General features: G+C 43.0%; 2 protein-coding genes across 5 annotated transcripts; one reads left to right on the top strand and one right to left on the bottom strand.

The window, feature by feature from the left end:
- The first annotated feature begins 10,071 nt into the window (after positions 1-10,071).
- On the top strand, positions 10,072-21,567 carry taf9 (TAF9 RNA polymerase II, TATA box binding protein (TBP)-associated factor). The gene is given in 8 exon segments (XM_034239691.1): positions 10,072-10,197; positions 12,042-12,123; positions 15,753-15,800; positions 15,803-15,888; positions 17,175-17,309; positions 18,612-18,693; positions 20,720-20,815; positions 21,287-21,567. Coding segments are annotated over 8 exon segments (717 nt in total). The 5' UTR covers positions 10,072-10,161; the 3' UTR covers positions 21,439-21,567.
- A 6,223-nt stretch (positions 21,568-27,790) lies between these two features.
- LOC117561957 (arrestin red cell) lies at positions 27,791-55,712 on the bottom strand (the record flags this gene model as incomplete). Of its 4 annotated transcripts, none has more annotated exon segments than XM_034239693.1 (16): positions 27,791-30,548; positions 30,676-30,730; positions 38,266-38,342; positions 43,337-43,360; positions 43,934-44,017; positions 45,325-45,462; positions 46,139-46,211; positions 46,317-46,401; positions 46,585-46,720; positions 47,927-47,994; positions 48,440-48,499; positions 51,629-51,727; positions 53,978-54,075; positions 54,162-54,206; positions 54,408-54,468; positions 55,682-55,712. In XM_034239693.1, coding segments are annotated over 16 exon segments (1,222 nt in total), but the record flags the coding sequence as incomplete, so codon positions are not given.
- Positions 55,713-62,666: the final 6,954 nt, after the last annotated feature.

Genomic DNA, 62,666 nt, shown 5'->3' on the forward strand with positions numbered 1-62,666 from the left:
ATCCTCTCTAGGGTGCACCTGTAGAAGGTCAGGATGCTCTATATGGTGCACCTGTAGAAGGTCAGGATGCTCTCTAGGGTGCACCTGTAGAAGGTCAGGATGCTCTCTATATGGTGCACCTGTAGAAGGTCAGGATGCTCTAGGGTGCACCTGTAGAAGGTCAGGATGCTCTCTATATGGTGCACCTGTAGAAGGTCAGGATCCTCTCTAGGGTGCACCTGTAGAAGGTCAGGATCCTCTCTATGGTGCACCTGTAGAAGGTCAGGATCCTCTCTATGGTGCACCTGTAGAAGGTCAGGATCCTCTCTATGGAGCACCTGAAGGTCAGGATCCTCTCTAGGGTGCACCTGTAGAAGGTCAGGATCCTCTCTATGGTGCACCTGTAGAAGGTCAGGATGCTCTCTATGTGCACCTGTAGAAGGTCAGGATCCTCTCTATGGTGCACCTGTAGAAGGTCAGGATGCTCTCTATGGAGCACCTGTAGAAGGTCAGGATGCTCTCTATGGAGCACCTGTAGAAGGTCAGGATGCTCTCTATGGAGCACCTGAAGAAGGTCAGGATCCTCTCTATGGAGCACCTGTAGAAGGTCAGGATGCTCTCTATGGGCACCTGTAGAAGGTCAGGATGCTCTCTATGGTGCACCTGTAGAAGGTCAGGATGCTCTCTATGGAGCACCTGTAGAAGGTCAGGGTGCTCTCTATGGAGCACCTGAGAAGGTCAGGATCCTCTCTATGGTGCACCTGTAGAAGGTCAGGATCCTCTCTATGGTGCACCTGTAGAAGGTCAGGATGCTCTCTATGGAGCACCTGTAGAAGGTCAGGATGCTCTCTATGGAGCACCTGAGAAGGTCAGGATCTCTCTATGGAGCACCTGTAGAAGGTCAGGATCTCTCTATGGTGCACCTGTAGAAGGTCAGGATGCTCTCTATGGAGCACCTGTAGAAGGTCAGGATGCTCTCTATGGAGCACCTGTAGAAGGTCAGGATGCTCTCTATGGAGCACCTGTAGAAGGTCAGGATCCTCTCTATGGAGCACCTGTAGAAGGTCAGGATCCTCTCTATGGAGCACCTGTAGAAGGTCAGGATGCTCTCTATGAGCACCTGTAGAAGGTCAGGATCCTCTCTATGGAGCACACTGTAGAAGGTCAGGATCCTCTCTATGGTGCACCTGTAGAAGGTCAGGATCTCTCTATGGAGCACCTGTAGAAGGTCAGGATCCTCTCTATGGTGCACCTGTAGAAGGTCAGGATCCTCTCTATGGTGCACCTGTAGAAGGTCAGGATCCTCTGGAGCACCTGTAGAAGGTCAGGATCTCTCTATGGAGCACCTGTAGAAGGTCAGGATCCTCTCTATGGTGCACCTGTAGAAGGTCAGGGTCCTCTCTATGGTGCACCTGAAGGTCAGGATGCTCTCTATGGAGCACCTGTAGAAGGTCAGGATCCTCTATGGAGCACCTGTAGAAGGTCAGGATCCTCTCTATGGTGCACCTGTAGAAGGTCAGGGTCCTCTCTATGGAGCACCTGAAGGTCAGGATCTCTCTATGGCACCTGTAGAGGTCAGGGTCCTCTCTATGGAGCCCTGTAGAAGGTCAGGATCCTCTCTATGGTGCACCTTAGAAGGTCAGGATCCTCTCTATGGAGCACCTGTAGAAGGTCAGGATCCTCTCTATGGTGCACCTGTAGAAGGTCAGGGTCCTCTCTATGGTGCACCTGTAGAAGGTCAGGATCCTCTCTATGGTGCACCTATAGAAGGTCAGGATCCTCTCTATGGTGCACCTGTAGAAGGTCAGGGTCCGTCTCTATGGAGCACCTGTAAGGTCAGGATCCTCTCTATGGTGCACCTGTAGAAGGTCAGGATGCTCTATGGTGCACCTGTAGAGGTCAGGGTCCTCTCTATGGAGCACCTGTAGAAGGTCAGGGTCTCTCTATGGAGCACCTGAAGGTCAGGATCCTCTCTATGGAGCACCTGTAGAAGGTCAGGATCCTCTCTATGGAGCACCTGTGAAGGTCAGGATCTCTCTATGGTGCACCTGAGAAGGTCAGGATCCGCTCTATGGAGCACCTGAAGGTCAGGATCCTCTATGGAGCACCTGTAAGGTCAGGATCCTCTCTATGGTGCACCTGTAGAAGGTCAGGTCCTCTCTATGGAGCACCTGAAGGTCAGGATGCTCTCTAGCGAGCACCTGAAGGTAAGGATCCTCTGGAGCACCTGAAGGTCAGGATGCTCTCTATGGAGCACCTGAAGGTAAGGAGCTCTATATTGTTTGTTTGTAGCCTTTATTGAACCAGGTGAAGCCCCTTAAGATCAACAGATCTCTTCTTCAAGGTGACCTGCAGGACATAGTTACACATGTAACATAAAAACAACAGAACCAATAAGGATGACATCCAACATAATGTACAGGGTACAGTTTACAAACTCTATTCACAGAGACAGGTACCATGAGTATCACACAGCATGTCGCTCAGCTGAGTTTCAAAGTGATGCAGGGGAACCAAAGTGCTCAGTTTGAAACATGTTTGCAGACTGTTCCAAGTTAGTGGAGCTGCACAACTAAAAGCTTTCTTCCCTAAGACAGTCCTAGCACTTGGCACATTTCATAAAACAACATCATGAGATCTCAGGCAATACGTACTTTCAATTCGTGGAGAGATCAGAGAGCAGATATAAAAAGGTAGTTTACCCAACATGGCTTTGTAAATGAACATGTACCAATGACTGAGCCTCCGTACAGTTAGTGAAGGCAGACCTGCCTCGGCATACAGGGTACAGTGATGAGTAAGTGCTTTACAGTTAGTAACACATCTCAGGGCACTGTGATAGGCGGCATCTCACTTTTCCAGGCAATGGGCAGGTGCATTCATATAGATCAGATCACCAGAGTCCAGCACAGGTCAAAAGGTCACAGAGCCTTTTCCTGGCCTCAAGCGAGAAACAGGGACTTGTTCCTGAAAAAGAAACCTAGCCTAACCCTCAGCTTTTTAAGCAGGTTATTGACATGAAGTTTAAAAGTAAGACAATCATCAAGCCAGATACCAAGGTATTTATAACTGGTAACCACTTCAAGTACTTGTCCTTGCATAGTAACAATATCCAAAGCAGGCTCTGGTGTCTTTTTAGCTTTAGAAAAGAGCATTACCTTGGTTTTATCAACATTTAAAAGAAGCTTTAGTTCAGAGAGCTGAGTCTGAATAATGTTAAAAACAGCCTGTAATTTAACACCAGCCCTCCTGAATGGAGGGACCTGCACAGAACATCACGGTATCATCCGCATACAAATGTAAAGTAGCTTCATTCACATTTTCACCTAAACTGTTGATATGGAGAATAAAAGTGGACCTAAAACAGAACCTTGAGGAACACCATTAGCCATGTTTAACCACTCAGAAGACAGCCCATCAAAGTGAACACATTGGGGACCTTTCAGAGAGGTAGTTCACAAACCACCCACTGCATGGCTGGATATGCTGGATATACTGAGTAGCCTCTGAGTAGCCTCTGCTTTAAGATGCGATGATCGACGGTATCAAACGCTTTGGATAGGTCAACAAATAGAGCTGCACAACTCTGCTTATTATCTAAAATACTCTCCACATCATCACCACTTTCATTGTGGCAGTGATGGTGCTGTGTTGCTTTCTGAAGCCTGACTGATGTTTAGACAGGATGTCATTCGTACATAAAAACACCTTTACCTGTTCACTCACTAAGGCGTTCAAGAACTTTCGCCAGAACTGACAATTTAGAGATTGGCCTATAGTTATTTAAATAGTTGCCTCCCCTCCTTTTAGCAAAGGCAGGACATACGCTGACTTCCATACTTTTGGAATTGTGTTTGAGCTGAGGGAGAGGTTAAAAAGAGTAGTGAGAGGTGGAGCAATCAAATCTGCAGCTAACTTTAAAAAGAAAGGCTCTACGTTGTCCGGGCCGGCCGGTTTCTTAGGATCTAACTTGGTTAAAGCTTCACGAACAATACCAATAGTTAAAGGAGTAAAACTGAAAGGGTTTTCCAACACACGTCTTTCAGAGTCACAGACTGTAGTGTTCACAGAAGCAGAGTTAGTGACAGAAATCAAAAAGAGAACCGCAGGACACAACATGCTCATTAAAGCAATTTAGCATAGTAGCCCTGTCCGATATAGAGCCAGATGCTGTGGTAATGCACGGAGGTAGCTCATTACGGATATCGCTGGTGGAAATCGATTTTATGGCTTTCCAACATTCCTAGGATTATTCAGATTCTTTGTGGAAACTGACAGATAGTACTTTGATTAGCACTTTTAACATGTGAAGTGAAGCTATTCCTTAGCTGCCTGAAACGCAGCCACTCTACCTCTGAGCCTGATCTCCTAGCCTTTGCCCAGGCCTTGTTTCTCTCATGAAGGAGACTGGACAGCTCAGCAGAAAAACCAGGGATTGTTTCGTCCCTTCACTCTAAATGTCGATGTCTATCTATAATTTTCATAAAACCAAGATAAAAATAAGACCATGCGGTTTCTACATCAGCACACAGATTGATTTTTCCCCAATCAAACTCAAACAGATCATGAACACAACCTGCTCCACAAAATGTTTTTTGTCTCTCTTTGTGATAATACGAGGTTTAACCTTTTGGACCTGAGTGTCCCTAATTGTGGCGACAACACAGTGATCACTCACATCATTTCCAAATACTCCCAACAGATGAGTATTTATGGGGAACATTTGTTACAAATTAGATCAATTAAGGAGGATTTATTTGGGGACTTAATATTTGGGCGAGTAGGAGGACTGTCTATAATCTGGGTGAAATTCAAAGAGGTACACAGGTTTTTTTTAAAGTCCTCTGACACAGAAGTTAACCAGTCCCAGTTAAAATCACCAAGCAGCACTATTTCCTTGTAGGAAAGTTGTGATAACAGTTTTGCCAATGACGATAAAGAGTCCTTGACAGCCGAGGGGGGGCCCTGTAGCATGCCCACCACCATGACCTGTTGACCCCTTTGTTACCTCAATATTCACGGCTAAACATTCTAGCTGTTTACTAACCGATTTGGAAACCATATTAGTTACACCAAAACTTATTTTTCACATAAATGGCAACGCCACCACCTTTTTAGGCCGGTCAGTACGATACACACTGTAACCATTTATGTAAATGTCAGAGGCCAAAAGGATTTATCTAGCCATGTTTCTGATAACACAATGACATCAGCATCAGTCGAACTCGCCCAAATACGGACAAAATCTAATTTAGGTAACAGACTACGCACATTTAAATGAATGAAACCTAGGCCAGATCTAGATATAAATCCAGCAGGCAGGAGCTATTTGACTAATACTGCAAGGTGGACCTGGATGTGGCTGTACATTTCCTGATAGTAACAACAACAAAAATACCAAGCACCTTTTCCTCTTAATCAACACACATACATTGTCAGCTGTTCTAGAGTCACCAGAAAACTTCGCGAAAGTGAGATTAGAGTTTAAAAAAACAATTCTGAAGGGACCATCGTGGCAGGCATGTGAGAAGACCAACATTTTCCGAAATGAATGTCTGTGACAAGGCAACCAGTAATTGTCTGTGTAACACATCCGAACCTTTACAGGGGATGTCCACTGCGGGCGGTAGAACAGACCTGAATCCAGTCGACTTCTCAGGATAACGAGAGAACTTCTTTGTCCAAAATAGCTAACAGGCATAGCAGAATCACGATATGGGCCATTTTCCCAGACCAGCACAGCATCCGGATAGGCGCGCAAGCAGGCCCGAAACGTGGAGGCGCTCCGGTCTCTTCGCGATATCCCCGGTGCAGAACCTCCTCAGTACAGCAGGATAGGCGAAGCAGGCCCAGCTCGAGGCGTAGAGGCGCTCTCTCTCCGCGATATCCCCGTGGTAAAACGTCCTCGGCACCGTAGAGCACGACAGGTGGAGCAGGGGATACAGGCCTCCGCTACAGCAGGTGTAAAGCAGGCCGCAGCCCGAACGCGAAGCCGCTCCGTCTCTCCGCGACTTCCCGGGGAAAAAACCTCCCCACAGCACAGCACAGGTGCACAGGTAAACCTCTCTCTACGCCGACGGAGGTTGGCTTTCTGATGAGCGAAGGAGCACCTGAAGGTCAGGATCCTCTCTATGGAGCACCTGAAGGTCAGGATCCTCTCTATGGAGCACCTGAAGGTCAGGATCCTCTCTATGGAGCACCTGAAGGTCAGGATCCTCTCTAGGGTGCACCTGTGAAGGTCAGGATGCTCTCTATGGTGCACCTGTAGAAGGTAGGATGCTCTCTGGTGCACCTGTAGAAGGTCAGGATCTCTCTAGGGTGCACCTGTAGAAGGTCAGGATGCTCTCTAGGGTGCACCTGTAGAAGGTCAGGATGCTCTCTATATGGTGCACCTGTAGAAGGTCAGGATCCTCTCTAGGGTGCACCTGTAGAAGGTCAGGATGCTCTCTATATGGTGCACCTGTAGAAGGTCAGGATGCTCTCTATGCACCTGTAGAAGGTCAGGATGCTCTCTATATGGTGCACCTGTAGAAGGTCAGGATGCTCTCTAGGGTGCACCTGTAGAAGGTCAGGATCTCTAGGGTGCACCTGTAGAAGGTCAGGATCCTCTCTATGGTGCACCTGTAGAAGGTCAGGATCTCTCTATGGTGCACCTGTAGAAGGTCAGGATCCTCTCTATGGTGCACCTGTAGAAGGTCAGGATCCTCTCTATGGAGCACCTGAAGGTCAGGATGCTCTCTAGGTGCACCTGTAGAAGGTCAGGATCCTCTCTATGGTGCACCTGTAGAAGGTCAGGATGCTCTCTATGGAGCACCTGTAGAAGGTCAGGATGCTCTCTATGGAGCACCTGTAAGAAGGTCAGGATCCTCTCTATGGAGCACCTGTAGAAGGTCAGGATGCTCTCTATGGTGCACCTGTAGAAGGTCAGGATGCTCTCTATGGAGCACCTGTAGAAGGTCAGGATGCTCTCTATGGAGCACCTGTAGAAGGTCAGGATCCTCTCTATGGAGCACCTGTAGAAGGTCAGGATGCTCTCTATGGAGCACCTGTAGAAGGTCAGGATGCTCTCTATGGAGCACCTGTAGAAGGTCAGGATCCTCTCTATGGTGCACCTGAAGGTCAGGATCCTCTCTATGGAGCACCTGTAGAAGGTCAGGATGCTCTCTATGGAGCACCTGTAGAAGGTCAGGATCCTCTCTATGGTGCACCTGAAGGTCAGGATCCTCTCTATGGTGCACCTGAAGAAGGTCAGGATCCTCTCTATGGAGCACCTGTAGAAGGTCAGGATGCTCTCTATGGAGCACCTGTAGAAGGTCAGGATCCTCTCTATGGCACCTGAAGGTCAGGATGCTCTCTATGGAGCACCTGTAGAAGGTCAGGATGCTCTCTATGGAGCACCTGTAGAAGGTCAGGATCCTCTCTATGGTGCACCTGTAGAAGGTCAGGATGCTCTCTATGGAGCACCTGTAGAAGGTCAGGATGCTCTCTATGGAGCACCTGTAGAAGGTCAGGATCCTCTCTATGGAGCACCTGTAGAAGGTCAGGATCCTCTCTATGGTGCACCTGTAAGGTCAGGGTCCTCTCTATGGAGCACCTGTAAAGGTCAGGATGCTCTCTATGGAGCACCTGTAGAAGGTCAGGATCCTCTCTATGGGCACCTGTAGAAGGTCAGGATCCTCTCTATGGAGCACCTGTAGAAGGTCAGGATCCTCTCTATGGTGCACCTGTAGAAGGTCAGGGTCCTCTCTATGGTGCACCTGTAGAAGGTCAGGATCCTCTCTATGGTGCACCTATAGAAGGTCAGGATGCTCTCTATGGTGCACCTGTAGAAGGTCAGGGTCCTCTCTATGGAGCACCTGTAGAAGGTCAGGATCCTCTCTATGGTGCACCTGTAGAAGGTCAGGATGCTCTCTATGGTGCACCTGTAGAAGGTCAGGGTCCTCTCTATGGAGCACCTGTAGAAGGTCAGGGTCCTCTCTATGGTGCACCTGAAGGTCAGGATCCTCTCTATGGAGCACCTGTAGAAGGTCAGGATCCTCTCTATGGAGCACCTGTAGAAGGTCAGGATCCTCTCTATGGTGCACCTGTAGAAGGTCAGGATCCTCTCTATGGTGCACCTGTAGAAGGTCAGGATGCTCTCTATGGAGCACCTGTAGAAGGTCAGGGTCCTCTCTATGGAGCACCTGAAGGTCAGGATCCTCTCTATGGAGCACCTGTAGAAGGTCAGGATCCTCTCTATGGTGCACCTGTAGAAGGTCAGGGTCCTCTCTATGGTGCACCTGTAGAAGGTCAGGATCCTCTCTATGGAGCACCTGTAGAAGGTCAGGATGCTCTCTATGGAGCACCTGTAGAAGGTCAGGATCCTCTCTATGGTGCACCTGTAGAAGGTCAGGATGCTCTATGGAGCACCTGTAAAGGTCAGGGTCCTCTCTATGGAGCACCTGTAGAAGGTCAGGGTCCTCTCTATGGTGCACCTGAAGGTCAGGATCCTCTCTATGGAGCACCTGTAGAAGGTCAGGGTCCTCTCTATGGTGCACCTGAAGGTCAGGATGCTCTCTATGGAGCACCTGTAGAAGGTCAGGATCCTCTCTATGGAGCACCTGAAGAAGGTCAGGATCCTCTCTATGGAGCACCTGTAGAAGGTCAGGATGCTCTCTATGGAGCACCTGTAGAAGGTCAGGATCCTCTCTATGGTGCACATGTAGAAGGTCAGGATCTCTCTATGGAGCACCTGTAGAAGGTCAGGGTCCTCTCTATGGAGCACCTGTAGAAGGTCAGGATCCTCTCTATGGAGCACCTGTAGAAGGTCAGGATCCTCTCTATGGAGCACCTGTAGAAGGTCAGGATCCTCTCTATGGAGCACCTGTAGAAGGTCAGGATCCTCTCTATGGAGCACCTGTAGAAGGTCAGGGTCCTCTCTATGGAGCACCTGTAGAAGGTCAGGGTCCTCTCTATGGAGCACATGTAGAAGGTCAGGATCCTCTCTATGGAGGCACCACTGTAGAAGGTCAGGATCCTCTCTATGGAGCACCTGTAGAGAGGTCAGGGTCCTACTCTATGGAGCCACCTGTAGAAGGTCAGGGTCCTCTCTATCCTCCTCTCTTTACCTGTGCAGGTGAGCGGCTGCTGTTTGACGAGATATGAGTCAACATTCTGAATCTCTGTGAGTCATCAGCATCGATAAGACTCGACACGAAACCACTTTATGACTTCTGGGGAGATTTCTTATCAGAGCCTCCAGAGGACTCGACACACGGACAGTTTATTCTGCTTGCTTTAATCCTCATTGTTCATGTTGTCACCAGATCAGCTGATCCTGGATCTGTGAAAACACCTTCATATTAAAAAGACACAGCTTATAACCAGCAGAGAAATAAAAGGTACAACTCAATTAACTTTAAGCTTTTTAAATTATATCTATTTTTGGTTTTAATACAATATTTAAAAACATTTTCAATTTCTTCTTGGAATTTGATCTTAATTATTTTTTATTATGATTTGACTTTATTACGATTTTAAATGCAGGGCTTTTGCTCAGTGTGTTTGTCTGTAGCGCCCCCTGCAGGATTCTTCTGTCACTCAATCACATGAATACAGTTATTGATAACGACGTTTGAAACGAAAATATTCAACATAAACACAACTTATTATAGTAGTATGTTTCTTTTGTAAAGTAATAAAGTGTCTGTCCAGTCTACAGTGATTTTATGATATAACATAATTAATACAAAATAATTAATTTAAACAACTTTTTATTTTAAATAATGGCAAATTAGATCACCAAATAATGTATTAAATTAATGTATTGTTATATGATATTTTATATTAGTTCTGAATGCATCCATCAAATATTAATATTATTGTTAGACTGAATTCTTTTCTTTTTTTTAAAGAATCTCACAGAAATATATTGATTTTTTCCTGATTTTTTATTTTCTCAAAGATAAATATTTATTTTTCTATGAGCTTCTTTTTTTCTGATTTTTGTTGTTGTGGAAAATCTAAGAATTATGACTTTTTTCTCAGATTTCAGAGATGAAAGCTTCATATATACAGTCTATGGATGAAAGTCAGAACTCAATAGTGGTTATACTTGTGTGTTTGGCCAGCAGGGCGGCGCTCCACACACTGAGCTCTGCTCTCTGAAACCACAGAAGAAGAAGAAGGAAGAAGGCGCTGAAAATGGCTGCTCCGAAAAACATCCCGAAAGACGCGCAGGTTTAAAGATTAAAACCTCTCTTTTCACACTTTACCAGTCAGTAAGCTGCAGGTTGACCTCACGCGGCTCGTGCTTTTGTTTAAATCCTCCAGTTAACGCCAAGAAAAGACATCTGATGAACATGCTAACGGGAGCTAGTTAGCTCGTTGGCTAACAGTAGCTCTATGTTCCCCGTTAAATTCCATTCAAGCATTAGCCACCAGCTAGCAGACTGAGCCTAGCATGTAGCCGGTGTTCGGATGTAAACACGACTTGTTTCTCACAGTTTATGTATCTGTGCAGGTGCTTGTTATTAACATTAATGGTTATTCAAGCCGTCTTTATCGGCAGCTTTATGGATGTGTATTAGCAGGTAAGCTGAGTTTAAATTAAACCGGGTCAGAAAGGATTCACCTGTTATTCACTTATTGTACAAATATACTGCTTTAAGTGTGAACCTTTATACTTAATACTAACATTTAATTGGTTTAACTTCTTTTTAAATATTTGTTTTATAAGTATCTTTATTATATTGTATTTGATCTTTTATTGGACATTCAAAATGTTTTAATTATTACGTTTAGTTCATATTTCGCTTCTTTTATCACTGTTCCAGATACACAGGGGTCAGAGGTGATTCTCAGATCTTGTGCTTGAGTAAAAACTATAATATATAATACTAACACAATTCAAAGCTGCAAGATATAGTAGAGTATTTCCATTTGATATTTCTAATTTAATGTAGAAACATGGAAGACTAAAATAAATCCCACAAAAGCATTTTCCATTTATATAATAATCATCTATCAGGGTTAGTCTTTGTAGATACAACGTGAATTAGCTTTTGCCTTTTCTAACTCGGATTGTACCTTAAAGGGGACCTATCATGCAAAATGCACTTTCTGATGTCTGTTATACATCAACATGTGTCCCCGGTGTGTCCCCGGTGTGTCCCCGGTGTGTCTGGGAACTCATGCAGCGTCAGCAAATAAAACCCTCTCTCTTTTCCTCCGTACCCAATCTCTAAAAACGGGGAACAACGGAGATGATCCAGATTTGCGTCCGATATGACGTAATATCTGAAATGTGGACCCACGGCCCAATCAGAAACGTTGCTATCAGAAACAATGCCCGACTGTTTTGGACGTAATATGGTCGGTGTTTACATTAGCATCGCTAACACTCAGAGCTAACCTGTACTGGAGAGCATGTGTGTGAAGAAGCAGGAAGTAAAAAGGAACTCACCTTGTGGTATAACCGGCAAGAGAGAAAGCCTTTGAGCTCCAAACTGTTTCAGAGAGAATCCTTGATAATCCATGATATGGCGTTTCATCACGGCAGTATTTAGTTTAGACAGTAGCTGCCGGGTCCCGCATGAGCTCAGACCCTCCTCTTTAAAGCTTTATACCCAAATCAGCACTTTAGAAACAGGAAGTGAAATAGAGGGATTTGAGGCGTGGCTAAAATCTGTTTGGTGTTTGGAGCAAAACACTTCATAGACATGTTTTTAATGTATTTGTGTATATCTGAGACCTCTGCTGTTGCCTAGAAACAGCCTGATAGGTGACCTTTAAATTATGTAAACATTTGATTAATTAATTAGTGAATAAAATGCATCATAGAAATCCAAATGTATTGATAATATTTATATTGCATTTTAAATTTCAAAACGATGCGTTAAAAATGGAGTAATGTCAGAGATGATTGAATTATAATAACTGTGTTTACCTATTGGATGCACATGTTGGCCGGTACTGTGGGATTCTATTTACATGTTTCTGTAGAGGATACAGAGGGAACTATTATATATACATTTAATATGGTCCTTTCTTTTGCTGACGGTCTGACTGTGGTTGTGTTTCAGGTGATGATCCAGATCCTGAAGGACATGGGGATCACCGAGTACGAGCCCAGAGTCATAAACCAGATGTTAGAGTTCACCTACAGTGAGTTACCACGAAGAGAGATTCTATCAGTATGTAGTGTCTCTACTTTAAAGAGTCCTCTCCTGCTGATGTTCAGGTGTATATCAGTATGTAGTGGCTCTACTTTAAAGAGTCCTCTCCTGCTGATGTTCAGGTGTAATCAGTGTGTAGAGTCTCTACTTTAAAGAGTCCTCTCCTGCTGATGTTCAGGTGTATATCAGTATGTAGTGTCTCTACTTTAAAGAGTCCTCTCCTGCTGATGTTCAGGTGTATATCAGTATGTAGTGTCTCTACTTTAAAGAGTCCTCTCCTGCTGATGTTCAGGTGTATATCAGTATGTAGTGTCTCTACTTTAAAGAGTCCTCTCCTGCTGATGTTCAGGTGTATATCAGTATGTAGTGTCTCTACTTTAAAGAGTCCTCTCCGGCTGATGTTCAGGTGTATATCAGTATGTAGTGTCTCTACTTTAAAGAGTCCTCTCCTGCTGATGTTCAGGGTGTATATCAGTATGTAGTGTCTCTACTTTAAAGAGTCCTCTCCTGCTGATGTTCAGGTGTAATCAGTATGTAGTGTCTCTACTTTAAAGAGTCCTCTCCTGCTGATGTTCAGGTGTATATCAGTATGTAGTGTCTCTACTTTAAAGAGTCCTCTCCTGCTGATGTTCAGGTGTATATCAGTATGTAGTGTCTCTACTTTAAAGAGTCCTCTCCTGCTGATATTCAGGTGTATATCAGTATGTAGTGTCTCTACTTTAAAGAGTCCTCTCCTGCTGATGTTCAGGTGTATATCAGTATGTAGTGTCTCTACTTTAAAGAGTCCTCTCCTGCTGATGTTCAGGTGTATATCAGTATGTAGAGTCTCTACTTTAAAGAGTTCTCTCCTGCTGAATGTTCAAGTGTATATCAGTATGTAGTGTCTCTACTTTAAAGAGTCCTCTCCTGCTGATGTTCAGGGTGTATATCAGTATGTAGTCTCCTCTACTTTAAAGAGTCCTCTCCTGCTGATGTTCAGGTGTATATCAGTATGTAGTGTCTCTACTTTAAAGAGTCCTCTCCTGCTGATGTTCAGGTGTATATCAGTATGTAGTGTCTCTACTTTAAAGAGTCCTCTCCTGCTGATGTTCAGGTGTATATCAGTATGTAGTGTCTCTACTTTAAAGAGTCCTCTCCTGCTGATGTTCAGGTGTATATCAGTATGTAGTGTCTCTACTTTAAAGAGTCCTCTCCTGTTGATGTTCAGGTGTGTATCAGTATGTAGTGTCTCTACTTTAAAGAGTCATCTCCTGCTGATGTTCAGGTGTATATCAGTATGTAGTGTCTCTACTTTAAAGAGTCCTCTCCTGCTGATGTTCAGGTGTATATCAGTATGTAGTGTCTCTACTTTAAAGAGTCCTCTCCTGCTGATGTTCAGGTGTATATAAGTATGTAGAGTCTCTACTTTAAAGAGTCCTCTCCTGCTGATGTTTCAGGTGTATATCAGTATGTAGTGTCTCTACTTTAAAGAGTCCTCTCCTGCTGATGTTCAGGTGTATATCAGTATGTAGTGTCTCTACTTTAAAGAGTCCTCTTCTGCTGATGTTCAGGTGTATATCAGTATGTAGTGTCTCTACTTTAAAGAGTCCTCTCCTGCTGATGTTCAGGGTGTATATCAGTATGTAGTGTCTCTACTTTAAAGAGTCCTCTCCTGCTGATGTTCAGGTGTATATCAGTATGTAGTGTCTCTACTTTAAAGAGTTCTCTCCTGCTGATGTTCAGGTGTATATCAGTGTGTAGTGTCTCTACTTTAAAGAGTCCTCTCCTGCTGATGTTCAGGTGTATATCAGTATGTAGTGTCTCTACTTTAAAGAGTCCTCTCCTGCTGATGTTCAGGTGTATATCAGTATGTAGTGTCTCTACTTTAAAGAGTCCTCTCCTGCTGATGTTCAGGTGTATATCAGTATGTAGTGTCTCTACTTTAAAGAGTCCTCTCCTGCTGATGTTCAGGTGTATATCAGTATGTAGTGTCTCTACTTTAAAGAGTCCTCTCCTGCTGATGTTCAGGTGTATATCAGTATGTAGTGTCTCTACTTTAAAGAGTCCTCTCCTGCTGATGTTCAGGTGTATATCAGTATGTAGTGTCTCTACTTTAAAGAGTCCTCTCCTGCCTTATGTTCAGGTGTATATTAGTATGTAGTGTCTCTACTTTAAAGAGTCCTCTCCTGCTGATGTTCAGGTGTATATCAGTATGTAGTGTCTCTACTTTAAAGAGTCCTCCCCTGCTGATGTTCAGGTGTATATCAGTATGTAGTGTCTCTACTTTAAAGAGTCCTCTCCTGCTGATGTTCAGGTGTATATCAGTATGTAGTGTCTCTACTTTAAAGAGTCCTCCCCTGCTGATGTTCAGGTGTATATCAGTATGTAGTGTATCTACTTTAAAGAGTCCTCTCCTGCTGATGTTCAGGTGTATATCAGTATGTAGTGTCCCTCTACTTTAAGAGTCCTCTCCGGCTTGATGTTCAGGTGTATATCAGTATGTAGTGTCTCTACTTAAAGAGTCCTCTCCTGCTGATGTTCAGGTGTATATCAGTATGTAGTGTCTCTTACTTTAAGAGTCCTCTCCTGCTGATGTTCAGGTGTATATCAGTATGTACGACTGTCTCTACTTTAAAGAGTCCTCTCCTGCTGAGTTCAGGTGTATATCAGTATGTAGTGTCTCTACTTTAAAGAGTCCTCTCCTGCTGATGTTCAGGTGTATATCAGTATGTAGGTCTCTACTTTAAAGAGTCCTCTCCTGCTGATGTTCAGGTGTATATCAGTATGTAGTGTCTCTACTTTAAAGAGTCCTCTCCTGCTGATGTTCCAGGTGTATATCATATGTAGTGTATCTACTTTAAAGAGTCCTCTCATGCTGATGTTCAGGTGTATATCAGTATGTAGTGTCTCTACTTTAAAGAGTCCTCTCCTGCTGATGTTCAGGTGTATATCAGTATGTAGTGTCTCTACTTTAAAGAGTCCTCTCCTGCTGATGTTCAGGTGTATATCAGTATGTAGTGTCTCTACTTTAAAGAGTCCTCTCTCCTGCTGATGTTCAGGTGTATATCAGTATGTAGTGTATCTACTTTAAAGAGTCCTCTCCTGCTGATGTTCAGGTGTATATCAGTATGTAGTGTCTCTAGTTTAAAGAGTCCTCTCCTGCTGATATTTTAGGTGTATATCAGTATGTAGTGTCTCTACTTTTAAAGAGTCCTCTCCTGCTGATGTCCAGGTGTATATCAGTATGTAGTGTCTCTACTTTAAAGAGTCCTCTCCTGCTGATGTTCAGGTGTATATCAGTATGTAGTGTCTCTACTTTAAAGAGTCCTCTCCTGCTGATGTTCAGGTGTATATCAGTATGTAGTGTCTCTACTTTAAAGAGTCCTCTCCTGCTGATGTCCAGGTTGTATATCAGTATGTAGTGTCTCTGCTTTAAAGAGTCCTCTCCTGCTGATGTTCAGGTGTATATCAGTATGTAGTGTCTCTACTTTAAAGAGTCCTCTCCTGCTGATGGTTCAGGTGTATATCAGTATGTAGTGTCTCTACTTTAAAGAGTCCTCTCCTGCTGATGTTCAGGTGTATATCAGTATGGTAGTGTCTCTACTTTAAAGAGTCCTCTCCTGCTGATGTTTTTCTCAGGATACGTGACGACTATTATCGAAGACGCTAAAATCTACGCGACTCACGCCAAAAGTCGACGGTTGACGCTGACGACATCAAGCTGGCGATCCAGTGCCGCATGGACCAGTCCTTCACCTCGCCGCCGCCGAGAGACGTAAATACTAAATATATTTACGTTGAGTTGTTAAAATCCCCTCTTGTATTGTGTCATCGTTGCACCCCTTTAAGTCAGGGGGGTTCGAACCACATTTCATGGCGGGCCACATCAGCGTTCAGGTCGCACTCAAGGGGCCGGTTTGTAACTTTAAGACTATATAAAATACATATATAATATATATAAAATAATGTATGATATCACATGATTGCCTCTGCTTTGGAGTATTAACTGATAGGGTGATAACTTCATAATTAACGTCTGAAAGCAGAAGTCTAGGGCAAATCATTGAAAGTCTCTTCAGTGTCACACAATGAGATGCATTGTGGGAGATGCAGTAAGGCGCATGTAACCGTATATAAACATATTATATTATTTTTCAGACCTCCCCAGCTTTAAAGGTTGTATATGTCGTGTCAAATGATCATATACTCATTTCAAACATATAGTCTTACACTCTGATTGCCTTTTACTTTGTTAAAGTATATTTTTAGTCTTGTATGTGTTGAACAGAGACAGATGTTTAGGCTTTACATTTCAGGAGGCAAAGGAAGTCAAATGTGGATTTTAAAAAAGGACGAGGGGGTTTCATGGTGGGATGTTTAGATGGATATCCTCGTGGATTCATCTTCCTATTATACACACATGCATTTCCAAACATTTGGACTACCTATGTTGCAAATGTATTATCTTTTCAATTTACACACGGCATCTATTGCACGTCTGTCCGTCCTGGGAGAGGGATCCCTCCTCTGTTGCTCTCCCTGAGGTTTCTCCCATTTTTCCCTTTAAACTGTGGGTTTTCTCCGGAAGTCTTTCCTTGTACGATGTGAGGGTCTAAGGACAGAGGGTCTAAGGACAGAGGGTCTAAGGACAGAGGGTCTAAGGACAGAGGGTCTAAGGACAGAGGGTGTCGTATTGTCATACTGATATTTTGTACAAACTGTAAAGTCCACTGAGACAAATGTAACATTTGTGATATTGGGCTATAAATAAACATTGATTGATTGATTTAGATGATGCCCAAGAGACTTTAAGGGTGGGACCAGTTGGATTTTCTCTCGACTATATAGTGTGACTGTGTTCTGGGTGCAAAGCCATTTGATCCTCTGAGGGTGAAGCTGCTCTGTTCGTGCATTCAGATCCATTTCACTTGGATATATTGACTTTCTTTATTACTTTTATTAAATATACCAAAAGACACACTTAGTCCCTGAATCATTTATCAGTTTCTCTTCAGAGTTTCCTCCACAGTATATATGTGTTGTGTGTGTTTCATGTTGTAGTTCCTGCTGGAGGTGGCGCGGCAGAAGAACCTGACCCCCCTCCCGCTGATCAAGCCGTACACCGGACCCCGCCTCCCCCCCGACAGATACTGCCTCACCGCGCCCAACTACAGACTGAAGACCGTGCAGAAGAAGGTATATATTTAGAAAGAGCTTCATTTGGTTTTATTAAACCCTGAGCTTTGGGTCTTTATACACAATATTTTTATATTTTCTTTCATATTTTTTTGGACATTTTAACTTAAACTTGTTTTGGCTATATGTCTTTTATTGCTTTTTTAAATTTAATTAATTGTTATTCTTTTTTTGGGGTCACATTATATTAAAAGTACCGTTTTGCAAATCATATCTCTTTAGAGACCCAAAAATGGGAAATTTAAATACGGAACAACATTAGTAAAATCAAATAAAAACGAAAAAAGTACATAGGGGTGGTTTGAAATGACAAATATCTACACATACTTAAACATGCACACGTGTATATATATTAGGGATGGGAACGATTCATCAAATATTCAGGTATTCGAATATGAGTTATGAATATATTTTTTTGTGTGAAGGATGCCTAAGTTGATTACATATGATCAAATGGAATACTTCAATGTATACGACAGCGCCATAGCTGAGTGTGTTACGTCTAAAGGTGTTTTGCTCTGCTCACGGTCCCTCTCAGCGGGCTGAGCTGCAGGTGCTGGTCTCTCTCTCGCATCCGGTTAGACTTCACCGGCGTTTATGTCCAAATCCATCAGATCTAGTTCTAGCCAATGATATGGCTGCTGCCCCTCCCTACACGCAGGTCACGCAGACTCAAGCCTCATCTTATGCCCCGATTACAGCTGAGAGGGTCTCCTCTACAGCTGGCCTGATTGTGAATCGCCTCCGCACCCGCCTCTCCCCTGAGCATGTAGACATAGACCCTGCATAGGCCCTGTCACAGGTTGTTGATCTCTGTTGTCACGGGTTACGTTACCCTAACCCGTTATGTTGTTCGTGTTTGATCCCTCTTTCATTTCAAAACCAAGTAATGTTTTAAGCATGAAAGCTGCAGCCTGTAGCTGTCAGCTGTTCAAACTGTGATCACCAGTTCAATACATTTGACAAATTCCACTTGGTTTCTAAACTTACTTCAACAAGTATTTATTTATTTTTTATTTGTTCAACATTTTTCCCACATTTTTTTTTTTTTTTAAAGGATATTTACATTTCGGTTAACCGTTTTTTTTGGGGGTCGAATATTCGAATATACATTTGCCTTCAAATTCCCATCCCTAATATATACACACATATAGACAGCAGGCAAGGCAAGTTTATTTATTCAGCACTTTTCAAAACAAGGCAATTCAAAGTGCTTTTCAAACAGGAACGACATGTCCATGAATATAATATTAAATAAAGCCTCTGAGTGTTTCTGTCCCTAACACCTCTGTTTCCTGTCAGCTGACCTCCTCCTCGGGGAGGATCACAGTTCCTCGCCTCAGCATCGGAGCCGTCTCCAGCCGGCCGGGCACCCCCACCCTCGGTGAGTCGAACAATACAGCTAAAGTCCAGAAAGCTGTCATAGTATGCTCCAAAAGATAACTGAATGTCGCCCTCTTCCTCTCGGCGTGCGCCCTCACACCAAAATGCTGATTTCCCCGTAAATGTTAAAGAAATCAGAAAACAATATCTCTGTTCCTCAGAAACTGTGATTCCTCCAGAGATCTGAGAGTCAAACAGAGCGGCAGACAGCTTTGTTTTTACGGAGCTCCGACGTCACGTTGTTGTTTACGTCAGGAGACATCTTGTTTACGTGAGGAGACACCTTGTTTACGTGAGGAGACATCTTGTTTACGTGAGGAGACATCTTGTTTACGTGAGGAGACACCTTGTTTACGTGAGGAGACACCTTGTTTATGAGGAGACATCTTGTTTACGTGAGGAGACTCCTTGTTTACGTGAGGAGACACCCTTGTTTACGTGAGGAGACACCTTGTTTACGTGAGGAGACACCTTGTGTTACGTGAGGAGACAACCTTGTTTACGTGAGGAGACACCTTGTTACGTGAGGGAGAAAACCTTGTTTACGTGAGGAGACACCTTGTTTACGTGAGGAGACACCTGGTTACAGTGAGGAGACACCTTGTTTACGTGAGGAGACACCTTGTTTACGTGAGGAGACACCTTGTTACGTGAGGAGACAAACCTTGTTTACGTGAGGAGACACCTGGTTTACGTGAGGAGAACACTTGTTTACGTGAGGAGACACCTTGTTTACGTGAGGAGACACCTTGTTTTACGTGAGGGAGACACCTTGTTTACGTGAGGAGACACCTTGTTTACGTGAGGAGACACCTTGTTTACGTGAGGAGACACCATGGTTTAAGTGGGGAGACACCTGTTTACGTGGGAGACACCTTGTTTACGTCAGGAGACACCTCGTTTACGTGCAGGAGACACCTCGTTACGTGAGGAGACCCCTCGTTTACGTCAGGAGACACCTCGTTTACGTGAGGAGACACCTCGTTTACGTGAGGAGACACCTCGTTTAACGTCAGGAGACACCTCGTTTACGTGAGGAGACACCTCGTTTTACGTGAGAGACCACCTCGTTTACGTGGGGAGACACCTCAGTTTACGTGAGGAGACACCTCGTTTACGTGAGGAGACACCTCGTTTACGTGAGGAGACACCTCTTTACGTCAGGAGACACCTCGTTTACGTGGGGAGACACCTCGTTTTACGTGGGAGACACCTCGTTTACGTGGGGAGACACCTCGTTTACGTGGGGAGACACCTTGTTTACGTGGGGAGACACCTTGTTTACGTGAGGAGACACTCGTTTACGTGAGGAGACACCTCGTTTACGTGTAGGAGACACCTCGTTTACGTGAGGAGACACCTCGTTACGTGAGGAGACACCTCGTTTACGTGAGGAGACACCTCGTTACGTGAGGAGACACCTCGTTTACGTGAGAGACACCTCGTTTACGTGAGGAGACACCTCGTTTACGTGAGGAGACACCTGGTGGGGTTTTGAGGCGGGACTGGAACAGGATGAGGGACTCAGACTCACGGAGGTCTTGGGGGAGGGAGTTCCGGAGCTTCGGGGCTGCCACAGAGAAGGAGGTCAGTGAGGTGGGGGGGGGGGCAGATGGTGGAGGGCTTTGATCATTTTTTTTTTGGGCATTTATCACATGGTTTTAGTTGATTACTCGATTCTGATTGGTCAATGTGGAACTTTCAGAGTTAATACTTGATAACACACCGTCTGCTTCCCGTCGGGCTCCGTGATCACACATATTTATCAATACATCAGTAATGACCGCCTCGCTGCACACGACCCCTCACACACACATGTATATAATAATGCATGACACCTATATAGCGTTTTTCTAGGAACTCAAAGACGCTTCGACAGAGCAAACACAAAAACCCGAGAAAATACGTAAAGAAAAAACAGAACTAGGGGAGGGTCAGCGGTGGAACAGGTGGGTTTGAGTGAGGCTCTGATGGGGTGGGGGAGTGTAAACTGAAGGTGTTTTCTTTGTGGTGTTTCGTCCCCTCAGGAGCCCCCTCGGTGCAGAAGGTGATGACCCCCGTCACTCTGTCGGGGCAGAGGTTCACCGTGCAGATCCCCCCCTCCCAGACCACCATCAAGACCAGTAGGAACCACTTTAACACTCATCTGACATCACAACATGTTTCTGCCTCCAGGTTCAGAGAAAGCTTTGATTTTGTGTTCTCTACAAAGACATTTCTATTCAAAGAATTCAAACAACTTTTATAAACTCAGACAGTAGATATAGCACCTGAACATAGTCACTTCTAAAAGAATGTATGAAATAGAGTCAAAGTAAAGTATGTTTAAACACACATATATCTAACATACACACCTGTTGTGAGTGAATATATATATTAAACCCTTTCCTCTGGTGGTCTTGCAACCTACAAATTATGTATCTATATATCATATTCCAATTACTTGTATATAGACTCTTCTTGCACTATTTATATTTTGTTTGTATTTACTTGCACTGTTTTATACAAATCGACACTATGTACAAATGACAATAAAAGCCTTGAATCTTGAATATATGTATATATGAACCCCTCTCCCTCCGCTCCTCCTGCAGCCACGCCCTCCTCTCCGGGAGTCTCTAACGTTCTCATCAATCCATCGCTCATCGGCTCCAAAAGCCTCCTGATCAGCAGCAGCTTGGCGGGCGGGGGGGTGGACTCGCTGAAGAGGAAACACGAAGACGACGACGACTACGACGCCCTATGACCTCTGAACACAAACACCCCCTTTTGTATTAAACCTGCTTTTTAAATAACCTCCAGGAAACTCTTCAGGAACAACTCTGTTTATTTTCTACTGAAGGAACCGCCTCATTTATTAAACTGTTAGAATAAAGACTGCCTCGGTGTGCATTTGTTTCATCACACGTCTATCTATTTATGTTAAATAACTATATTTTAAGTCTGGGAAAAGAAGTCATAGAATAAATAATATTTCAAAAAATAAACTTATAAAGAAATTATAGTTAAGTATTTAAAAATATATTTTGAGGAGTTGAAAAAAATGTATTGTCATTATAGTGGGACACACATAACACATCATCTAGAGAGTTCATCCATACGTCGACCACCAGGAGGGTCTGGAAACAAAATTAGAATTAAATGAGGAAATCAGCTATCTGTGAAGAAATGAAGCTCAGCGCAAGTTCAACCAGGAAGACCGTCTTTACTCATTAATTTACTATGTCCGTGTTACTACTCTCTCTCCTCTCAATAAGTGATCGGGGGCGTCACTCCCAGCTTAACCAATAACTTCGCTCTATTCTCACGAGCCTATCATAGCGCTCTGCTAACCCTTTTAAATCTGCTCTCCCCTCTGACAGCTGTCATTTCAGGTGACTCGACGCAACCCTCCTCCACCCTTTTTCACCTCCTGTCCCTCTGAATCCAGTGTCAAGCTAAGCCCCTCCCCTTCAGACCCGAACCCAACTATCCATTCACCACCACCAGGGTCAAGCTAAGCCCCTCCCCTTCAGACCGAACCCAACTATCCATTCACCACCACCAGGGTCAAGCTAAGCCCCTCCCCTTCAGACCGAACCCAACTATCCATTCACCACCACCAGGGTCAAGCTCCTCCCCTTCAGACCAAACCCAACTATCCATTCACCACCACCAGGGTCAAGCTAAGCCCCTCCCCTTCAGACCGAACCCAACTATCCATTCACCACCACCAGGGTCAAGCTAAGCCCCTCCCCTTCAGACCGAACCCAACTATCCATTCACCACCACCAGGGTCAAGCTAAGCCCCTCCCCTTCAGACCGAACCCAACTATCCATTCACCACCACCAGGGTCAAGCTAAGCCCCTCCCCTTCAGACCAAACCCAACTATCCATTCACCACCACCAGGGTCAAGCTAAGCCCCTCCCCTTCAGACCGAACCCAACTATCCATTCACCACCACCAGGGTCAAGCTAAGCCCTCCCCTTCAGACCGACCCCAACCATCCATTCACCACCACCAGGGTCAAGCTAAGCCCCTCCCCTTCAGACCGACCCCAACTATCCATTCACCACCACCAGGGTCAAGCTCCTCCCCTTCAGACCGAACCCAACCATCCATTCACCACCACCAGGGTCAAGCTAAGCCCCTCCCCTTTAGACCGACCCCAACCATCCATTCACCACCACCAGGGTCCAAGCTAAGCCCCTCCCCTTCAGACCGACCCCCAACCATCCGTTTACCACCAACCAGGGTCTAGACCCCGTGGGGTTTCATCGGATCGGTTTCTCCCCTCCTGAATGATACTCCTGCACAACGGGGCCTAATCGCCAAAAAACTCAATTACAGTCATTTGTGTATTCCTGCCAATAAATATGTATTCTTTCATCAAAACCGTCTCTGCTGATTGAAAATTGGGTTAGAGCTAAACATCCGATCTGAACAAGGACCCAAAACAAAAGGCCTCTTTGAGATGTAGTTTATAATACTAGTATAGAATATGAAAACAATTCAAAGTACAGTATGTCGGAAAATATATGAAAAACGCATGTAAAAAAAGAACTTGTGAAGCTATAGTATATTATTACATGGTTTAGTTAAATACTCGATTCTGATTGGTCAATTCAGAACACGTGACACATTGTTAATCCAGTACAGACAGACCGCTGTCAAGGATTGATTGACCGTTGTTAAGGAAGTCCGGTCGATGTAACTGTAGTTTGGAACTGGGACAAGAAAACAGCGGAGAAGTAACGGGGCAGAAACCCTCCTTTTTACGCAGCGGTCATCAAACGGCGACACATATTCAGTGTGCAGTTCCTTTGGCATTAGGGCAGGGATATCTAGATACTTTCCAAGGTTTGACTTAATGAATTCTGCTACTTTTAAAGCAAGGAACAATGTTTTCAAATCTGTAATCACAAAGGTCAGCAAAAACGCTATCGAAGCAGTTCCTGCCGTTGCTACGTAGTTCAAACGGTAACAACAAACTCATTTTCTTAGCGGATGCATGTCATTTTAAATCAATAACATTTTTTAATCAATAAAAGCATTTCAATGAATTGATCAGCCTGAAGGGTGTTCATTTCCCCATAATGACCAAGTCGCTGCACATTAGCCCTTTACGTACGTCAGACAATATTTTTGTTTAAAGTATGTAGTGGAAAACAATTTCATAATAAAGTATATAATACAAATCATCCAAAATCAAGTGTTTCAAAAAAAGGTGAAAAAAAATCATAGAAAAAGAAGTGTATAATTAAAACAAAATATATAATAGTCACAGTACAGCATGTCAGAAAATATAATAAATAAAAAGGCGGCATAAGATAAGTCTGATATTTGAATGAAGAATACTCCACCAGGCACCAACACAACAAACACGTCCGAGTTCAAGTTGTGTTCCCCGGATCAGCCTCGCAGCCGAGCCCCTGTAGCATCCTGGAGCTAACGGAGCTAGCAGAGGGACAGAAAGCTAGAAGCAGCAGTCACCGCAGAGACCTGTCCATCAAAGTGACCACACCCTAATGTATGCAAACACGTTAAGACCTAATATAACTAAAAGGGGTGCGTTGTAAAAAAACTCACTCCCCAATCCATAGTCATGAAGGTGGAATCTAACCAGTGTTGGGCTAGTTACTTTTAAAAAGTAACTAGTAATAGTTATAGTTACTGCTCTCAAAAAAGTAACTAGTTACTTTATTAGTTACTAAATTATAAAAGTAACAAGTTACTTTACTTTAAAAATAATAACAATACATTTGAAAATGAAATGCTTTCACTGATATTTTGCTGACTAGTCCAGTGCCGGTGGTTGAGACGGTGGGGTCTTTGGCGACTAGTTTTATAGCATTTTATAGTATGTACATTACTTAGGTGCTTCAGGAGATTGGCATCGCTGCTATTCGATGTGGACAATGCTTTCTGTCCTGCAGTTTACATTTTACCGTAATATTTTTTGCGTCCGTTATCCCCACAAATTGAAAATAGTGGTTATATTTCCAAGTTGCAAATGCGCTGCTGCTGTCGCTCATACGCCAATTATTTCACACAGTGACGTCACGAGCTACCCACAATGCAACACGCGCCATATATATATATATAAATACGCCATTTTCATGGAGGTGCAAATATCCTGGAGGTGCTAATCTAAACAGCTAGCTAACTAGCCAGGCAGAGCGCACTAGGTTTTTTTTCTGAATTAACGACCGAAGAAATCGCTGCATGTCTTCGGATTACATCTCTGGATTTGAGGGGTGTGCTCTAGGTCGTTACCAGCGTAAACTAGAGCTGTGTGGGTTGTCCGATTGCCCTTACAGACTGCGTCGATTTTGGCTGCATCTACGTCTATCTTCTAGAAACACCAGGTGACTTGTCACAATAATATTATCATGCCATTGCATATATGTGGTATTTTAGAGTTGACTAGATATTGATTAAGACAATAGACTATGATATTCAGTACAGGAAGCTTAGCAACACCTAGACGGTGTACGGCTGCTTGCACCTCGCGTAAAACGGCGGATACCGGAAGTACGGTGTCGCCCTCGGCCCAATACCCGTATGTGTGTGTGAAAGAATGGTCAGAAGCTGCAGCCTCGCAGACCGCAGTTTCTGAGCCCTTCTTCTCTTTTTTAATGGCGGACCGCAGCTTTTAGTTGCATCTGCCATTGTGTGTGTGTGTGTGTGTGTGTGTGTGTGTGTGTGTGTGTTAGCATTAGCAAGTGTTCGTGGCCCCGGTAATGGTACAAATCTCAACCTGTCGTTCAATGGACAGCTTCCCCCCCCCCCATCTATGTATATACTCGCATTTTAGACTCTGTTACTAACTGTATATCTGTAGACTTGGTATGTCTTAAATGTCCGGTTAGGATGTATTAGAACGAAATCTAAAATGAAAATTGTAAATAAGCAATCTGTATGTAAAAAACCACCTGTATGTAAATTGTAAATAAGCTATCTGTATGTCAAATATGTCTTAAATGATATGATGAATTGGAAATGGGGGACCCTGATGTAAACAAGACGAAAGTCTTTCTCTGGTCTGCATCCCCTTAACAATTGTATGTTTTGAGCTGTACTGTACTGTACCCAATATACAAGCTGTTAATAAACTTTTCAATCAATCAATTAATTCGTGTGTGTGTATTTTCCCCATAAGGCAAGACCCGCCCAACTCTGTCTCTGATTGGCTTACCCTGAAATGTTACCCCGCGTTAACCAATCATCACTCCTCTCTGGTTACTTTTCCATGGTGCTGTGAGAGAACATCGCTGTGTTCGCCTGTAAGCTACATCCGCAGCGAGATTCGGTTCAGTTCCATCACATAATGTAACGCAGTAACGCACCCATTTAAATCACAGTCACTACAACGGCGTTACTGAATGGGAATAGCTAACTAGTAACGCTATTAGTTACCGCAAAAAGTAGTTGCGTTAGTCCCAACACTGAATCTAACTATATCCAGAATAATTGTATTGCATCCAGGGGTAGAAACATGTTTACTTCTGCTGTAGAGTCGGGCATTTAACATGGGGTCTATGGAAATGGCTCCTTTCTGCCGCCAGCCCCTATCGGCCAATAGATGAACTGCAGCGTTTGCCGCTTGATTTTTAATCACAAATCTGTTCTAACCTCAGTTCAGCATTTTGAAAAATACAGCCCATAATATTCTGCAGAAGCACGACACAGCAACAGTCGGTTAGTTCATTTTACCTTTAATAATAAAAAGGAAACTAAAATAAAAATCTCAAAATAAAAAATACATGGCAAAACAAATAGACTCTTAAATGATCATGAGGGTAACCATGGTCGCAGTGATGATACAGTAATAATGATAATAATCAGAAGCTTAATAAGAATCATATTTCCCTGGCATTTCTCCACCAGCTGAATCCTGTTTATAGACTTTATGGTTAGCATGGCGAGGGGGGGTGGGGGGGGGGGGGGGGGGGTGCTGTGGCACTTCAAATATTCACACGTAAGCAAAAAAAGTAACCCCACATTTTGCACGACGTAAAATAAGGACAGAATCACAGCTCGTACGATTCACAGCACTGCGTCGAAATCAGAACATAAAATAAAAACATGCTCCGTGTTTCTTCTTCTGGTCGAGGCGGAGGAAAAAAGGGGGCGTGGCCATTTTGGCAAAAAGACAAAATGGCGTCAAGATTTGTTTTTTGGAAAATGAAAAGCGTTTAAAAAATACAATAAGATTAACATTCTTTTTCTTAGCGAAATCTGCAGCTCGGTGGGTTTTCGTCTGTCCGGTGAAAGTGCGGTGCTCGTCTGAAATGTCGATCTGTGTTTGGTTTGGGGTTTGGTTTTTTTTTATCGGGAAAATAGAGACGGAGAATTAAAACCCGAAGTCCTTCACATCATGTCTGATCAAATATGAGAAAAACGTGGAGGGAAACACTGCTGCTGACTCATCTTAATCTCTCTGACTGGTTTTATGGCACTTATTCAACTCTTTTTGTCCCACATGGCAGAAGGTGTTATTATACTGAACAAAGTAATAGTCTTAATATTTAATCCTCATTCATTTACAACGAAAAAAGGCCAACTATTAAGAATATTGTGTGTCTCTGTGTGTCTGTGTCTGTCTGTCTGAGTGTGTGTGTCTCTGTCTGTCTGTGTGTGTGTGTCTGTGTGTGTCTATGTGTCTGTCTGAGTGTGTGTGTCTCTCTGTGTGTGTGTCTGTCTGTTTGTGTGTGTGTCTGTGTCTCTGTGTGTGTGTCTAGTGTCTGTCTGAGTGTGTCTCTGAGTGTGTGTGTCTCTGTGTGTGTGTGTCTATGTGTCTGTCTGAGTGTGTCGCAGTGTCGCAGTGTCTCTGTCTCGCTGTGTGCGTGTGTGTGTCGCTGTGTCTGTGTGTGTGTCTCTGAGTGTGTGTGTGTGTCGCTGTGTCTGTGTGTGTGTCTCTGAGTGCGTGTGTGTGTCGCTGTGTCTGTGTGTGTGTGTCGCTGTGTCTGTGTGTGTGTCGCTGTGTCTCTGAGTGTGTGTCTCTGAGTGTGTGTCTGTCTGTGTGTCGCTGTGTGTGTGTGTCGCTGTGTCTGTGTGTGTGTCTCTGTGTGTGTGTCTGTGTGGAAAAAAGGCCAAATATTAAGAATACAATTGTAATTTTTATAGGATTTTGTCGTCGTTTACGGGACAAGTCTTTATTTACGTCACATTTCTGACAATAAAACAGCTAGAAATGGAGCTTGAAATCAAATGTTTTTTTTCAACATTTTCTAAAGTCCTAATTTAACCACTTAAGCTATAACGTTGCAATGCAATTCACCCAATCATTTTGTTGTAATGTCACTCATAAGAGACGGATCTCTCGGGGCAAAATGTAACCAAATTATCACAAAGTCATTTTAAATCTACAGTATGTGTCCAAGAAAATCCTGTCAATATATTTCTTTAAACAGTTTCCACTTCTTTATTTAACGTTTTAATCGGAGTAATTAGATTTATATAACAGTGTTACTCGATGGAAAGGTGATGAACAATAGTATTTATTTATAATTACATATATGTGATAGTTGGCATCTTGTCGGACTTGCAGGAGCGTCCTGCAAATGGCAAGTGGCATTGAGAGGAAACGTGTTGGCAACAGAGGCGGAAGGCACGGCGCGTAAATAAACCCTAAACATATTTCTAATCAAAGTGCATTCGGGTCAATTAGAGAGAGAGGACTCCTACATTATAACAGCAGTGTTTCCCTTTAAGCAGCCGGGACAGGTCGGTCGGATTAGGTCAATACAACGGTAGAAAAGTACGGAGGAAAAAAGCTGCCAAATAAATATCTAATGATTTGATAAATATATTAAAATACCATTAAATAAAACAAAAATAATGCATTAATTATCAAGTCGAAAATGTTTATTCCTGTTTTTAATTTAATTATTTTTATTCACTTTTACATTGAATTTATTTCCCTTTTTAAGTATTTAATTTTGTCTGTATTATTATCCCCTTTGCAATTTCCCCCAAGGGAGGAGGAAGAGGAGGGAGAGGAAGAGGAGGGAGGGGGAGGAAGAAGAGGGAGAGGAAGAAGAGGGAGAGGAAGAAGATGGATTTTTATCCCCTTACAGAATAAATGGACATCAACACATAAATAAACGTTAATATGAATGCATGTAAAAGTAAACAAATGAGTAATAAATTATGACGACATTTAAATAAAAATGTTCTCTCTTAATTAATGCCTGGATTTTTCAATGTTATTTTTATAAATGTTTTTAAGAATATTACATTTATCAAATCTTTAATTTACTTTGTATTTTGGCAGCTTCGGTCCTCCGCAGCCAGATCGGTAATTCTCAGTTTTTTGGCGCTTCATGACTAAAAAAACTGAGATTAGAGCGACTCACTTTTCCATTTCTTCTTCAGGCGTAATAACACTGAGTTGATTTAATTAAACTAGATCAGTGTGCACCTGCTGAAGGTAAAAAAACAACTCATAATTTTGTTTTACCGAAAAATTAACAACGATTCCAGCGTCAGAGTCCTCTTTAACCCTTCAAAATAAAAGTCTATATTTTCTTTTTTTAAATGAAGCAAATTGTTGAGAAAAGGGTCCCTCACTTTTATGAACGGGAATTATTTGAACTAAATCTTTCACAATGAACATTTATTTTATAAAGATTGATATTTTTTCTGGTTTTATTTTGAAAATATTTAAAATTTCGTGTAAAAAACAACTTTATTTTGTAATTTTTTAACAATCGTGTATTTTTTATACATTTTTCCATTACACATTTTTCTGAGTTAATCCTTGATTTCTTTTGTCTATCCTTCCATCACGGTGAAGGTAATAATGTTCATATTTTATTTTAATTCAACAAAAGTACAATTTCCTCCTGTTTTGTAAACGTTTGCTGGAAATAACATTTCTGAAATATTTTTTGAAATAACTGGAACTTTTGTATTTATTTTTCATGTGATTTTGAGTTAATTAACATTTATTTTGAAATTCAGAATAAAGTCCAAAAAATTAACTAACTTAAAATGTGTTAAAATGTTAAATTTGTTGTTAATATACAATTGCATTTTCCTTAACACCAATTTGTCATGAACTCCTGAACTTAAAGTGAACCTGAAATCCAAAATAACAATGGATTTTCAAAATAAAACCAGGAAACTCTGTCGACGCTGGAATGGTTCTTTCAAAATAAAATAAAAAGAAACGGTTGACAGAACAAACATTTTGTACAAAATGGACGACAGGGTGATGAGAGTAGATGCTGGTGAAATCTGACCTGTCCGTGTGTGTGTGTGTGTGTGTTCCCCTCGCAGTGTTATCTTGAAGACAAAGCGGCGATCACCACTGAACACAGATCAAATGCTCGTAGAAGATTTTTTTTTTTCTTTCTATGTTTCAAATATATATTCTGTTTGTACAAGACGGTGATCGACATTCGAAAAAGGATTTTCAAAATAAAAGCATACGAGCGCTGCAGCTCCCTACACACGTGTTTTTTCCTTCTTCTTCTTCTTCTTCTTCCTCTTCTTCTTCTTCTTCTTCTTCTTCCTTTTCTTCTTCACGTGTCAGAGCTCAGATCCGCCCGGCAACAACACGGTCTGTCCGGCAGCAGTTTGTCAAACCTTCAGCAGAACGAGAGAGAGAGTGACGGCGACAAAAATGGCAGCGGCGTGACGAGATGAGGGGAAGAACACCGGCGACCTCCGTCCACTCATCCTCCACCGGGGAATGTAATATGAACAGTGTGTGTGGGTGTGTGTGTGTGTGTGTGTGTGTGTATGTGTGTGTGTGTGTGTGTGTGTGTGAAGCAGTTCCTAGCAGTCCTCGTCTTTGTCATCGACGGCGCCTTTGAGTCGCAGGCGGGCGAAATCTTCGAAGACGAAGTCGTCGTCCTGGGAGATGCTGCTGCAGCGCGGAGAGAATATTATTATGATTCTGTCTGAACAGCAGGACCTGCGTCGAGTAATGTTTACTTTCATTAGGAATAAAAACGATAAATAAACAGTTAAAAAACTCAAAAGATACTCACTTTGTGTCGAACTCTATCAAGTTGGTGTCGATGGGGGGGTCCATCTCTGGCACCGCTGTAACACACACACACACACACACACACACACACACACACACACACACACACACACACAATATTAGCACGTCACACTGGTGTTTCCATGGAAACTGGTTCTCGTCTCCTTCGAAATTCAATGCATGACAGATAGTTACATAAAGGCCGATAGAGCAGAGTGTGTGGTGTGTGTGTGTGAGTGTGTGTGTGTGTGTGAGTGTGTGTGTGTGAGTGTGTGTGTGTGTGTGAGTGTTGTGTGTGAGTGTGTGTGTGTGTGTGGTGTGGTGTGTGTGTGTGTGTGGTGTGTGTGTGTGTGAGTGTGTGTGAGTGTGTGTGTGTTGGAGTGTGTGTGTGTGTGAGAGTGTGTGTGTGTATGTGTGTGTGTGTGTGAGTGTGTGTGTGTGTGAGTGTGTGTGTGTGTGTGTGTGTGTGTGTGTGTGTGTGTGTGTGTGTGTGTGTGTGTGTGAGTGTGTGTGTGTTGTGTGTGTGTGAGTGTGTGAGTGTGTGTGTGTGTGTGTGTGAGTGTGTGAGTGTGTGTGCTCATGTGAAAGCAAATTATATTAGGACGGACGTCCCCCCCCCTCTCATCCCTTTTTTTGGTATGATTTTTCCTTTTTTGTAATGTGTATTAAAAATAACATTTTATTTTGGTAAATTATCCAAAGACAAAATCGGCACAAAAAAATATAAAATAATAATATTAATAATACAAATTATCAGATAATTGATTTTATATATAAATATTAATAATAATGTAAATGTTGCTGAAAATATATCAATTTTAAAGGTCCCCTATCATCCTCCTCTTCATCAGTATATCAGGTCTCAGATATATCCAGAGCCTGTCTCTGATTGGCTGAAACACCAAACAGATCATTGCAGCATTACCCATAACCCCCTCTGTTTCAGCCCTGTTTCCAAATTGCTGATTCTCTGTCTGTTACTTCAGATGAAAACATGGAGTCCCTCCCCACGCCCCTCTGAGAGACATTTGGTTACAAAGAACTCAATGGAGCTCTAGGAGGAGATTCAGGTGATAAGGGGGGGGGGGGGGTTACCTTGGTTGCTGATTGGCTAATGGTTACACAAGACAACACATCGCTATGACATCATCAAGTGGCCAAAATCTGATCAGCTCATTTTCAGACAGGTTTTTATAGAAATGGATCAAAAAGAGAGAGAATCTTTGTTCCTGAAACTTTCAGAGTCTCTTTCCACAGAGGGGACACATGTTGATGTAGAAGAGACATGAAGAAGAGGGGACACATGTTGATGTAGAAGAGACATGAAGAAGAGGGGACACGTGTTGATGTAGAAGAGACATGAAGAAGAGGGGACACATGTTGATGTAGAAGAGACATGAAGAAGAGGGGACACATGTTGATGTAGAAGAGACATGAAGAAGAGGGGACACATGTTGATGTAGAAGAGACATGAAGAAGAGGAGACACATGTTGATGTAGAAGAGACATGAAGAAGAGGGGACACATGTTGATGTAGAGGAGACATGAAGAAGAGGGGACACATGTTGATGTAGAAGAGACATGAAGAAGAGGGGACACATGTTGATGAAGAAGAGACATGAAGAAGAGGGGACACATGTTGATGTAGAAGAGACATGAAGAAGAGGGGACACATGTTGATGTAGAAGAGACATGAAGAAGAGGGGACACATGTTGATGTAGAAGAGACATGAAGAAGAGGGGACACATGTTGATGTAGAAGAGACATGAAGAAGAGGGGACACATGTTGATGTAGAAGAGACATGAAGAAGAGGGGACACATGTTGATGTAGAAGAGACATGAAGAAGAGGGGACACATGTTGATGTAGAAGAGACATGAAGAAGAGGGGACACATGTTGATGTAGAAGAGACATGAAGAAGAGGGGACACATGTTGATGTAGAAGAGACATGAAGAAGAGGGGACACATGTTGATGAGAGAGACATAGAAGAGGGACACATGTGATGAGAAAGACTGAGAAGAGGGGACACATGTTGATGTAAGAAGAGACATGAAGAAGAGGGGACACATGTTGATGTAGAAGAGACATGAAGAAGAGGGGACACATGTTGATGTAGAAGAGACATGAAGAAGAGGGGACACATGTTGATGTAGAAGAGACGTGAAGAAGAGGGGACACATGTTGATGTAGAAGAGACGTGAAGAAGAGGGGACACATGTTGATGTAGAAGAGACATGAAGAAGAGGGGACACATGTTGATGTAGAAGATACATGAAGAAGAGGGGACACATGTTGATGTAGAAGAGACATGAAGAAGAGGAGACACATGTTGATGTAGAAGATACATGAAGAAGAGGGGACACATGTTGATGTAGAAGAGACATGAAGAAGAGGGGACACATGTTGATGTAGAAGAGACATGAAGAAGAGGGGACACATGTTGATGTAGAAGAGACATGGAGAAGAGGGGACACATGTTGATGTAGAAGATACATGAAGAAGAGGGGACACATGTTGATGTAGAAGAGACATGAAGAAGAGGGGACACATGTTGATGTAGAAGAGACATGGAGAAGAGGGGACACATGTTGATGTAGAAGATACATGAAGAAGAGGGGACACATGTTGATGTAGAAGATACATGAAGAAGAAGGGGACACATGTTGATGTAGAAGAGACATGGAGAAGAGGGGACACATGTTGATGTAGAAGAGACATGAAGAAGAGGGGACACATGTTGATGTAGAAGAGACATGAAGAAGAGGGGACACATGTTGATGTAGAAGAGACATGAAAGAGGGGGACACATGTTGATGTAGAAGAGACATGAAGAAGAGGGGGACACATGTTGATGTAGAAGAGACATGAAGAAGAGGGGACACATGTTGATGTAGAAGAGACATGAAGAAGAGGGGGACACATGTTGATGTAGAAGAGACATGAAGAAGAGGGGACACATGTTGATGTAGAAGAGACATGAAGAAGAGGGGACACATGTTGATGTAGAAGAGACATGAAGAAGAGGGGGACACATGTTGATGTAGAGAGACATGAAGAAGAGGGGACACATGTTGATGTAGAAGAGACATGAAGAAGAGGGGACACATGTTGATGTAAAGAGACATGAAGAAGAGGGGACACATGTTGATGTAGAAGAGACATGAAGAAGAGGGGGACACATGTTGATGTAGAAGAGACATGAAGAAGAGGGGACACATGTTGATGTAGAAGAGACATGAAGAAGAGGGGACACATGTTGATGTAGAACAGACATGAAGAAGAGGGGACACGTGTTGATGTAGAAGAGACATGAAGAAGAGGGGACACATGTTGATGTAGAAGAGACATGAGAAGAGGGGACACATGTTGATGTAGAAGAGACATGAAGAAGAGGGGACACATGTTGATGTAGAAGAGACATGAAGAAGAGGGGACACATGTTGATGTAGAAGAGACATGAAGAAGAGGGGACACATGTTGATGTAGAAGAGAAATGAAGAAGAGGGGACACATGTTGATGTAGAAGAGACATGGAGAAGAGGGGACACGTGTTGATGTAGAAGAGACATGAAGAAGAGGGGACACATGTTGAGAAGAGACATGAAGAAGAGGGGGACACATGTTGATGTAGAAGAGACATGAAGAAGAGGGGACACATGTTGATGTAGAAGAGAGCGAAGAAGAGGGGACACATGTTGATGTAGAAGAGACACGAAGAAGAGGGGACACATGTTGATGTAGAAGAGACACGAAGAAGAGGGGACACATGTTGATGTAGAAGAGACACGAAGAAGAGGGGACACATGTTGATGTAGAAGAGACATGAAGAAGAGGGGACACATGTTGATGTAGAAGAGACATGAAGAAGAGGGGACACATGTTGATGTAGAAGAGACATGAAGAAGAGGGGACACATGTTGATGTAGAAGAGACATGAAGAAGAGGGGACACATGTTGATGTAGAAGAAGACATGAAGAAGAGGGGGACCACATGTTGATGAAGAAGAGACATGGAGAAGAGGGGACACATGTTGATGTAGAAGAGACATGAAGAAGAGGGGACACATGTTGATGTAGAAGAGACATGAAGAAGAGGGGACACAATGTTGATGTAGAAGAGACATGAAGAAGAGGGGACACATGTTGATGTAGAAGAGACATGAAGAAGAGGGGACACATGTTGATGTAGAAGAGACATGGAGAAGAGGGGACACATGTTGATGTAGAAGAGACATGGAGAAGAGGGGACACATGTTGATGTAGAAGAGACATGAAGAAGAGGGGACACATGTTGATGTAGAAGAGACATGAAGAAGAGGGGACACATGTTGATGTAGAAGAGACATGAAGAAGAGGGGACACATGGTGATGTAGAAGAGACATGAAGAAGAGGGGACACATGTTGATGTAGAAGAGACATGAAGAAGAGGGGACACATGTTGATGTAGAAGAGACATGAAGAAGAGGGGACACTTGTTGATGTAGAAGAGACATGAAGAAGAGGGGACACATGTTGATGTAGAAGAGACATGAAGAAGAGGGGACACATGTTTGATGTAGAAGAGACATGAAGAAGAGGGGACACATGTTGATGTAGAAGAGACATGAAGAAGAGGGGACACATGTTGATGTAGAAGAGACATGAAGAAGAGGGGACACATGTTAATGTAGAAGAGACATGAAGAAGAGGGGACACATGTTGATGTAGAAGAGACATGAAGAAGAGGGGACACATGTTGAGGTAGAAGAGACATGAGGAAGAGGGGACACATGTTGATGTAGAAGAGACATGAAGAAGAGGGGACACATGTTGATGTAGAAGAGACATGAAGAAGAGGGGACACATGTTGATGAGAAGAGACATGAAGAAGAGGGGACACATGTTGATGTAGAAGAGACATGAAGAAGAGGGGACACATGTTGATGTAGAAGAGACATGGAGAAGAGGGGACACATGTTGATGTAGAAGAGACATGGAGAAGAGGGGACACATGTTGATGTAGAAGAGACATGAAGAAGAGGGGACACATGTTGATGTAGAAGAGACATGAAGAAGAGGGGACACATGTTGATGTAGAAGAGACATGAGGAAGAGGGGACACATGTTGATGTAGAAGAGACATGAAGAAGAGGGGACACATGTTGATGTAGAAGAGACATGAAGAAGAGGGGACACATGTTGATGTGGAAGAGACATGAAGAAGAGGGGACACATGTTGATGTAGAAGAGACATGAAGAAGAGGGAACACATGTTGATGTAGAAGAGACATTAAGAAGAGGGGACACATGTTGATGTAGAAGAGAAATGAAGAAGAGGGGACACATGTTGATGTAGAAGAGACATTAAGAAGAGGGGACACATGTTGATGTAGAAGAGACATGAAGAAGAGGGGACACATGTTGATGTAGAAGAGACATGAAGAAGAGGGGACACATGTTGATGTAGAAGAGACATGGAGAAGAGGGGACACATGTTTGATGTAGAAAGAGACATGAAGAAGAGGGGACACATGTTGATGTAGAAGAGACATGAAGAAGAGGGGACACATGTTGATGTAGAAGAGACATGAAGAAGAGGGGACACATGTTGATGTAGAAGAGACATGAAGAAGAGGGGACACATGTTGATGTAGAAGACACATGAAGAAGAGGGGACACATGTTGATGTAGAAGAGACATGAAGAAGAGGGGACACATGTTGATGAAGAAGAGACATGAAGAAGAGGGGACACATGTTGATGTAGAAGAGACATGAAGAAGAGGGGACACATGTTGATGTAGAAGAGACATGAAGAAGAGGGGACACATGTTGATGTGGAAGAGACATGAAGAAGAGGGGACACATGTTGATGTAGAAGAGACGTGAGGAAGAGGGGACACATGTTGATGTAGAAGAGACATGAAGAAGAGGGGACACATGTTGATGTAGAAGAGACATGAAGAAGAGGGGACACATGTTGATGTAGAAGAGACATGAAGAAGAGGGGACACATGTTGATGTGGAAGAGACATGAAGAAGAGGGGACACATGTTGATGTAGAAGAGACGTGAGGAAGAGGGGACACATGTTGATGTAGAAGAGACATGGAGAAGAGGGGACACATGTTGATGTAGAAGAGACATGAAGAAGAGGGGACACATGTTGATGTAGAAGAGACATGAAGAAGAGGGGACACATGTTGATGTAGAAGAGACATGAAGAAGAGGGGACACATGTTGATGTAGAAGAGACATGGAGAAGAGGGGACACATGTTGATGTAGAAGAGACATGGAGAAGAGGGGACACATGTTGATGAAGAAGAGACATGAAGAAGAGGGGAACACATGTTGATGTAGAAGAGACATGAAGAAGAGGGGACACATGTTGATGTAGAAGAGACATGAAGAAGAGGGGACACATGTTGATGTGGAAGAGACATGAAGAAGAGGGGACACATGTTGATGTGGAAGAGACATGAAGAAGAGGGGACACATGTTGATGTAGAAGAGACATGAAGAAGAGGGGACACATGTTGATGTAGAAGAGACATGAAGAAGAGGGGACACATGTTGATGTAGAAGAGACGTGAGGAAGAGGGGACACATGTTGATGTAGAAGAGACATGAAGAAGAGGGGACACATGTTGATGTGGAAGAGACATGAAGAAGAGGGGACACATGTTGATGTAGAAGAGACGTGAGGAAGAGGGGACACATGTTGATGTAGAAGAGACATGAAGAAGAGGGGACACATGTTGATGTAGAAGAGACATGAAGAAGAGGGGACACATGTTGATGTAGAAGAGACATGAAGAAGAGGGGACACATGTTGATGTAGAAGAGACATGAAGAAGAGGGGACACATGTTGATGTAGAAGAGACATGAAGAAGAGGGGACACATGTTGATGTAGAAGAGACATGAAGAAGAGGGGACACATGTTGATGTAGAAGAGACATGAAGAAGAGGGGACACATGTTGATGTAGAAGAGACATGAAGAAGAGGGGACACATGTTGATGTAGAAGAGACATGAAGAAGAGGGGACACATGTTGATGTAGAAGAGACATGAAGAAGAGGGGACACATGTTGATGAAGAAGAGACATGAAGAAGAGGGGACACATGTTGATGTAGAAGAGACATGAAGAAGAGGGGACACATGTTGATGTAGAGACATGAAGAAGAGGGGACACATGTTGATGTAGAAGAGACATGAAGAAGAGGGGACACATGTTGATGTGGAAGAGACATGAAGAAGAGGGGACACATGTTGATGTAGAGACATGAAGAAGAGGGGACACATGTTGATGTAGAAGAGACATGAAGAAGAGGGGACACATGTTGATGTAGAGACATGAAGAAGAGGGGACACATGTTGATGTAGAAGAGACATGAAGAAGAGGGGACACATGTTGATGTAGAAGAGACATGAAGAAGAGGGGACACATGTTGATGTAGAAGAGACATGGAGAAGAGGGGACACATGTTGATGTAGAAGAGACATGAAGAAGAGGATGTTGCAGAATGGGTGACCTTCAAAGTAATGTAATCATTATCTTTCATTGCTGTGTGTTCTGGGTGAGTGTTGGTGGCTAGAGTTGCTCACCTGACTGCGGGCGGGACAGCGGCGGCTCCACAGGTTTGGGATGCATTAAGATGAACGGCAGCTCCACTGAAACGTCTCTGAAAAACATCACCAGGAATATTCAGTTATAAAGAAAATCTGACGTTTTATTGTGAAAACCAGAAGGAAGTTAACCAATCAGAGGGCTACATGGAGGGTTAGAGGATCATGTGACTGCCTCTGAATTTTCCTTCTCTTCATTAATTTATAATTATTGTTTTTTTAATGAATAAACTAGTCAGTGAAACTCATCTCTCCAAATGTTTCACAATAAAAGCCTAAACTTTACCTTATTTGTGGTTTGAATCAGTTTATCGTTTTGAATGTCCTTAAAACTTTGAGCCAACCTTAATCCAGTTTATGGATAAATGCTATTATATTTGACATTAAATTGGCCAAAACAAAATGCTACTGACACAGCTTTATTTTCTCCATGCTTTTAGACATTTTCAAGACATTTAAAAGCTCTGCTGACAGTGTTTTATTTTGAAAATTCAAGGATAGTGTTTTAGTCTGGAAGGACAGAAAGCTGGCACCGCTTTATTTGGAAAATTCCAGGACTATGTGTTATTCTGCATAGGCGGAAAAGGAGATGTGTAAAAAGGCTGCTTGGTATCTTATTTTGAAAAAACAATATTGCTTTTTAATCTGGACAGCTAGAGACAATTTTCAAAATACTGCGGTTTTATTTTGAAACTTTTTGGACTATAGGCGCTTTCACACCGGAGTACTTTTCCCAGGAATAGTTCCGATAGTTCCTGGGATTTTGCGTTCACACCAAAAATATCTGGAAATAGAACTTAGGTCGCATTCACACCTAATAGTCTGCTTCTCAGCTGCGCACCAGACCACAGTTTGTTACATGGTTTCATTTCTCAGAAGGTTTGGTTTGCGTTCACACGGCAAAACTCAAACAGACTATAAACTTTAAACACAAGTCATGTGCACGGAAATGCTGTTCAACCATTGGTCAGACATTAAGGGGGTAAAAACTAAAATCCCGGCAATTTCTACCGGAGCCTCCGCCATGGAGCATCGGCACTTTCAGCTAGGGATGCTCCGATCACCAATTTCGGGGCCGATCGCCGGAATCAGTATCGGCCGATACCGATCGCCGATCCGATCGAGTGGGCGGGGCCTAAATGGAAGATTTAAACATCACTTTAAATCTTCCATTTAAAGTGATGTTTAAAACTCAGTTAATGGGGCTCATTCACTGGAGCTTCCACAAACAACAACCAACTTAATTATTACATTCAAATGATGTACATTATTTAAGTTTACATTCACTTTGGATAAGAACGGGAGAAATTAGCAGAAGCGCTCTCTTTTCCTCTCTCCCTCTCCTGACAGCCTGTCAGTATCTCATGCAGCTCACTGATCCAGTAATGAGTGACCTGACAATGAAGAATAAATATATTTATAATAACTAGTTTAGCTTGTTCCAGAGGTAGATAAAATAGCTAAGTGTGTTAGGTCTAACTCTTACGGTACGTCCACACAGCAGCTTTTCAAAAATCTTGAAAATCTTGGAGCTGGGCGTGTCTGAAAGCTTGGGGATTTTTTGCGACCAACAAGCAATCACATGAATCTCCCGCCCCCGACATACAAAGCAAAAAACCCCGGGGATTTTATGCGAGTAATATATATATATATTAGGGCCGGGACTTTAACGCGTTAATTAAGATGAATTAATTACACAAAAATTAACGCATTTTAATCGCACTTATTTTTGCACCGCGGAACGTTTCTCACTGGATGAGTTTCAGGCGTACCGATTATACTGGAGCACCAACTAACGTTCATGACTTCAGACAACAACAAACCACAGTGAACAACAGTGGGAAATGTTGTTTTAAAAAACGGACGGATGGAAGCGTTGATAAGAGCACGGTTGTGTGCAAATTATGCAAAAAGGAATTCGCATATCACCGCAGCACATCAAGCCTCAAGTATCACCTCAATGCAAAACATATAGCAGCTAGCGTGGAAGCTAGCGTGGACGTTAGCCTCTTTTATCGCATTCACACCAAAAAGAGCCGGTACTAAAATTAGTTCATGAGAACCTTTTTACCCCCACGAAAGTCCCTGCTAGAGAGCAGAGAGCTGCTAGAGAGCAGGGACTTTCGTACGGCTCTCTTGTGAGAAAAGAGCTATATTCTGATTGGCTGGGCGGATTGCAAACCACGCCCCGTAAAACTCCCAAAAAGTTTTGTGAATTTTATTATCCTCGCATTAGCATTATTAGCATTAGCCCAGCGAAGAAACGCAGAGAGACTAATTTATGGCAACACAAAATAAAACATGGGAGCGGTGGAGATGAGGAGGTGTCGGCGTTCTGGCGATTTACTCGGAAGGCTTCAGTAGAAGCTGCTGGGACTCCCAGCAGCTTCTACTGAAGCCACCAACTCAGGGGACTTTGGGCGGCAGTATACGCCGTGAAGTGGTTTGCGGCCTGCCAGTAAACCCAAAGCAGAAGAAGAAGAAGTGACGTCAGCGGCTTCATTTGCCTAATCCACCCCCAAATTCAAAGAGTTCTCATGAACTAAGTTCTCATGAACCTTTGTGGGAAAAGTACTGCGGTGTGAATGCGCCTAATGGTATACTAAAATCCATGTGAAAAAAATTGCTTCTCACTGTTCTCAGGTCAAATATTTATATGTGATTAAAAATGCGATTAATTTCGATTAATTAATTACAAAGCCTCTAATTAATTAGATTAATTTTTTTAATCGAGTCCCGGCCCTAATATATATATAAACTCCCCAAACAGGCGAAAACCTACCAGTTTCACCCACTGTCTCTGCCACCTCCCTCCATGCCTGGTTCCTCCGGGTTGTATCCCGTTAATAGTTCTGGTCGTAAAGAACCGGGTGATTTGCTACCGTAATTTCTCGTTTGGAATATGAGGAAATGAACTGCGGTCTGGTTCTCCCTGTGTGTGTGTTTCGCTGCGCTTACCTGTCCGGCGGGCGGAGCTGCAGGATTTCTGCTTCACACACGTTGCATTCCGCTATTTTACTGTCTTTTTCGGACACCTTCAAATAATGCCAGACCGGTGAAGCCATTTTAGCGAGCTTGTTTTGCCGCGCACAGAGAAAAGTGTCATGTATTTTACGTCTCGCGATCGGCATGTTTAGAGAGCACCGATCGATCGGTAGAGAGTGAGTATCGGCCGATATCGATCGGTCACCGATCGATCGATCGGTGACCGATCGATCGGAGCATCCCTACTTTCAGCAGGTTATTCTCATGCTGCTGTTAATCTGGAGATCAACAGACACTAGCGGCCCGCGCATATGATTATATAATCAGACAACGTCCGTTAAAAAACATTATAACATAATGAGAGACGTTCTGCAGTCAGGAGGGCGTTTCACCGACGACAGGTGGCTCTGACTTTTATGTAGCTGACGGATAATTCTTACTTTACACGACACTGTTCAACTCTTCATTCTGCTTCACTCTTTAACTAAACAACCGGATGTCTTGAAAAACTCTTTCGCTAAAGAAATGAAGATGTCCGCGTTCTTGTGACTCGTAAATACTACGCTTCCTATGTTTTGGTGCTGACTGCGTTCACACCAGCAATGAACCGCTCCAGAGTTCGCAAGCAAGCGGTCCGAGACCTCCTATTTTAGCGGACCAGAGTCCGGTTGTTTAGTTCACTTCAGAGGATTGTGTTCACACCGACCCAAATGAACCACACCAAGCGGCTAAACGCACCAGGGTTAGATTCAACCGGACTATACAAGGCAGGTGTGAACGCACCCTTAGTTCATGCAAACCTTTTAACCCCTCTTCAGTGCCTGCTAGAGAGGTGGGACTTTCATGGGGAGAAAAAGGTTCCATTTTCTGATTGGCTGGGCGGATTGCAAACCACGGCCCGTAAAACTCCGAAATGTTTTGTGAAGCCGCCATTTTATTTGCTCGCATTAGCATTATTAGCATTAGCCCAGCGCACCAACGGAGAGAGACTAACGTATGGCAACACAAAAGAAAACATGGGAGCGGTGGAGATGAGGAGGTGTTGGCAGAAGACTCCCAGTAGCTTCTACTGAAGCCAGTCCGCAACTCCGGGGACTTCCGGCCAGGGGCTTCGGGTGGCTGTACACGCCGTGAAGTGGTTTGCGGCCTACCAGTAAACCCAAAGGAGAAGAAGAAGTGACGTCAGCGGCTTCATTTGCCTAATCCTCCCCTAGGGACTTCTTCCGGTGAGAACGCGATCTACTAGGGCAGTTCCAGGACTAAAGAGTTCGGGGAACTATTCCTGGGAAAAGTACTTCGTGTGAAAGCGCCTAATAGCCGCTTTCACCCACCGCTCCCATGTTTTATTTTGTGTTGCCATAAGTTATTCTATCTCCGTTGGTGCGCTGGGCTAATGCTAATAATGCTAATGCGAGCAAATAAAATGGCGGCTTTACAACATTTTTCAGAGTTTTACGGGGCGTGGTTTGCAATTCGCCCAGCCAATCAGACATTGGAACCTTTTCCTCCCCAGGAAAGTACCACCTCTCTAGCAGGGACTGAAAGGGGGGGAAAAGGTTCCCGAGAACTAGGTTCTAGTTCCAGATCTTTTTGGTGTGAACGCAAAATCCCAAGAACTATCGGAACGATTCCTGGGAAAAGTACTCCGGTGTGAAAACGCCTTTTGTTTTCATCTCAATAGGCAGGAACTGAGATGTTTGAATAGGGTAAAGACATGGTTTTATTTTGAAATTCTAGGATTGCATTTTAGTCTGGACGACTTAAAACGTCAACATTTAGAAATGTAGAACCGGAGGCATTTGAAAACGCTACAGACAAAGTTTTATTTGGAAAATTCCAGGAATATGTTTAAATCTAGATAGGCGAAAACTGAGATGTTTAAAAAGGTTGCGGACATGGTTTTATTTTGAAAATCCAGGATATTGTTTAAAGTGTAGGAGGCTAGAAATTGAACATTTAGAAAAACGCTTCAGATGGTTTTTATTTTAGACTCGATGGGCATAATCGGAGACGTTTGAAAGCACTGCAGTCGCCGCTTCATTTGAAAAGGTGTCGTCACATTTACCTGTCCAACATGCCTCTCAGCAGCCTGCAGGGGGACACAGAGGGGGGAGGAGGATGGAGGAGGAGGAGGGGAGCCAAACACACATCCAAAAAACACAGAGGGGAGATGAAATGAAAAGCAGGAGGCGACATGTTCACAACAAGTTCACAATCTAAGCAAGCAAAGTGAGGAGCGACTACAGCGAGAAGCAGGTTTCCAAGGTAACTGACAACAGGAAGTGAGAGGGCGGAGCCAAGCTGCACAGACAGGAAGTCCTTCATCAGGATCTTAATTAAACACTCATTTATTAAAGTTGTGTTGTGTGTAGTTTCTTTATAGCCCAACATTAGCCGCCTTTAGCTTAGCGGTGGTGACGTGAAGTCATGTGACCGTGCTGTAGTTCCTTTATAGCGCAACATTAGCCACCTTTAGCTTAGCGGTGGTGACGTGAAGTCATGTGACCACCGCATTAAATTAATGTGGGTGCAGCTCGGCTAATGTCTTAAAATCAACTGGAGTCTCAAAACTCCACTGATGACATTAACAGGAAACAGTGAGAGGACAGGAAGTGATGTCAGCAGAGTGGGAGGGGACTATGTGTGTGTGTGTTTGTCTTACCCTCCACGTGAGATCACCAGCTTCACTTTGACTCTGTAGGAAACCAGGATCCCCAAAACCTCCTTGTTGGTGATGTCTTTCACACTGAAACACAAACAGGAAGCAATGGTCACATGACCAACAACACACCTGTACCTGGACTCTATAGTCTGTACTTCCTTTAGACTCTCTTGATCCCAATTTGGTAAATTCTCTCGTCACAGAAGCAGAGGTTTGTTCAGACTTTAGAATACAATACTTTAAATACTTTAAAAAGTGGAATAGATAGTTATTATTTACAATTGTATTTGTCGTAAGTCTTTCTTCTTTGATGTTTTGTCTGTGTGTTTACATGGTGTGTGAAACGCACATGTGTGTGTGTTTACATGGTAGAGGAGGTGTGTGTGTATATGTGTGTTTACATGGTGTAGGAGGTTTGTCTCTGTGTGTGTCTTTCTGTCTGTCTGTCTTTACATGGTGGAGGTGTGTGTGTGTGTTTACATGGTAGATGAGGTGTGTCTCTGTGTGTGTGTGTGTGTGTGTGTGTGTGTGTGTGTTTACATGGTAGAGGAGGTGTGTCTCCGTGTGTGTGTGTGTGTGTGTGTTTACATGGTAGAGGAGGTGTGTCTCTGTGTGTGTGTGTGTGTGTGTGTGTGTGTGTCTCTGTGTGTGTGTGTGTGTGTGTGTGTGTTTACATGGTAGAGGAGGTGTGTCTCTGTGTGTGTGTGTGTGTGTGTGTGTGTGTGTGTGTGTTTACATGGTAGAGGAGGTGTGTCTCCGTGTGTGTGTGTGTGTGTGTGTGTGTGTGTGTGTGTGTGTGTTTACATGGTGGAGGAGGTGTGTCTCGTGTGTGTGTGTGTGTGTGTGTGTGTGTGTATGTGTGTGTGTGTGTCTGTCTTTACATGGTGGAAGTGTGTGTGTGTGTGTGTTTACATGGTAGAGGAGGTGTGTCTCCGTGTGTGTGTGTGTGTGTGTGTGTGTGTGTGTGTTTACATGGTGGAGGAGGTGTGTCTCCGTGTCTCCGTGTGTGTGTGTGTGTGTGTGTTTACATGGTAGAGGAGGTGTGTCTCCGTGTGTGTGTGTGTGTGTGTGTGTGTGTGTGTGTGTGTGTGTGTGTTTACATGGTAGAGGAGGTGTATCTCTCTGTGTGTGTGTATCTTTCTGTCTGTCTTTACATGGTGGAGGTGTGTGTGTTTACATGGTAGAGGAGGTGTGTCTCCGTGTGTATGTGTGTTTACATGGTAGAGGAGGTGTGTCTCTGTGTGTGTGTGTGTGTGTGTATGTGTGTGTGTGTGGTGTGTGTGTGTGTGTGTGTGTGTGTGTGTGTATGTGTGTGTGTCTGTCTTTACATGGGGGAAGTGTGTGTGTGTGTGTGTGTGTGTGTGTGTGTGTGTGTGTGTGTGTGTGTTTACATGGTGGAGGAGGCCAGGTTGGTGTCTTCGTGTTTGAGTTTCCCGTCCAGAGCGAGTCCTCTCTTCTCTCGGTTCTTGTCGAGCGTTGGGGTCAGAGTGTAGACCTTACAGAAGGTGGAGCTGGACGACACCTGGTCACTATGGAGACACTGCTGTCAATCAAAACTGCTCCACTAAGCCCCGCCCACTCCACAGACCAACCTCAGATTAGACATTATAGAGCTGGGTGTTTTTTGAAGATTACTTAAAGGTCTCCTATCATGCAGAATGCACTTTCTGATGTCTTCTCTACATCACCATGTGTCCCCATGTGTCCCCGGTGTGTCCCCGGTGTGTCCCGGTGTGTCCCCGGTGTGTCCCCGGTGTGTCAGGAGACTCTCAAAGTGTCAGGAAATAACCCCTCTCTCTTTTCCTCCGTACCCACATCTCTAAAAACGGAGCGGATCCAGATTTGCTGCGTCATGACGACATTACTAAAATGTGGGCGGGCTTTACCCCCACGGGCCAATCAGAAACGTTGCTGTCAGAAACAATGAGACGTGTTCTGGAAGTAATATGGTCTGTGTTTACATTAGCATGCTAACACTCAGAGCTAACCTGTACTGGAGAGAGTGTGTGTGAAGAAGCAGGAAATCAAAAGGTACTGTCCTTGAGAACTATAATATATGCCTAAAAATAGTATAGTAGGAGACCTTTAAAGAACACTGGCTAACAGTAGGATTTGGGATGGTAATATATCATCATGTTGTTTATCTCTGGGTTAACTGGCTTTATGTTTATCAATGCTTTAAACCAGTATTGAAATGGGACTTACTCTGCCTCCAGCTGGGCCACTGGACATTTATACTGAGCAGTACTGAACAGACAGATATCTGCGTACTGACGCACTGCAGAGACAACGAGAGAAAGAGAGTTTTAAACACAACCAATCCGGGTTTTTTTATATTCAAATTAAACACACACATTGTACAGAATTTTAGAAGAAGACGTACCTGATATTTTGACTCTCTTCACGGTCTTGGTGGAGTTGTTGGTGACGTGGACGTTGACGCTGATTGGCTCTCCGTGGTAGTAAAGCTGCACAATGCATCATGGGAAACAAGGACTTTGATAAGTCTCTTTAAACGTAACTAAAGCTGTCAGCTAAACGTTGTGTGGTAGATTAAGTAAAACGTGGCAGAAATGGGTACATTTAAACTCTGGTGTGTGTGTGTGTGTGTGTGTGTGTGTGTGTGTGTGTGTGTGTGTGTGTGTGTGTACCTCCTTGTCCAGAGAGGCCTCCAGGTGCAGGGATCTGTCCGACATCAGGAAGCTGCGGGTCGTCTCCACCATCGGCTGAGGGCCAGGCTTCTCTGGAGCGTACTGAACCTTCCTGATCACCAGACGCACCGAGTTCCTGAACCAAGTACAAAAGAGAGGGGTAAGAATGACCTCTGAACCCCTGACAGGACTCTGCATTTTAACGTTTTGTTCTATGACACAAGACATGTCAGTAAATACCCCACTGTTGAGTTTAAAAACGGCGGTTGCTAACAAGTGCCTAAATGAGACGAAACGTCATCACGCTCAACATTAGCCACCTTTAGCTTAGCGGTGGTGACGTGAAGTCATGTAACCGTGCTGTAGTTCCTTTATAGCCCAACATTAGCCACCTTTAGCTTAGCGGTGGTGACGTGAAGTCATGTGACCGTGATGTAGTTCCTTTATAGCCCAACATTAGCCTCCTTTAGCTTAGCGGTGGTGACGTGAAGTCATGTGACCGTGCTGTAGTTCCTATATAGCCCAACATTAGCCACCTTTAGCTTAGCGGTGGTGACGTGAAGTCATGTGACCGTGCTGTAGTTCCTTTATAGCCCAACATTAGCCACCTTTAGCTTAGCGGTGGTGACGTGAAGTCATGTGACCGTGCTGTAGTTCCTTTATAGCCCAACGTTAGCCACCTTTAGCTTAGCGGTGGTGACGTGAAGTCAAGTGACCGTGCTGTAGTTCCTTTATAGCCCAACATTAGCCGCCTTTAGCTTAGCGGTGGTGACGTGAAGTCATGTGACCGTGCTGTAGTTCCTTTATAGCCCAAAGTTAGCCACCTTTAGCTTAGCGGTGGTGACGTGAAGTCATGTGACCGTGCTGTAGTTCCTTTATAGCCCAACGTTAGCCACCTTTACCTTAGCGGTGGTGACGTGAAGTCATGTGACTGTGCTGTAGTTCCTCTATAGCCCAACATTAGCCTCCTTTAGCTTAGCGGTGGTGACGTGAAGTCATGTGACCGTGCTGTAGTTCCTTTATAGCCCAACGTTAGCCACCTTTAGCTTAGCGGTGGTGACGTGAAGTCATGTGACCGTGCTGTAGTTCCTTTATAGCCCAACGTTAGCCACCTTTAGCTTAGCGGTGGTGACGTGAAGTCAAGTGACCGTGCTGTAGTTCCTTTATAGCCCAACGTTAGCCACCTTTAGCTTAGTGGTAGTGTCGTAAAGTCTTGTGACCGTGATCGTTAAATGTTAATGATTATTTATTTAACCTTAAATGGTCAGATTTGAAAACCTCCTGGATTCAGAGCTGTTCTTTACACTGAGATTTGGACGTTATAAATCAGGTGTCCCCTCACCTCTTGTGGATCTTTTCTTCTATTGACTTGGCGCAGAAAGCTCTGATCTCAAAGTCGACGCCGCAGGCCTGAAAGAGAAATAAACAAGCTGCTTTTATTCTGAAAATACCTGCTGATGTTCCTCTCATTCTGCTCAAACACTATCAACACATTCCTGGATATTTAACACCAGATCTGAAATTAAGAAGCAGTTAACAGTGTTTTCAATTCACTAACACAAAATAATGAATTTTCTTTTGGGACCCAAAATAGTTTGGAGTATTGTAGTTGTATTCAGTTGACCTACTATTTGTTATTACATGTATTTCACTTCTCACCAACACTGACACAACAATAACTTTTTAGCTGTGTGTGTGTGTGTTTGTTTTGCTGTGCTTGTGAGGACCAAGTGCAAGGACCTTTTTAGGTAATGTCCTCACAACATGCTATTGGGTCATAGACCTCAAGAATATAGTCGTGTGTGTGTGTGTGTGTGTGTGTGTGTGTGTGTGTGTGTGTGTGTGTGTGTGTTACCTTGCCAGTGTCCTCTGGGCCGGGCTGTAAAGTGACTGAACATGGGAGGTTCTGAGGGATCTAAATCAGCAGAAAAACACAACAAACAACATTATAAAATACATGAACATACATTGAAGATGCAGTCTGTAAATCTAACTTTCTTCTCTTCGTCTCACACACTGAACACCACAGGACATTATTCTCAGAGCTGCATATCGACAAGGACTACTAATTAATGGATTATAAATACATGTAAATGTGTTTAGCTTTGTCACAATATACGAAATCTTAAGGTATTTCTTAACTGTGTGATTGTAACCATTGATATGTATGAACAGTGTGTCTTAAGACTAGTTATTCACACAATATAAATGTCCTCTGAAAGCCAGTTGGAAGGCAGTATTTGTTTTTGTATCTCCCCCACAGCTGGTTGTATAAATGCACATGTGTTTTACTGCAGTTCAAAGGCTTTATCATCAAATGCACAGATGCTACAGAGTAGATATGCAATGAGTATCTTAAGTCCCAGGCTACTCCAACAATGCAACACAATTATATATATTAACACAAAACAATAAGAAATAGTGGAAGAGAACGTTGTAAGAGCAATGTGTATCAATAAGAAGAGCTCAGCGTCTCTGAGAACCAGGAAAAGCGCCAGGGTTTCTATATATAGTGTGATTACTGTGTCTTTGATCGTGTTTATAAGATATATCAATTATCGTAAACAACAACGTGACGTCGGAGCCCCGTAAAAACCAAGCTACCTCTGCGTCTGACGCTCTGCGTTTCTGAGGAACAGAAAAATGATTTCTGACTAACCCTGGGTATATAGGGCAATTTGTATTCGCTGGTTTCTTTCGTCCTTTAGCCAGGCCAGTACATGTTTTACATCCCAACTAATATTTTGTAGTTACTGATCGAAGATGAAAAAAAAATGAATTTCTATATCAAAAGAAATCATTTGAAAAACTCATAGTATTGTGCGTCTAAAAACTGATAAAGGTGAAATTAAAGAAGTCGGAAAAATGTCATAGTATAGTATGTTAGAGATATAAAATTGAAGGCAAATACAATCACTAAATATTAAGAAAATAATTCCACAGTATGTAAAAAACTTATAATGACGAAAAGTCTCATTGTCATTTGTCAAAGTGACGGCTCTAAGAGCCAACTCCCGTCGGGAAGAGCCGAATCTTCTGCCGCTCCTGCAGGCCAGGCATGGGCACACCATGCGGCCAATCACATGCGAGGACAGACTTGGATCATACCATTATACGAAGGAAGGAAGGGGGGGCCGAGGCAGAGTAGCCACGCCTGGCTAAGGTTATGGTAGGAAGACTCTGCATTGTCGGAGAGTCTTCTCCAAAACTGGCCAATTAATCCCGGAGGAGAGAAATCGGATCAGCCCACCCAAGATGAGGAATCTGGGTTTCTGAATGCCAGCATGAAGGACTTTTTGATAAAGGCTTTTATTTAGTTGTATTTGTTTGCTATGTTTGCTGTTTAGTTGTTAACTTAAAGGTGGGGTAGGTAATTTTGGAGAAACCGGCTCGAGTGCGCTAGAATTTGAAAATACACAACCGGAAAAAATCTGCCACTTCCTCACAGAGCCCCTCCTCCAACACACACGAACGCGCACATGACCAATGAGGGCAGAGATCAGTTTGTGCCCAGATGGGAGGCTGACAGGCAGGTAGGCCATCCAGTTACTTTAGCCGGCTCAGATGATTGGTCGAGCTTTTTACAGCGCCACGGCTTCCACAGATGATATTATTTATGGATTTGTTGTCAAAGCACTTCAGATATTAATTGCTATCTGGATGTTAAGAGCATTCCATGGAATATAACAACAAGTGTATCTCGAGCCGGTTTAACTTACCTACCCCACCTTTAAATGTTTCATTAAAATGTTAAACAACAGTAACGGTTTTATTGTAACCGAAATATACATAAAGATAAGGCTTTTATGAAAACACTCAATTAAAGATGTCTTACCAACACAAACCATTTATAATTGCTAAATCAGGCTCAAACAGAAGGCTCCGGTTGATACTAAAGGAACTAATACGTCAAATAAAATCCTGAACAGTCACTTTTTTGTTTTATTTAATCCTGAGCTCTTTGTCTTTAAGACATATTTTTTCTCTACTTTATTTAATATTTTTTGGACATTGTATTCAAGTTAAAAAGTTGAATAAGATTGAAGGCAAATACAATAAAAATAATATTAAGAAAATACTTCCATAGTATGTCAAAAAATAATAATTAAAGTTGTCCATGTATTATAATGATTGAATATTGATTGATATAGACTTTTTGCAATACTTCTTATTTTGTATTCTATAGGGATGTAACGATACCAAAAACTCACAGTACGATAATATCGCGATATTGAAAAATAAAGAACAAAATGTGAATTTATTTTCTTTATTAAATAATAAATCTGATTTGTTCAGCATTTTAGTAGATAGTAGTATTTTAAAGTGTCAACAATATAATAATCAGACCCTGCAATAGAATAAATCAAGCTTCACTTTAGTTTTTCAAGTAACTCAGCTCTAACTCACTAACTCACTCATCAAGGATATCTTTTAGGGATATGAGCATGTCCACATTTCCAGGTAGAAGCTGGGATGTTTGGGCGTTTGCAAAATCCCCTGCTGTGGAAACAACTCTCTCGCTTGGTACTGATGTTGCCGGGGATAGAGAGATATGCTTTGGCCATGGGTGACAGCAGTGGGTCAAACTGTGCATTGTCTCTCCACCACTTCAACAACACTACAGTTGTTGCCAAGAAGGTGAGGCTTATTGACAGATATAAATATACTGTTGGTACTTGTCAATGTCTCTTGGTGTGTACATGTAGCTCTGTAAATACCATGTCCTTTTGTGTTATCTGTTTTATGTTCATGTTGTAACCTACTTGCTGCCATGCTGGACAGGTCTCCCTTGAAAAAGAGATTGATGATCTGAATGGGACCATCTGGTTAAATAAAGGTTTAAAACAATAATTATTAAAAAAATAATAAAAAATAGCGGTATATTTTGTCTCACGACGGTATTGAGACATTTATTTACCGCGATATATCGTTACATCCCTAGTATTTTATGATATATGTTGCGTTGTTGGAGGAGCTCACTCTGTAGCTTTGAGCAGATGACAATAACACCTTTGACATTTGAATTTGAAATGCAGAGACTCACAGTGAAGTAAAAGGGATGAGCATGCTGCCCGAGTTTCTTCAGCAGACGCTCCTGCAGCCGGCTGTTCGGTTTCTTCTCCTCCGGCACCGGGGGAAACGCCTGAAATACAAATATCAAAAAGTGAACATCATGCATTCAAATGATCCTCCAGTAAGAAAACAAGTTTAATCAGGAACATTAGGGGTGAGGTGGAGCTCCTTTTGACTGTTCATCTTGATAGTTTTCTTTGTAAGAATAGTGAGTTTTATCTGGGGGAATAAATGTAATTATTAACGTATTTAAAAGTGTATAATTAATAAGAGAAAATGCCATTATATGAAAATACATATGATAAAAGACGTAAACAAATAAAGGAATTTATGTGATCAAAAAAGGTAAATATGAAAAATAATTGAAAGTTATGAAATACAAAAACAATTAAATAAATATGAAAGAGCTTATAAAGTATTTAATATTCTGTATTTCAAAATATTTTATTCACTAATGATTTATTTCTTAAATAATTTGATTTGAAAAAAGTTAATTATGATATCAATTAATACCACATTTATTTTCTTATTCTTTTACAGATTTGATCTTTTCAGGTATTGTTCAGGTGTTGTGTTCAGGTGTTGTGTTGAGGTGTTGTGTTCAGGTGTTGTGTTCAGGTGTTCTTCAGGTGTTGTGTTCAGGTGTTGTGTTCAGGTGTTGTGTTCAGATGTTCTTCAGGTGTTGTGTTCAGGTGTTCTTCAGGTGTTGTGTTCAGGTGTTGTGTTCTTCAGGTGTTGTGTTCAGGTGTTGTGTTCAGGTGTTGTGTTCAGGTGTTGTGTTCAGGTGTTGTGTTCAGGTGTTGTGTTCAGGTGTTTCTTCAGGTGTTGTGTTCAGGTGTTGTGTTCAGGTGTTCTTCAGGTGTTGTGTTCAGGTGTGTGTTCAGGTGTTGTGTTCAGGTGTTCTTCAGGTGTTGTGTTCAGGTGTTGTGTTCAGGTGTTGTGTTCAGGTGTTCTTCAAGTGTTGTGTTCAGGTGTTCTTCAAGTGTTGTGTTCAGGTGTTGTGTTCAGGTGTTGTGTTCAGATGTTGTGTTCAGGTGTTGTGTTCAGGTGTTGTGTTCAGGTGTTCTTCAGGTGTTGTGTTCAGGTGTTGTGTTCAGATGTTCTTCAGGTGTTGTGTTCAGGTGTTGTGTTCAGGTGTTGTGTTCAGGTGTTGTGTTCAGGTGTTGTTCAGATGTTGTGTTCAGGTGTTGTGTTCAGGTGTTGTGTTCAGGTGTTCTTCAGGTGTTGTGTTCAGGTGTTGTGTTCTTCAGGTGTTGTGTTCAGGTGTTGTGTTCAGGTGTTGTGTTCAGGTGTTGTGTTCAGGTGTTCTTCAGGTGTTGTGTTCAGGTGTTCTTCAGGTGTTGTGTTCAGGTGTTGTGTTCAGGTGATGTGTTCAGATGTTGTGTTCAGGTGTTCTTCAGGTGTTGTGTTCAGGTGTTGTGTTCAGGTGTTGTGTTCAGGTGTTCTTCAGGTGTTGTGTTCAGGTGTTGTGTTCAGGTGATGTGTTCAGATGTTGTGTTCAGGTGTTCTTCAGGTGTTGTGTTCAGGTGTTGTGTTCAGGTGTTGTCTTCAGGTGCTGTGTTCAGGTGTTGTGTTCAGGTGTTCTTCAGGTGTTGTGTTCAGGTGTTGTGTTCAGGTGTTCTTCAAGTGTTGTGTTCAGGTGTTGTGTTCAGGTGTTGTGTTCAGGTGTTGTGTTCAGGTGTTGTGTTCAGGTGTTGTGTTCAGGTGTTGTGTTCAGGTGTTCTTCAGGTGTTGTGTTCAGGTGTTGTGTTAAGGTGTTGTGTTCAGGTGCTGTGTTCAGGTGCTGTGTTCAGGTGCTGTGTTCAGGTGCTGTGTTCAGGTGCTGTGTTCAGGTGTTGTGTTCAGGTGTTGTGTTCAGGTGTTGTGTTCAGGTGTTCTTCAGGTGTTGTGTTCAGGTGTTGTGTTCAGGTGTTGTGTTCAGGTGTTGTGTTTAGGTGCTGTGTTCAGGTGTTGTGTTCAGGTGTTGTGTTCAGGTGTTGTGTTCAGGTGTTGTGTTCAGGTGTTGTGTTCAGGTGTTGTGTTCAGGTGCTGTGTTCAGGTGTTGTTCAGGTGCTGTGTTCAGGTGTTGTGTTCAGGTGCTGTGTTCAGGTGTTGTGTTCAGGTGCTGTGTTCAGGTGCTGTGTTCAGGTGTTGTGTTCAGGTGTTGTGTTCAGGTGCTGTGTTCAGGTGCTGTGTTCAGGTGTTGTGTTCAGGTGCTGTGTTCAGGTGCTGTGTTCAGGTGTTGTGTTCAGGTGCTGTGTTCAGGTGTTGTGTTCAGGTGTTCTTCAGGTGTTGTGTTCAGGTGCTGTGTTCAGGTGCTGTGTTCACGTGTATCTCTTACCTGAAAGGTGGAGATGTAGAGATCCTTCCTGAACGACAGACCGAGAACATCCAGATCTTCACGGCCGTAACGAAACGCACAGGTGAGCGTGACGAAGACTACAGGAGGAAGAGGAGTATACCTTTAATAATCTGAATATAAGAGGAGATGATGAAGATATAAAGTGTGGAGGTGAAGCTCTTACCTTTCCTGTCCTTCAGGTACTCCGGGTCCACGAGGATCACGCCATCTGAAGCAGGCAGAGAGAAACTGTTTGTGAAGAGCCCAGCGTCCAATCAGAGAGCAGAGATTATTTACCTGGTGTTCTGACGCACCTCGTTACAGCAGAGGGCTCAGACGTTCAGTCATTAACTCTACACCTCTCTACCTATACAGGTCATTAAAACATGCAATAGGAGACATCGACAAACCTCGAGGGCTGCTGACTCACCTACAGCGTCGACGTGGTCCAGGTGATCCACGAAGTCTCTCTTTCCCAGGTACACCGTCACCTGCACACACAGAACCACCTTCAACCATTCATCCTGTTTGTTTCAATGTACATTTCTCATTTCTAAAATGTTAGATAATCGAAAATATTTAATACGAATTCAATTCAATACAAAAAAAATACTACATGTTTTTATAAAATCATAGGATGTTGTTCCCGGCTCTTTTTGGTGTGAACGCGACATAAGGGGTTCTAACGGAACTAAACGGGAAAAGTACGTGGAAAAGTACTTGGTGTGAACGCGCCTATAGAGAACCGCAGTGACGCGTCCTAAAACCCGGAAGTAAACTCCTTCCGGTTCCTTTGTCAAAAACCAACGCAATCTCTCCACAGGATTTTAGAAAATAGCTGGAAATCAGGTCTGTGATTGAAACACACTTAAGAGACGGATCACGTTTTGTTCAGCCGGATAATATCCACATGTCTACTTTTATCATTTTCGAATCATAAATCTAGTCGCAAGAAGCAAAATGCTAACGTGATGCTATAAAGGAGCTACAGCGAGTCCAGCAGCACGACTTCAACGTCACGCCGACTTCAGATCCAGATTCAAACTCACAGGTTCTAGATGGATCGAGTTGAAGTGTTTGTTTGAACAGTCTGCAGGAGGCAGGGACTTGCTTTCAAGCAGAACAGAAACTAACTTAGAGGAGTGTTCACGTGTTCGGCGTAATGACGTACAACGACCTCCACGACTTCTGTAGTCCTATTCAGCCACTTGGTAACAACCATCGTTTTTCAGACACGTCCACTCTTCAGAAATCACAGTGGGGTCACTGCTGATGATTTAATGTCCTAGAACAAAACGTGATCCGTCTCTTCAATGCGTCTCAACCACAGACCTTAGTTCAGATATTTCCCTAAATCCTCTGGAGAGATCCTTTTGCTTTTTGTCGAAGGAACCGGACGTGGTAAAAATGCGTCCGGTGCTAAATGCTAAGGTTTTAGGAGGCGTCACTGCGGTTCTCTATTGAGTTCTTTGTAACCAAATGTCTCTCAGAGGGGCGTGGGGAGGGGCTCCTTATTTTCATCTGAAGTAACAGACAGAGAATCAGCACTTTGGAAACAGGGCTGAAACAGAGGGGATTATGGGTAATGCTGCAATGATCTGCTTGGTGTTTCAGCCAATCAGAGACAGGCTCTGGATATATCTGAGACCTGTGATATATTGATGAGGAAGAGGATGATAGGGGAGCTTTAAGAGTCAGACTCACCTTACAGTTGGGGCTCGACTTCTTGAATACTCTGAGATTAGGGAAGAGGAAGAGGAAGAGGAGGAGACTGATGTTAGTTCATCGTTTGATTTCATAACGAGGATAAAACACATTGTGAAGACGTTTCAAACTTTAGATCTCATCTGAAACGTTTGTGAATCTCTGGAGGTGTGAGGAAGAGTTTAAAACCAGGAGTCAGTTTATTTCAACACGACAGGAAGTGAGGAGGGAAGTGGTTTTAGAGAAACGCTCGGTGTGAATGATGTAGTTATTATGGGATGCACTGCCTGCTTCATCTGGTTACAAATACTCACAGGTTCACAGGGTTAAACTGTCTTTTTAAAACCAGCAATAACCCTTCAAGTTCTTTTTCATTAACAAATGAAATGTCAAAATATATAAATATAAAAAATCTGAATTGCTACATATGATTTGTGTTTTAATTATTATTCTTTGCATTTTTAAATATGTATTTCTACTTGCAGTGTGTCCGTCTAAACCAGGGGGGTCAAACTCAAACACACAGTGGGCCAACATTAAAAAGTGGGTACTAGTGGAGGGCCGGACTGGTTCAATGTTTATTGCAGAACTTATTGAAATGAACTTGTTGCACATATTAAACCTGGAACTAACAAAGCTTAAATGATCGCCTATAAAAACAACATTAAACATTAAATAATCAGCTGCATTCATTTCTTATGGCTCTATCTGCAGCTTTTCAGAGTCATTTCTTATGAGTACATTTTCCCACAGGCCAACAACAGCTTCAACAAAACTATTCCCCTCAGAGAGAAAACCAAACATGCCCTGTTGTCCTGAGAGAGAAAGTGCAGAAGGAAGCATCCATTGAACTCAGTGTGCTGCTCTGTGATGCTAGCTCAGATACTTGGCATCTCATCTTGGGTGCAAGCTCATCAATGTTTGGGCTCAGGCTCTGAGCGGAGGAGACCCTCAGGATGGAGTGAAGGTGTGCGTGCAATATACCGGAGGGCCAGATCTAATAGCAATTAGAAATTATCTTGCGGGCCGAAATTAAATCCACCAACGGCCTGATTTGGCCCCCGGGCCTTGAGTTTGACACATGGGGTCTAAACTATAAATACATTGAAAATTAAACCTCAAAATGTTCTGAAAAGTTCATTAAAAACTGAGTATTTTAGGAGGAAAAGGAAACTTATATTGATCACAGGAAAAGCTCTTTAAGTTTAAATTTACAGACAAAAATAGGAAATGTTTCTGACAGCATTGCGTTAAAAAAAAAGGCCTTATTGTGTTTTCCAGAGGGAGTTTCTCCTATATACATTATAAAGAGAAACTCTCAGACTGAAATGATCGAGTACTCTAGACCAGTGTTTTTCAAAGTGGGGCCCCCGACCCCCCGGGGGGCCGCCAGGGGCCGCCAGGGGGGTCACGCAAAGTTTGAGGGAAAGGGGAATTTTTTTTTTTTTAAAGTTACATTTTTTTATTTTGTAGATGTTATAAATAACTGCATATCTATCAGTCTATGTGTCCTTTGATGCCAATCTTTTAATATGTTTTACTTATTCAAATATATATATTTTTTTAAAATCACACGACCGCCCTTCAAGCCAATCAGAATCGAGCTGCCGCTGCTGAGAGTGAAACTGAGTATCTGCTCAGCTTTTGGAGCAAGTGAGAGCGAGTGAATGTTTCGCTCTGCAGCCGGATGAGAGCACGGATGCAGCAAATATTGATGTTTATATATATGAATATAAATATGTCTATTGTTAATATTACTGTTGAATATTATATATAATATTATTAAGGCATAAGTAGCTTTCAAAAATGCTAAAAATATATGTTAATTGTTCATATTACTGTTCAAGATTATATAATATTATAAAGACATAAATCACTTTAAAAATACTTTACTGTTGATATTACTGTTTAATATTGTGTTAAGAATGTTTATAACCAGGGCTGCACATAACTGGTGCGCAGGTGCGCATGCGCACCTCCGCCAAAAAAAGAGCACCGGGTCATTTGAAACAAAGCGCATTTGCGTACCAACATTGAGAGGGAGAGAGAGAAGAGAAAAGAGAAAAGAGAAAATAGAGGAGAGATGAGAGATGAGAGAGAGCGAAGAGAGAGAGAGAGAAAGATATTTGCGAGTTGTATGAACCATGATATGAACTCAGGCCGGCCCGTAGCGCTGGCTAGATGTTCGCCTAGGGCGCCAGATCTGGGGAGGCGCTGCGCTGGCAGCTCTGGGAGGGAAAAAAACATTTTGACCGTTGGGGCTCATCCTAATTTTCGGCCTTGATGTAACAACATTCATAATTAAGTAAATGTAACACCCTTTTCACCCCGGTTCCATGTTTCATTTGCCCTGTACGATGGCGCTGTAAGTGATGAAAATGGGGGATGTTGGCTTATCTGGCAACCGCAGCTCACAGCCAAAATGCAAGTGAGCGAGGGAGGGTGGTACCAGCGCTGTTGTTATTATAATCTGGTGCCGTGCTAGCTGCTCTAACGGAGATAAGAAGAAGATGTTTCTACAATAATGTGGAGGGAGAGTCCTCTCCAGTCAGACTGAGAGGCTGATAAGATAACTGCAGCTCAGTGAGGTAAAGGACTCTGAGTGTTTAGATAGTTCACTTTAGTCTAAGTTCAAACGGTTTGGTCACAATTTATGTAAACACATATTTCCAAGGCACTCCTTTGTAATTATTGGGATAAACAGGTTTTAAATCATTCCAATGTATACTATAGGACAGTAACCAAAAATATCCTTTAAAACTGGAGATAAAAAAAAAAAATGTTAAGGTAAAATAAGATATGAATGAACAACACAAATAAAATAAGTTACATTCATTTGTTATTGGCTATGGTAGGTTATTGGTTATGTTCACATACTTATTTGATTACATCCACTTGTCTAAGATGACAGAGACTTTCGACCCAAACCCAGCTGTTGACTTGTGGATGCAAGCAGCTAATCGCAGACTCAACCAGAGAGAAAGAAGTAGGCCTACATCATCAGCTACCATGTCTGACAGAGAGGAAGACAGTGAGGAGAACAGTCAGGAGGGTAGTGATGACAGCTTGTAGGATTACTGGTCGTGCTAATGTTGTCTTGTGTTCACCACTGCATGTGTGTTCTGTGTTCACCTCTGCACGTGTGTTCTGTGTTGACCTCTGCATGTGTGTTCTGTGTTCACCTCTGCACGTGTGTTCAGTGCCGTGTGTCTGGCAAATAAAGTCAAGACCCCTCAAAAGTTACGGTTAATTTCATTTTAAGGATGAGCACCAAGCAACATCTCCAGGTGCTCCTTTGAGAACCAGGGCAAAAAAGTTATGTGCACCCCTGAGTATAACAGAACACACAATGAATGTAATGAATGACAAACAAAAGATAAATACAAAAAATGTTTAGAAGAATAACTTATTATTAATACAAATATATAATAAGAAAATGTATTAAGCTGTATGATTAATGTCATATTCTCCATCATAATGTACTATAATGTAATAAATTGCAACAGGGGGGTCCCCGCCAGACGAGTGCTATACGGGGTCCTTGGCATGGCAACGTTTGGGAAGCCCTGCCCTAGACGACCGCGTGCATCTCAGATACTCCTGAATACTGAAGCTGTTATCGTGCAGCTTCTTCAGAGAGTTGCCGCTTGGTGTGAAACAGGGGCGGACTGGCCATCGGGAATACCGGGAGTTTCCCCGGTGGGCCGGTGCTGTGCATGGGCCGGAGGGCCAAAACAATAAATACATTTTTTTTTTTAATTTTTTTTTTTTTAATTTTTTTTTTTTTGCCTAAATCCTACCGGCCCATATTTGTGAGTATACCGGCCACTCCCTTTTTTTTTTTGCTTAACTAAATCCTACCGGCCCACATTTGTAAGTGCCCACATTTGGCCACTCCCCATCAGGCCCGTAGCGGCTGTCACTGCGCAGTGAAAGATCAGGAGTGAGTTACTGATGGATAAACAAGCTCCAAAGCGTAAAGGAGGTGCACAAAAACTTAGGGATAAAAAAATGAAAGCACTTGAGGAAGGTTCAGCAAAATAAAAATAAATTACAGACTTTTCGTTTGGTCCTGCAGCTGGTTGTAGTTGTAGTACAACCACCACCGGAGAAGCTGATGTAACGTTAGCCGACACAGCGGCCATTCCCAGTGGCAGTGAGTCCAGCAATGAAACTGACACAGTACAGCGGCATCTAGAGCCCAGTACCAGCAGTGATATGATGGTAAGTTAATGTTATGATTGATGCTGAAAGTGAAAATCCTCATTTGGCTAATGCTAGCTTGCTTTTTAATGTAGCAGATGAGGTAATATTAGCTAGCTAGCCTATTTCTAGCTAGCTAGGCTATTGCCTACAGTACATTGTGTGTTCACAGGGACAGCTAATGCATTAGCTAGCTAGCCTATTGCCTACAGTACATTGTGTGTTCACAGGGACAGGGTAAAATTAACAACATTCACTGACCAAATTCTGGTGAAATATGCAAGCTGCTGGTAGATTTGCTTCACTCATTGACAACGGTAATCTATTTGAACATTATAGCCACTTGACTTGGGCTGGTGAATCAATGAGACTACGATGATTGCTTATACTGTCTTTTGTTTGATTAGCTTAGACGTTAGGTTACCTTATTAATACTACAAATAATAAAGGGTCCATTATTTGTCAACCTGCAACTAAAGTTACTGTCTGGTGGAAATTAGCCTGTTACTGTCTTTAAGACTTTACTTGGTTTACATACATAATAATAACATGGTGGTAACATAATAACGTAACATACTAATCAATACTAATCATTTTTGTAGGCTGAAGATGATCCTGCTGCTGACACTGACAGAGTTAGTCAAGGCCAGGATTCAGTGCCACCCCAGTTGATTATTTCACCAGGCCGATGTCAGGCACATTAGACCTATTCTTCCGTTTTCACCCCCAGCAGAAGGCAGACAAGGCTGTAGTGCAGAGGGCTTTTTTTTGCAAAGACGGCACAAACAGGAAATAGCTATCATACAGTGAAGCCAGAGAAGTACTCTTCTGCTCCCTTTGTATGGCTTTTGCTAATCCTAGAGATAGCAACTCCTTCATCACTGGCATGACCAACTTCACACACATACATCAGAGAGTCGAGGAGCATGATCAGAGCCATGCTCACAGAGGTTGCGCTGAGGCATATTTCCTCAGATTCTCAAAAAACACAATTCAGGACCTTCTCATGGGACCTCAGATGTCACGTCACAGAGAGGAAGTCCGCAGGAAGCGTCAAGTGTTGGAGCGCATCATAGATGTGTTGAAGCTCATTGGTCAAAGTGGTTTGAGCTACAGGGGCACGCAGGCGGAGGCATTATATACACAAGATGATGACACCATTGATCATGGTAACTTTTTAGAGATGATTGTTTTGCTGGGAAAATATGATGTGTGTCTCAAGGAACACCTCACTCTCTGTACAGAGAGGGGTTCAGGTGGAGTGGCTGCACCCGTAGGATAGAAAAGGGGGAAGTGACGTCTGACTCAGAGGTCGCACGGCTGTGGAGAAGAACGTTCATTCAGAACCCACATTCTGTTACTGAGTTTAGGCTAGTTAGCTAGCAGGTTTATTGTTCTGGGTGCAGTCACTTTTGCCTCCACTTGCTGTTCAAATAAATGTTGAAAGAAAAAGTAAATCTGTTTACAGTTCTGTTTCATATTGGTGTTGAGAGATGTATCCATAGCTTTAGTCCCTAATTTTGCTCTCAAAATGCACCAGATTGATGCATTTAACTTCAACATTTTAAAACAAATCTTCCCGGGGGAGCTTGCCCCCGGACCCCCCTAGAGGAGGTGAGGTCCACCACCTGCCCACACCCCCTGTCAAATTGTCTCACCCACATTGAGGATGCTTCCTACCCCCATGTTTTATTCCATGCGTCAAGTCAGGCAAATTGGGTCCAAATGTTATTGCATCAATGATCTGTTAACATTAAAATCACTAAATATATGCTGTAACTATTTTGCTTAGGCAACTCAAGGGCTCAGGTAATGTGATGACTATATGAATAATGGTCCAAAATAACATAAAATGCATAGGGTTTTTTGTTAAGTAATATACTTTCGTCGCCGGCCGGCCGATACATGCCGCGCATTAAGTGGGCCTGTCTGTCAATTAATCCCCGGGCCACTTTTTCCCCCCAGTCCGCCCCTGGTGTGAAATGACTCCATTGCACAAACAGGAAGTCGGAAACACACTCGCTTCTCTTCCTCGCACCTCGATTCGTTTCTAAAAAAAAAAGTGAGGTGATAATCTGGAACATCCTCAGGAAACAGTTCAATACCATCTCCTCAAAACACGAACTAAAGCTGATGCTTAAGGCTGCAGTTTGATACCGACTGACTTACAGATACTAAAACCCTAACGAGCTGCAGGACTCAATTAAGTTTCAATCAGCTGCTTCAGAGCATGTTGTTTACTTCTGTGCAAGGACAACAACAAGCTTTCTGACAACGTAAACAACAGACAGAGAAGAGGACTATAGTAGTGTCGTGTGCAGAAATGCCTTACACATGTTTTAGTTTTTATGACAAATGAAAATCAGAGCAAGTTCAACCAGGAAGACCGTCTTTACTCATTCATTTACTATGTCCGTGTTACTACTCTCTCTCCTCTCAATAAGTGATCGGGGGCGTCACTCCCCAGCTTAACCAATCACTTCGCTCTATTCTCACGAGCCTATCATAGCGCTCTGCTAAACCTTTTAAATCTGCTCTCCCCTCTGACAGCTGTCATTTCAGGTGGCTCGACGCAACCCTCCTCCACCCTTTTTCACCTCCTGTCCCTCTGAATCCAGGTCAAGCTAAGCCCCTCCCTTCAGACCGACCCCAACTATCCCTTCACCACCACCAGGGTCAAGCTAAGCCCCTCCCCTTCAGACCGACCCCCAACCATCCATTCACCAGCACCAGGGTCAAGCTAAGCACTCCCCTTCAGACCGACCCCCCAACTATCCATTCA

Source organism: Gymnodraco acuticeps, unplaced genomic scaffold, assembly GCF_902827175.1.
Source record: "Gymnodraco acuticeps unplaced genomic scaffold, fGymAcu1.1, whole genome shotgun sequence".
NCBI lineage: Eukaryota > Metazoa > Chordata > Actinopteri > Perciformes > Bathydraconidae > Gymnodraco > Gymnodraco acuticeps.